At 33.6% G+C, this 72089-nt stretch overlaps 1 protein-coding gene and 1 long non-coding RNA gene across 2 annotated transcripts in view; one reads left to right on the top strand and one right to left on the bottom strand.

The window, feature by feature from the left end:
- Nucleotides 1-18399, bottom strand: part of LOC120594807 (uncharacterized) — a 92672-nt gene extending 74273 nt beyond the window's left edge. Inside the window, exons 1-2 of the long non-coding RNA XR_005650698.1 lie at nucleotides 18225-18399; nucleotides 17909-18013 (exon numbers count right to left, since the gene is read on the bottom strand). This is a non-coding gene — a long non-coding RNA (uncharacterized LOC120594807). The remainder of the gene's footprint in view (nucleotides 1-17908; nucleotides 18014-18224) is intronic.
- A 25355-nt stretch (nucleotides 18400-43754) lies between these two features.
- UFL1 (UFM1 specific ligase 1) lies at nucleotides 43755-70196 on the top strand. Its single transcript, XM_039852920.1, has 19 exons — nucleotides 43755-43913; nucleotides 45012-45157; nucleotides 45838-45866; nucleotides 46474-46571; nucleotides 47122-47236; nucleotides 49189-49319; nucleotides 54473-54531; nucleotides 56384-56530; nucleotides 57836-58011; nucleotides 59227-59406; nucleotides 61105-61225; nucleotides 62219-62335; nucleotides 65369-65486; nucleotides 66596-66762; nucleotides 66847-66977; nucleotides 67768-67848; nucleotides 68200-68285; nucleotides 68812-68992; nucleotides 69598-70196. Exons 1-19 carry the CDS (start codon nucleotides 43837-43839, stop codon nucleotides 69814-69816), a joined length of 2379 nt encoding a protein of 792 aa, XP_039708854.1. The 5' UTR covers nucleotides 43755-43836; the 3' UTR covers nucleotides 69817-70196.
- Nucleotides 70197-72089: the final 1893 nt, after the last annotated feature.

The raw sequence follows: 72089 nt of genomic DNA, 5'->3' as shown, positions 1-72089 counted from the left end.
AGCTTAAGGAATATAGTCAATAATATTGTAATAATTATGCATAGTGTCAGATGGGTACCAGATTTATCAGGGTGATCACTTCATAGGTTATATAAATGTCTAACCACTATGTTATACATCTGAAACTAATATAATATCATATGCCAACTATAATTGAAAAATTAAATATTAAAATAATAAAGAAGGCTTGCTGTAAATAATTTTTGTTAAAAAGGCTAGGAAATAATGCTAAAAATAAAGTCTAAATGAGATGATTAAAGCATCATTGTGTAGCTTAAGAGCTTAAAAACTAAGAATGACAATGCTGGAATAAAACTGCTTAGGTTTGAATTTCAGCTCTGCAATAAATATTCTCTCATTTTTGCCATTGATTAGTAGAGAGAAAGAGCTTCAAATATGGTATAAGAAGTCAAAAATAACCACTAATACAATAAAAATAGAATTTAGACTTTCTCTGTTCAACAGAGGAGAATAACAAGCTCACACACTGAGTCCAAACAGGAATATGGAGGGAAAAAAAGGAGAGCCAGAAACTGACAAGTCTGAAGAACTCAAAAGCATGTAAAAAGTAAAGCAGAACCAAGTTTTGTCATCATTCTCATACCACTTCTCCACCTTCCCTTTCTGATTTTTGAAAATGCCAACTCCCTTCCTGCTTCCAGTTACATACCTAAGCAAGAAGTCTTACAACTAAAGCTTTAAGAAGAAACCAGCATTCCCTTAGCGTAACAATGCACAGGACATCTGTACTGAACTATTTCTGAGTAATATGTCTGATCACTTTACAGCTTCCTCTCCCACACAATCCAAAATGCAGCCACCCCCATGCAATCCCAACCCTATCTAAAATAGAAAGAGTTGGAAATGAATAATAATTTCCCTGAGGCTGGGGAATAAACTGAGGCCAATGGTAGCTGTGAGGTGTGAAGAGAAAGAAGAGAAAGTTAAAAGAAGGAGAGGTTTTGAATTTCCTCATAACTGTGAAAAGAGAAGCCTCAAAAGGCAGCTCAAGATTTGAGCCTGAAGAGCTGGAGGGAGAAGCCATTCCTAAAATCGATAGAACTTTGTGTGGGTTGGAGTGTCTGACTCAAGACCTAATTGCTACTTTATGCATTTCTCTGAATCTTGTGAGCATTTGGTCTGCTAAGAGTGGAGCATTTAACATTGAAGTTTCACCCCTCTTAGCTACTAGTAAGGATATGAGAGTATTAAAAGTACACAAAGGTAAGATTTTTCTGATAAATCAGGTCGTGTCTTTATAAAGAATATCTTTTTCCACTTACTTCTAGGTCTCTAAAGAGTTTGCTTTCTTAGTAACTATGTATCCCCAATATTAACACATAGTACATTTCCTGGCCACTTATTCAATTTTTCGATAATTGGTCATTCGACTCCACTGCGCAGGGAGTCTTCCAGTAGCCAGGGAAACCAGCTTAGAGAGTCCAGCTCTCTGTGGTGTTAAATGGTCTGTCATTCATCTTGAGATTCTCCTCTGGTCAGCTTGACCTGTTTCGAATTCCTGACCCTTCTTTTCTGTATTAGTGACAAATCCCTATCTATAAGAAGGCATAATTAAACATGACACCAATGCCTTGATATTTTTACTTTTCTCCACTTTCATTGTATTCCAATTGCGTCAAGGCAACCAATAAAAAATGATCTTCACATGTGATGCTGTCTTTGGCTCTAATCAAAAGGCTCTTCACAGAAGACAATATCAGTAGTCCTCATGAATCTTAGCTTCAAAACTCATATATCGTAGACACAGCTACAGTTTGCTCTAGAATTGTAAAATCAAATGTTTTTGAATCTATGTTATTTAATTTTTAAAAATCTATTTATCATGACTAAATACAATCTGTAATTCTGAACTGGATTCTAACAGAAAAAGAATATTAGAGAAAAAGTTGATGAAATCTGAATGAAGGCTAGAATTCAGTTAAAGTGAAGTATCATTAGTCTTTCGACAAATGTACCTTGTTTTATATAAAGTGTTACCTTTATGGGAAACTAGGTGCAGGGTGCACAGGAACTCTCTGTGTTGTCTTCATATTTAACATTTCTGTAACTCTAAAGTTATTTTAAATTAAAGTTTATTTTTTAAAAATCTCTTTACTTACCAGGTCCAAGAAATAGGTAGTTGGAGCCTTGGATAGCAATTGGAAAAAAAAAACACTAAAAAATAAAAATAAAACCAGAAACACACAAAAAAAGCCATTGCCTTGTATTTATACCAAAAGTCTTTGGAGGAAACATCACAGCCAACATCAGGGGCTGCTCTTCAGGGAGGTCTTCTGAAGAAGGCCAAGACAGTCTGAACTTAAATCTCATGTAGATATTTTATTAAATTAATAAATCTGTTTTATTAAATTAATCAAATTTCTTCTAGTAATAGAGACTGTGGCAATTTTTTTTTTAATGTTTAAATATCATTAAGGGGCAAAATCAACACAGTATTCCAGAGGGATAGAACCTGGGCACCAGATTCTGTTCATGAATGGGCTCTCCCCTTGACATTTCACATCCACTAACAGGACTCTCAGACATGGCCAATATAACAGAAAAATCGAATCTATTTGTAGAACAATAAATGTAAATAAATTAAGTCCTCTCATTAAATCACAAAATTACTTAATTTGAGATCAGAAACAATAACAAACTAAATAGATTAAATAGGTTTCATAAGGGAAAAAACCCACACTAAGGGACTTCTAGATGAAAATGGCATAATGAGTTCATATTTGAAAAATGTCTCTGATGAGAATACTAAAGAACTTAACAGTTAAATATCTCGATGGACTAGAAATGGGCAGGAAACAGAAAAAGCCAATGGGGACTGAATCTACAGAATGGTTGGCTTTGGGCAAAATTTGACAGTGAGGACAAAGGAAACTCAAAGTTTCATATAACCAATGCCATGTTCACTTTTTAAAGCTAAGGTATAGGTTTTGGCTGTTCCAACTCTGGAAATGAAGTTTAAAAATAATAAATAATTTTAAAAATATATTCTTGTAGAATGCTACCTGGTTTATAGTCCAAATTAGGGAAGCAGAAAACTTAGAATAGCCTCTAGACCAGGACCTAAGCCGGCCACCTTCCTCTTTCCTACGAGCCAGACTCTGTATTTAGTATCCTCAACAATATTGTGAGAAACTAGCATTAAAACAATTATAAGATCTGGTTCTGCATTGGGGACCAATGGGCTAAATGAAGGCAGGAAAACCACTCCTCAGAGATGGATAAAGAAAGCAAGTAGGAGATAAAACTTCCCACTGAAAATAAATGCACCTCCTCACAACAAATAACCTATAATACATACGTAATGGGCAGAATTCTAAGATGACCTTCAAGATTCCCATCCCTTGATGAACATGCCCTTGTAATCCTCTCCCCTTGTGAAAAATTTTAAAATATTGTGAATATAGTGAATGGCACTCTAGGGATTATGTTACATTATATGGTAAAGGTGAAGGGATTTGGGAGGTGTAATTAAGGTCCCTAATCATTTGACTTTGAGATAATAAAAACTGAGCTTATCATAGGTAGTCCTAACCTAATTAGATGAGCTCTTTAAAATAGTTCAGAGATGTTTTTCTACTGTTGACTTTGAAGAAGCAAGCCACCATGAGGTCTACAGTTGCCAGGAAATAAATTATGCTAACAACAACTTAACTTGAGAAAAGACTTTAAGCCTCAGATGAAGCTCCAGCCCTGGCTGACATCTTAATTGAAGCCTGTTAGACCTCGATCATAGGACTCATTTAAGCTCTACCTGGACTTCTGAAACATGGAAAGTGTGAGATAATAAATGGATGTTGTTTTAAGCCATTAAGTTTGTAGTGATTTCCTATACAGCAATATAATACTAATAAAAATTTCAATACTAGGAAAAGCAACTAACAAAATTAACAACTGGTACAGTAATTCACTCTAGATGAAATCTATCTCATTAAAAATAATCTAACAAAAATTTTAAAATAAATATATTGCAAATATCCAATGAGAAAAACAAAGGTATCACTTCAATTTAAAAAAGAATGAAAAGTGGTAAAAAAAAATGTAAATTTTTAAGTTAAGATATTGAACTATAAAATATAGCAATTGGCAATGGAGGAGACATGAAAGATGCAGAAGTGATGATTCCTATCATATTGTCTTTCACTCCCCTATTTAGCTGGTACAAAGGCCAGATGTGTATTTAGAGATACTTGTGTATTGTCATAAAATTAATCAGGTTGTGATACCAGCTGTAGCTGCTGTTCCAAACATGGTATCATCACTGGAGCAAATTGTCACAGCCCTTGGCATCTTTTATGCAGTCCTTGACACAGCAAACATTTTCTTTTCTGGACCAGATAATAGAAAATTAGAAGTGATTCAACTTCATCCTTTTACATCAAGGTTATGTCAGCTCTAGCTCTCAGTCTTATATCCTAGAGGGACCTTGGTTGCCTTGATATTCCACAGAATGTCATGGTGGTTCATTACATTAATGGCAATGTGCTAATTAGTCCAGGTGACCAGAAAGCAGCAAAAGAAGAATCTTTTGGAAAGGCACATGTATGCCAGATGGCAGTGAGATAAACCCCTTGAAAGTTCAGAGACCCACCACGTAAATGGAATTTCTGGAGGAGCGGTAGTCGGTGGCAGGTCAGGATGCTCTCTCTAAAATGAGACAAATTGCATGCACTTGGCATTTCTACCATAAAGAAAGTCATTGGTAGAGCTTTTTTTATATTTTGCAGAGAATAAAGACCATATTTATATGTGTTATCCCAACTCATTTATAAGGTAATGTATGAAGCTGCTAGTTTAAGTGAGTTCCAGAGTAAGAGAAATCTCAACATTGGGCATTGCTGTGGTGTGAGTGGCCTGCCATTTAGGCTTTATGACCAAGTAGAATCAATACCTGAAGTGTCTTTAGCAGACAGAACCCTCAATAGAAGAATCATGATACAGATTTTAGGATTTGGGACAAAGGATATGTTATCACTTTCCAACAACCAGCCTTCATTTGAAAAGCAGATCTTGGCTTGGAGCTAAGTCTGGCCAAGACAGAAGATACCATGTGACTGACTATGTGATCAGAGCTGTTCATCTTAAATGGGGCTTTATCTGGGGTGTCAAATTAAGTTGGACATGTAGAGCAGCATTTCACCCTTAAATTCAGATGATACACTCAAGATCAGGCTTAAGATGGTCTAGACGGCATAAGTAAATCACATGAGTTGGTGAATCAGACCACATGGGAGGTACGATTACTGCCTAGATGCCTCTCCCTCACCGACACTGATGAACTCATAAGTGATGCCTTACAATTAGTTGATAGAAGAGGAGAAAAGTACAGGCCTTTTTTAGAGATAAGCCTACAAGGTATTAAGTCACCTGCCAAGAGTAGATCACTGCTTTATTACAGCCCCACTTAAAGTATCCCTGAGAGACAATAATGAAGAGAAATGTTCCCACTGAGCAGAACTTTAGGCAATAATCTGTGCAAAAAGAGAGACAGGGACAAGTCTAAACTAATTATTGGTTAATGGCTAATAGGTTGCCTAGCTAATCAGTAACCTTTAGAAATGTGAAGATTGACAACAAGATCTGAAGGGAAGGTACATGGAAGAATGTGATGGCTAAGAAAATGCATTGCTCAGCTCTCCTGCTTCAGGGAGCATGATTGTCTGAGGGCTCAAGCTATTGCTCTTCTGGAGCCATCACCACAATCCCATCTGGGCCACACTTCTAATGGGCTGTTCCAATCCAATAACTTTGCAAATGAGTTTATGGATACAGACCCTTTCTTACAGACTTTTTCAGCGGATATTTTGGCTCAAGGACTCCCCCATCAACCTGGGCAAACTTTTATGCAATTTTATTGCAATATGAAAAACTTTATGCACATTGTCCCTTCCTTCTCACTCTCTTTCAGAGACGTTAGAATTGCATTAAAGTCTTTCCTAACCATCTCTAGTTCCCTCTCCTTTTTTCTTCATAGGTATTTACCCAATAAATCTCTTACAGGTTGTGGGGAGAGGGGGTTATATTTTAATATACAGAGATGTCAGGACATAATCCCTGAAAGTGAGTATACTTAATTTGGAAAAAGGGTCTTTTGCAGCTGTGATTAGTTAAGGATTTTAGTATGAGGAGATTATCCTGGATTACCCAGTTGGGCCCTAAATGCTATCACGGGTGCCCTTATGAGAGGCTGACCAAGATTTGACATAAACACAAGCAGAGGAGAGGGCAGTGTGAAGACTAGCAGTGAGAGAGAGAATTGAAGATGCTGATAATGTGAAGGTATGCTAACAGACCACAGAAGCTGGAAGAGGCAAATAAGATTCTATCCTAAAGCCTCTGGAGGGAGTGAAGGTCTGCCAACAGCTTGATTTCGGCCCAATGAAATTGATTTCGGAAATTCTGGCCCCTAGAACTTCAAGAGAATAAATGTGTGTTGTTTGAAACTACTAAATTTATTATAATTTGTTAGAGCAGCCATAGGAAACTAATATATATGTCTAATTTTTAGTGCCTGCTTCTTGAGGACCTAAACCAGTACAAATGGTGCAACTTGTACTCTAAGAAAAGAGGCATTAAGATGGGTTTTGGGGACAAGTTCATTCACTGTCCAGCAGGCTAAGATGATGCCATGCTGAGTGGCGTATGGGGCATAGATAGTCCCTGGCACAAGGCAGCCCACTTGCTAAGGTCATCAATGGTGACCTGTAAGGTATTTGGAAGATAAAAAGGAACAATACCTACAAAGACAGCAGAGTTGGTTGGTTACTGTTAAATTGTATTGCTAGCTACAAAGGAATAACAAGAAACTGAGTGCTACTAAAAAGCCATTAAAGGCTCAGTGTGAAAGCCATTGGCCAGTTTAAAAGCTTACAAAGTAGAAGAAAAGACACAGCTGAGCAGCAAATTAAAGCTCTGAAAGTTAAAGTTGCGGAGCTCCACAGATGATCAAATACTCAGTTAAGGAAGGTCTCCTGTCCTGAGGTCAGAGACCTGGGTGGAAAACCATGGGACCCTGACCTATAAGTCCCCGTGCTGGAAGATGTTACAAAGGCCTCTCCTGCTTGCTAGTCTGATAACTAGGGTTAAATCCCAGCATAACCTACATGGGGCTGTGCTGAGCCTAACAAGGAAGAAACGAGACTATATACCCAAGGAATTGAAGAATAGCTAGCTATCTTACACCAGGAGCTGGGAGAGTGAACTGGATTTAAAAGAGGCTTAATCAAAGGGTCTGGAATATAAGATTGGATACACTTGGGGCACTTTCTCAGGGCTTGAGATCTAACAACCCAGCAGGAACCTCAGGGAGTGGGTACATCTGTTGCTAGAGTGGCTCCTGGTATTCTAAGGAAAGTGATGGCCCATGCTGAGTGAAGTGGTAATGTTTGACATTCCTGATAGGCAGTAAAGAATAAAGGGGCTGAGGAATGGGCATACTGGAATAAACGTATTAGTTATGGCTGGAATACTCATCAGAAGAGTATATTCCACTGGAAGAACAAGACACCAGTTAAGGTGCCATTCAGCATGGCCAAGAGAGAGAAACACTAGTATCACTAGGAAGTTCCATGGTGGCCTTCTCTGCCACCCAGGGCTGATTATGGAAGAGGTGGCCACGGAGCTGAGTTTGTTCATATCCACAGAGATGACAGTGTAGGTGATAGTGCTTAGCACCAGAACCCGGAAACCAAAATAACCTGAACAAGCAGGCAAGGCCAGATGGGAAGCCCAGGAGCTTTGACTTGTAGAAGTTGTTAATAGAGCTTGATACTCCTAGGGGCAAAATAGAGATGCAGCCACTAATCCCTCCACTTAACCTCTACAATCAAGTAAAGAGGCAAGAAGGGAAAATCAGGAAAGTGAGGGTGATCACTCCAATAAAAAGTCACAATCTCACTCAGTTCCCAAATCTGAGCCAGTTTTCAGATCCAGAATGCATTAACTGAAGAGATAAATTGAGTCAGTCCAACTTTAAAGAAACCGAGGCACAGGAAGAAAAACACTTTGGCCATCTAGCATAAAGAATAAACTCAGGAAAATATTTTTGCAATACTTATGACATGTTAAAAAAATCAATACTTATGACATGTAAAAAAATCAATAAAGTAGATAAATACACAAAAATTGCAAAGGAATACAAATGATTAATAAATATGTGAAAAATTTAGTAAACAAAGGAATGTAAATTAAAACAATATGCTATCATATTAAACTTGGCTGATAAATATTTTTAAATAATAATATGCTGATCTAAATTCCGGAGGGTATAAACTGGCACATCATTTCTGAAGGTAATTTTTGCTATATTTATAAAACATTTAAATTTGGGGAATCTTTTGACCTATAAGTTATATACTTAGGAATTTATTATACACAAATCATCAGATATGTGAATAAGAGTTTATTTACAAAAAAATAATTGAATATAAAATATAACAGGAAACTAGAAAAAGTAGTCTTTATGTTTAAAAAAATTGGTAAAAACCTTATGCTATAATCATATAATAGAGTAATATAAGCCATTAAAAATCATATTATTGAATAATATTCAAATGACAGAAATGTTCACAAAATATTATTAGGTATGAAATGGTGGTTTTGAAAGATTTTTTTATATTGGCATGCAAGAGTTTTTATCCAAGGAATAAGTAAAACTTTAATAAAGATTTAAAGAATTATGCAAGCTAGACCTCAAAGATCAATTATATGATATCCTTATTCTTTTGATGAATCTATTGAACCCAGAAAGTTAATATTTTAAAGTAAAAACAAAAGAAATAGACTATTGAGAGCAATTTTGAATCCAAGAAAAAGGTGTTTGTATACATAAAAGAATTATAAAAGTTTACACCAAAATGTTACTGGTGCTTATCTACCTGTGGTGTGAGTGTAGGTAAATAATTATCTCATATATTGTTTCCATCTACCTCTATTACTTTTGCAATGAACATATAGAAACAAACAAGAAATGTTATTTTTAAATTTTGTTCTAAGGATTAATATATGGTTAAAAGCCCTCTGTTCCAAAATACTTCTCAAGATCTGCCTGTACATACTTAACTGTTCTCGGGTGGGCATTCATTAGCATTCACACGAACTTTTAAGCTTATAATTGCCTTGGTCAGGATGCAATCTAATTTCTTTAAAGATCTAAAGCAACAATCCCATTGCATGAGTATGGGACTAGATTATATGAACATTGATGAGTATATGAGTAAAATTGAATGGTAGAATAGAATTTATGTGACATTTAACTATTTACATAATTGTTATCTTGCTGCTCAATAAATAAACCTAAGTTAAAATTAGATCACAAAAGTACTATAATTAGTATTTTCTTCATAGCCAAATTAAATTTTAAATTTTCCCTCCTTATGTTGTATCCATTATGAGCACAGATTTTCAGTTTTTCCCAGTGACATTTACTGTTTAGTTCTCTTCACCATCATCATCAGTATAATTACCCTCACACTTACAGGGCACTGACACATTAGAAAAGCCAGGACCTGGAGTTACAGCACCACTGACTCCCAGTTCATACTCTAGCACTGATATTATATATGTTCACATCTGTCAGTGCACTCCCAGACCCACCACCACAATCTGAAAAGTCTTTGAGCAGTTAGTAAGTGGACCACCTTTGATATCAAGGAGCTTTGGGAAACACAGGACTTTAAGGCCTTAGGAACTTCGGAGAATGAGGCCATAGCTAATCTAGAATGTCAGTTCAATAAGTATAAGTATTCTCTATACTATCAGCATTAATGTAATGACTAGGTGTAGAGCCAGAGGAGAAAAAGAGTAATCAGGAGGATCATTTCATAAACTATATAAATGTCTAACCAATGTATTGTATACTTGAAACTAATAATAAAATTAATTTTTTTTAAAAAAGTACAGGCAGATGTAGGTGGTGGGAGAAGGTGAAATGAGAAATGGCTCTGCATCTCCAGCACCTGAAAATTTAAAGACTGAGAGATCAGAAAAGGGATACTTGCATTAAAGAATATGAAGGGGTTAGCCTTAGAACCTTACTGCCAATCCAGACTCTAGGGCACTCTAAAAGACCACTGTGGTTTAAACTTCAGGGTCAGTCTTAAATCCAATTTAATTCATGGATAAAGAGGCTACTTGCCAAAAAATATTTCTAACCAATCCTGCCTGAAATTATTTTACATACACAAAGAAAGCTTTTATTCCCCAATAGAGAAACGCAACAGAATACTAATACCAGGAAGAGTTCATCCGAAGAGTAAGTGAAAATTGTATACAGATTAATAGAATTCGAGGGCTGGACCTTAGAGATCAATTATAGCAACATCCTCATTGTATGATGAGACCACTGAAACCCAGAGAAGCTATATTATGAAGAGTATAGTAGAGTGCACAATAATTTGGTAATTCCCAAAACACTGGAACCAGAAGTAAGCTTGAAATTTTAAAGAGATCATTCTAAGACAAAAACAAGAAATGCAAATTTTGTGTACTGATACATTAACTTAATTGAACCTGTAATCATACAAATGTCATTGAAAAACAAGGGTTTAGATAACTAAAATGATAGACCCTCCCCCAATAGATTACCAGGAAAATTTGGCGCTATTTGAGATTGATATTATGATATAGTCTAGAGACCTCTAGACAGGAGTTCAGAAGAGGTGGGTTGTCTTCTTGTTCCACTAACACACGGTATGGTCCTCAACAAGATAATGAACCTCTTAGGGGCTCCTCTAGTCCCTCGAGGAGAGAGGGCTGAATACATAATCTGTGAAGTCCAAATTCCACACAATACTATGAAAATCACACTTTATAAAAATTTCTTGAGGACTCTACAAATACTAGATTGTCTACACCTTTGGTTTTATCCACAGAAACAACAACGACAAAAAATTTAGATCATTCAATCAATAGATCAATGCTATTACCTTTTATTAAAATCTCCTTGATCTCATATAGCAGACCCTAAAATGATGCATAGTGTAAATCTCTGACACCAACTTAATAAATACTATAGAGTGATAAAATTCTAATAAAAATGATGAAATGTGTCCCACAAAAGAGAGACAACAACAGAATACAATAATCACATATTCCCATGAATGATGAGCTTATAAATTACAGAACTGACCTGATAAAGCCTATGAAAATTTTTATAACTAAAGATTAAAAATTGTTTAAAAATTAATCTCCTCTGTAATTATAACTAAGAAAGGCTTCTAATCAACACTGACTTCAAGCAAGATTCTATGTACTGTCTCTTAAAATATACAGTGAATTAAAGTATTTTTTTAAAAATAAATTATAAATTCTACTTAAATTATATAACCAAATCAGGACTTAGAAGATGATCTTTAATTATTCCCTCAACCCTCCATAACAAAATATGTTAAAAATGGTTTTCAGAGACTTGGCATTGCCAAATTCCGCCCTCCCTTCTTCATCCCCTTACTAATAGTTAAAAACACTTGGTACAGTGGTGACTGAAGTTCATGTCAAACTAATACTGCCTACCCCAGAAACAGGAGTGCAGCAAAGTTCAACTCTGACTCAAGTGTAGGCCTAATAAGTAAATTTTTTTTCTAAGGTTATTGCAAATAAAAAAGTCTAATATGATGCCAATTTTTCAAGGAGTGGGTAATATTCAATAAGATGCTCAATCATGTGGAAGACATAATAATTAAAGAAGTTCTTAGAGCTATTTTTTTTTAAAGCAAATTATTTCAAGTTTAAGAATAACAGTGAATGGGATTCTCTCTTCCTTGTTAATTTATCCAGCACTATTAGAGTCCAGGCACATTCATTTCCATCAAACACCCAACTTCCCTGAGGGCTACTGTATGCCCAGATATTTATCAAGCAATAATTCAGATTTTTCAGCTTTCTTCATTTACAGTTTCAGGGACAGATCCTTACTTTGTTTTTGCATATAACTCTGACTGACTCCAGTGGGGGTCCTGTACACAATTTGGTAGCCTAGCAGTCTGTGCCTCTCCCATAGAGATATTTTATAGTTTCTACTTCCCAACTTTTTATTTTCTAAACCATTTGTTTAGACCTTCAGAGCTTTCTTCCTATATCCTCTAATATCTTAAAGCATAAAGTTCAAAACTTGAGTAAACAATTTTTAGTCTAATTTTAATATTTAACACCCAATCATTGTGGCCTCAGGTGTCTAAAGTTCCAAACATTGTTACTGGCACTAACTTTCCAAAAGAAAAATGATAAATTATAAATAACTTATTGTAAGTCCAGCAGCAATTATATGCTGATAACATGATACCCAGAATGTCTGACATTTGCAACAACATGGATGAATCTAGAGGGTATTATGCTAGGTGAAATCAGACAAACAGTGAAAGACAAATACTGCATGGTATCACTTATATGTGGAATCTAAAAAAAAAAAGTTGAACACATAGAAATAGAGTGTAGAAAAGTGGCTGATGGGGGCTGGAATATGGGGGAAATAGGGAGAGGTTGGTAAAAAGGTAAAAACATTAGTGCTTCTTACGACTTAGAAATCATATAAGGTTCTAGGGACAGAAAGACAGGGAAGATACAGATAAATTCTACATTTAATCTTAGAAAGATGTTCTTTCTTTCATAAACGTCCTCAGATGGCAATATCTTGCTGATATGACTCAATAAATGTATGCTGAACTGAATTTAAGTACCAGGCAGAACGTAGACTCAAAACTTTCAGAATACCCTGTAAAGCCCTGAGCATAAAGAAGTGATGCTTCTCCCCTAAGCCCAGTAAAGCTACCCTATACTTGCTATTGGACTTATCTCATTCTTTCCTGGCCTTTTCCCTGGTTAGGAGTATACAGTATAGCATAGTAGATAAGTGCATGATGACTGAGTTCAAATCCCAGTTCTGCCATTTTACTAGCTCTGTTACCTTGAACCAGGTAACTTGCCCTCTCTGTGCCTCAGTACTTCATATGCAAAATAGAAAATGGCAGTGCCTACCTGTTAGTGTTGTTGTAAAGAATAAATCCATAAGCATGTTTAAAGTAAATAGATTGAAACTGGCACATAAGCAGTCAATAAATGTTAGTTGTAATGATAAGCATCCAATCTAGTATTGTCCAGAGCACACAGCCCAGGGCTAGGTCCTAATTCCTCCCCTTTGCTAAACTGGTTAGGGAGCCACACAGATGCTGCAGCAGAGAATACTCTTTGCACTCAAACACTCTGAAAAGTATGGCCAGAGATTTTTTTTTTTTTTCCACTAGAGCTTAGTGGATGGAAAATCACACTGAAGATCCTTGGAAAGCCCAGCTGTGAAAAAACAGTATTATTTTGTTTCATGAGCAGTTATTTTCTTTCCAGTTTGGTTTCAATTAATGCCAAATATGTCTTGAAAATTCAACAAGTCCTTGATTTTTCTCAGCAAATTAGGCGGTCTTACCCAGCTTCCCCCAAATCATCACAAGATACATTCAAGAACACCTTGTTTTGTATATTTTTGTTTATGTACTATAAAGGCTTGAAATGCTGCCACCTAGAGACAATCATTTCATAAAGATAACCAAGGCAGTGATCATGAAAGACCACTGAAATAGAAATTGGACGTACTTTCAAAATGTCATTTTTAAATTCTATTATGTAAACTAGTAATTTATCTGTTTTATATAAAATAAATAGGATCAAGGCAGATGATTACTAGACTTATTGTGGGGATCACTTTGTAAGGTATAAAAATGTTGAATCAGTATGTTGTACACACCTGAAACTAATTAATATTATATGTCAACTATAATTAAAAATAAATTTAAATTAAATAGGATCAAGCAAAAAAAAAGTGAAAGTAATTTAAAGTAGAAATAAATAGCAACCTTCAAAATTAACATCTTTAAACTAGTTGTCTACTACTGCCAAGGTACTATTTTTGTTTTTGTAATTGCAATAATCCCTAACTCAGAAAAAAATGGGAATATATGTGAGTTAGAACTTCCAGCCTATCACCCAAGGCAGAGTGTGGATGTCCCATCTGCCATGCCCTGATAAGCCATATACTTCTTCAGAACAGGGGCCAGATGGTGTGTGTATGGGGTGTTTCCTAGAGTCTCACTTACAGGATTTCTTCATTTCTCTACAAATCTCTCTTTCTGCATACACCTTTGAGTAAACCATTTTTAGTATTCCAGGATTGAAATTACACAGTGGAGGATAGGACCTAAGCAGCTAGTTAAGTTCTTCGGTTACAATTAGAAATTTCATAAGGATCAGAAGAAAATCAAAGAAAATTGTTATTTCCATTCCACCAAAAGAATGTTCTGCCAATACAATCCATTATGTACAGGGAAAAAATGCAAACATAAATATATCAAAGTTTCCACACATTTTGCATTGCCATATGGCCAGTGCCTCCTTTCTAAGCCTTCAAATCTCTCGTTTCTTTTGTATAAAATTACCGTCCCTGATTGTTGTAACGCAAACTTCATTTTCTTATTGTTTCACCATTAACTTCTCCCTATATTATGGGCCACTTTGCATTCATCTACAAACTCCAGGAGTACCATCATTCCACAACCACCTGCAATTGTCCAGCCGACCATAAGAATGGAATAAAACAGAGTCATGGAGATATCATAGGTATTTTTCAGTCATTAGATAGAAAAGTGTCACATTTAAAAAAATATATAATGAATTTTAACTCCCAAACAATGTTCTAGCTACAGTCCAACAGATACTGAAAGGAATAAAAGCCTTGGAATGTCTTTCATTAGACACTTGGTCAAACCGATTTCCCAAACATCCTCGAGAAGTGGCACAATCACTACAACACCCTATTTAGCGGCTGGAATCTCATAAAGCATTCAGAGATGAGATATGAACTTAGATATTTCTGTTCACAATAGAGTAGGATCTGGTTAGATGTCTAAATCCAAACACAATAAAATTACAGATGTCAGTTAGGAACAGGCATCACAATAAGGCGATACCGTTCTGGAAGGTTAGATCGGGGACAAGAAAAATGTATGTGATGAGAAGTTCCTCTAATTTTTTTCTCCCTCTTATCATGGTTTTGCTCTGCTACAGTCAATCTCACGACTATTCCATTCTTTTAAAGAGAATACACATTAGGTTCTAGTTCTTCTGCAAACTCTATGCTGAATTGACTATTTGAAGCTATTTTATATCTTTTATAAGTAATGCTTTTGAATGCATCTTGTTAATAGTCTACTTCTAACATATAGATAAAATATATGAGGAAAGGATTCATAAGGTATGTGAAATTACAAACAGGAAAAAAAATAAGGAAACACAGAAAACCATTGCTGAGATCAGAAACCCCACATACATGCGCGCGCGCGCACACACACACGAATTCAAGTGCCAATAATCAGAAATAAAAAGTCATTACAAAGTAGACATCTCTAAACCACTGAGAGATGAAGATAAAAGTCAACATGTGATATTTGCATATTCATTCCTCATATTCATAAGTGGGAAGCTTCTATTTCATGGAAATTAAAAATTTATTGATGTGAAATCTTAGAAGAAGATGGAAGACAGAGTAAAACTTTTTTTTCATCTCAATGGCTACCCTCTCTACTCCTTAAAGGTTAATAGAGAATAATTATCCTGGAATTTATTCATTATGAGAATGGCCTGGCCAAAGATTTGTCCAGATTCTAACAAACAAGGTACTCTTTGTGAGAGAATTTTCCCTGATTTCTTTTAATGGTTCTAAAGTTAGGTTTTAAGAGCAGGAAAATTCAAAAGCTATGCCTTAAAAATTACTAAACTTTGTTCTACATGTAAAACTACATTGAAGCATACAATGATTAATTCATTTAACAGTCAGGAATTCTGACCATCTATGATGTATCCAAATTGTACTGGGTTTGTAGCATTCTGGGTAATATTAAATGACCTCTACATTCACCAATCCTAATGACACTTGCAATTCAAAACAATACATAAATGCTAAAAATTAAAGTAAATCAGAATTCAATGGTTTCCTAGCATTTTCATCCATAATATTACAATAAATCATATCTAGCTCAATTATTACCAAATTTTTCCCTGAAATTACCTAACGTGTAGTGTCATTATGCCATCAAGCTGCAAAGTCCTATTCCATCTTGCTCCCAGAACCTCCTTTGATAGACACAGCTTTCTTGGCATACCAGACATAAGCAAGACAGAATAGAATTCATAAGAAATTTCATTGACTATGATGCTTACTAGCATCATGGGTACAAATGCTAGTATCTCAAACAAGCTCAAAAGAATTGATTTTTCTCTAAAGTTTTTTTCTACATTAAAATATAATACCTTTTCCAATTCCCTCCCAACTTAGCCCCTAACCAATTGTCAGCATTACATAATAAATAAAGCTATTATCAAGAAAAGTGGAAGAAAAGAGCTTTTGATATTTCTCTTTAAGAGTTCCATCTGATGTGCTTATCTGGTGGTATACCATATTGCCAATTAGCACTATAAAGTTTCCAGATTCATGCAGGTGCTTTAGATATTCTGGTACCTGAGTTACATAAATCTTTCATAGCAAATAAGATTAAAATGTTCCTCCACTTTATCACAAAGAAGGTTGAACAAAACCTGAAGCTAAAATGAAATGCAAAATGAAAGCCTCTATGGAGCCATTATTAATTCATTTTTATTAATAAAAAAAATTAAGTTTTTATAGAAAGTTTCTATCCCTGAGAACAAAGGGGAGCTAATAAAGTCATGCCAACATACAGACTTTTAAATTCTGAGCCCCTTCTCCTGGGACCCAGTGAGGTTCATCCAAATTGAGTTCTAGGCTGTTAGAGGATATAACTATATGATTACTAAAATATCATAGCTAAGGTCACATAAATTTCTTGAGGAAAAATTCACAAATACTCGATGTTCTCATTGAAACAGTTTCACAATTAATATTAGCATTTTTTAAATCTGCTTTATAAAGGTAGACTATGGTAAATGTACTCCTTTTCTCACATATAACTCTGCTTTACTCAAATCCTTCTCTGACTATTTTAAAGGCAAAATGAGAGGAATCTTTTCTCCTTCAATCCAGGCAACTCTTCACAACCATGTCAGTTTTCACAACTATGTCCACTATGTTACTTTTCTCCTCAACCACACCAATGTGTGTTCCTGGTGATAGCTGAAACAAGCTACCCTGCATTCACTACCTACTGCATTACCTGTCTTAGGCTCTGGGGCATAGCCACTCAAATTCTCTGCTCTAGATGGGCTTTTCAGTCCTTCCTTTTCAAACATAATACATAGATACACTATGGCACAGCATTGTTCCCCCATTTTCTTCACTTTGAACGAGCTCACATTCTTTTCTCAACTACTCTACTCACGATTTCAGCATCAAGAAATGTCTTAAGTTCTCTATGAAGTTTTCTCTAATCAGCCTATCTCACAGTTGTCTATACTTCTTAAGGATTTGTATTGCATTTATTGTCTTTGCTTTTAATATTTATCATATTCTTTGCATTTTAATTAACTACTTGAATATTCATATATCTCTCCACACATATTTAAATTTAATAAGGATAGACATTTTTTAATATTGTTTTTGCCTTTAATTATCCTCCCCCAGTGTACTGTACATAACAGGTATTCAACAAATTCTTAATTTATTCTGATAAACATAAGAGCAGCACAAGGGATTCAGGCTATGTAAAAAAACATTCCTTTCCAGAGAAAACTAAGCATTTCTCTAAGTTGCCAAGAGGAATCTCATCCCCAAGTTGTCATTAAAAATAGATACAAACTAGATTGTGCTAGATGATATAAAGGAAAAGTAAAAACTCAGCGGGAAAATAACCAGAGGCACATTGTCCCCAGTTCTCTTGTTTCACTATTCTTTATATATTTCAATGCCTGTAAACATGCAAAAGAGATAATTTAGTACCTGAGTAGGTGCTTTTGTCTCCAGTAGATGTAGAAAATGAAGTAAACCATTGATAGAGAGTTGTTTGTGGTTCTAAAGTTAGGCCATGATAAATCTGTGAAAGTTCTAAAATATATAACATAACAATATCGCATTATTGCAGATAGTTTTCACAATATATAGCTTCTAACTGAACAATTTTAATGGGAATCTACTATCTTAGCATCTATTTCATTCCTTTTAATTCCATCTCTACTGTCATCAACTCTACCTTTTGACTGTTCTGCTAGATCATTTAAATTTAATGTCATTATTGATATGATTGATTTAAGTATACCTTTTGCTACTTGGTTTTTATTTGTCCCGTTTTTTGATTCTTGGTTCTTCTTTTCTTGTTTTTCTTAAGGGGTAGAGGTGTTAATCAAATAATTTTTAGTGTTTCATTTTAATTCATATATTGACTTTTTAGCTATACCTGTTTGTATTATTTTGGGTGGTTATCCTAGGAATTAACTTATCACAGTCTAGTTAGACTTAATAGTGTATTAATTCATCTAAAATTAAAAATTTTGCAAAAGTAAAATTTCATTTAACCACCTCTTAACCTTTTGCTATTTTTCTCATATATTTTATGTGTTATAAATGTTTTATGAACTTCAGTCGGTTACTTTGTAAAAAAAAAAAAAAGAGTCATCTTTTATATTTATGTACATATTGGCCATTTCTTGTGCTCTTCTTTTTTGCAGTGGTTCCAGTTTTCATCAGGTGTTATTTCTCTCTGGTCTGAAGAACACACTTTAGTATTTCCTGAAAACACAGACCTAATTCTCTTAGTTTTCATTAATCCAAAAATATCTTTTGGCCTCGTTTTTTAAGAATATTTTTATTGAATGTATAATCTTTGATGATTATTTTTTCTTTTAATACTTTGAAGACGACTTTGTATTGCCATCAGTCCTCCAATGTTTCCGTTGAGAAGGTAGCTATTTGATTCTCTGACCACTTTCAAAATTTAAACTTATGTTTGCTTTCCAACACTTTGAATATGATGTGCCAAAGGTGTGGTTTTCTTTGTATTTATTCTGTTGGGAGTACATTGAAATTCCTGGATCTGTAAATTGATGTTTTGCATTTAATTTGGGCCATTGTTTCCTCAAATGTTTTTCTTCCTCATTTTGTCTTCTCTTTTTTTTGGAATATAAATTAGATGTATGTTAGATCACTCGATATTATCCCATAGCCATTGAAGCTGTGTTAATTTTTTTCCAATCTTGGTTTTCCTTCAGGCTAGATGATTTTTATTGACCTGTCTTTTAGTTACCAACTCTTTCCTCTGCTTCATTCAATCTGCTGTTAAGCTCATTTGGTGATTTTTATATATCTCATTTTAGAAACCGTACATTTCAATTCTAAAATTTCTATTATATAGATACAGATATAGATAGATAGATAGATAGATAGATAGATAGATAGATAGATTAGATAGATGATTGATTTTCTTTCTTTACTGTTGCATGAGGTCATCAAGAGGCCCTTACTGCCAGTTGACCTATGAGCTGGACCTGGGCAATCAGTGGATTCTTAGCCCCTCCCCTGTCCTCAGACACTATTCCCACACTAGGAGCCCTTCAAAAATGCAGTCTTGAGATAGTAATGTGTTATTGAGATCATCTGGACTGTATGTGTGACTCAACCCCATCAAGGCCTTTAAGATTCTGGCAGGTGGTTGCATAGATCTATTTATCTTGCTGCCACCCAAAACATAACTCATAGATAAGTTTCCTTGCTTATTAAAACTGCCACCTACCAATCTGAAGTGATTTGCCTATTTCTTTAGTCTCTTCTTGCCTTCACATGCAGGGGCCAATTTTGAATTTCACCTAGGGAAATCACTAGGTTGGCAACCAATGTTTATGGAAATTTCTTATCTGTTCATTCTTTATTGTTTCCCTTAGGTCATTTTACATATTTATAGAATTACGTTTAAAGTCCTGTGTGCTGTTTTTCACATCGGATTCACTTGCTTTTTTTTCTTTTTTTTGTCTTGATTATGGGTCACATTCTTTTGTTTTTTGCATGTCTAGAAATTTGTATTATGTATCAGATACTGCATTTCATTATAGAAATGCAGGAATCTATTGTTTTCCCCAACAAAGTGATGATTTTTGTTCTGAAAGAGAGTTAAATTACCAAATGATCACCTAGTACTTGTGGAGGTTTTCCATTACGCTTTGCTAGGGTGGGTGGGTGAAAGACCCACAGGATTTACCAAGCTCCCTAATTTGAAAAACTCATACTCCAAACTCTGCATTTTCTGCCTTGAGAAGCACCTAAAATCCCTATTCAATATCCTATTCTTTCAGTATTTGCTTTCTAAAGGGCCTTTTGGAGTCTTCCCCATGCATTCACAGGTCAAAAGTCAGCCAAGGATTTGAAGAGAATTCACCCTCATATTTTGAATCTTGGTTTTCATCTCCTTCTCTATGAATTCTTTGTTTATAAAGTGTTCTAAATTTTCAGTCACTGTGGCATCCTTGAACTCCATTGTCTCATTTCTCAAGCCCATAGAATTCTGATTTCTTCTTAAGTTTAGATATTCTATATCACACAGACAATAAGAGAGGCATATGTTTTTAAAAAGTCATATAAATGTGAATCTCAACCAGTGTGTATGGGTATCTTCTTTTAAGGGTTAAAGTTTCTCTAAGTTTTTCAATGCCTTCGAATTATATACACATAAATACATCCACACACACATATCATTAATTGTTCTCTGTAGAAGGGTGAGTGAGTTAAATTCTCTGCAATTACTGAGATTAAAATTCCATTCTTGGTATTCATTTTCAAGCCATCATTCTGAACTATATCAAGAGTCTCTAAGTAATTCCCAAGAGCCCCTAATTGTTCTTTGACTTATAATTTTGCCTTATTCAAATGTATTCTCCCTACAATAGCCAGAGTTATTTTATCAGAAACCCAATTTTAATCATGCCACTCTCCTTAGTACCCTGGTATGGCTGCTCATTATACTTAGAATCATATCCATAATTCCAAATATAGCCTTTAACAATTTACATAATCTGCCTCTTATTTATCTCTTCCACCCCACCTTACCTGACCTCCTATTTACCCATTGGGTTTTGGTAACACCTCAGATCTTTGAATTTAGCAAACAACATATCTATTCAGAGATTTCAGATATGCTGTTCCTTCTTTGAGATTAATGTCTCTCTTACTCCTTATATTGATCACCTCACTTAACCTTCAGGTTTTCATCTAAATGTCACTTCCATAAAGACACTGGAGCTGATCACATAGATTATGTTAGTCATTACTACATTATGAATGGTGAAACCCTAGTACCTTTCTTCTTCACTTGGAGAAAACTGGCCATCCAATTTCAATCCACCACGACACTTAAAAAGCAAGAGATTGGAGAATTCCTTTCTTGGGGTGACCATCCCAAGAGTAAAGACTTAACAGATCCCTTACCGCTAGTACTCTGCAATGAAACTGCAAAGCTGGACACACTATAGAGAAACCTACCAGTCAATAGTACAATTTACACTCCTGCAGAGAGAACTTCCAGTCAGTTTTCAGTGTCTCACTGTGAAATGTGAGCAGGTAGTCAGGGACCATCAGACTGTTGTGAAAAAGTCCCAGGACAAAGGGTGGAGAACGACATGCCCCGAAAAAAGAAATTTGCAGGAAACAGAAATTCTAGATAAAAACCAAACATTTTTTTAAAATCTATCATTAATATCCTCATAGAACTAAGCCTTGCTTCTACAATAAGTATATACTAGACAAATTTAACTAAAGCACCAATATATTATGAACACTAGATATTAAAATAAGTTAAGAGACAACATCCAGTAGAACTTAAACATTTCAGTGTTGTGTGGTCCAGAATTAGACAACTCTTAAACCCACGGAGAGTATTAATGGGTTAACAGGAGAATTAGAGAAAGGATTTGGGAGGAGGATTACTTTGGGGAGAGTTGCTCGGATGATGTAAGCAAAGGATATACAGAGGATCTTCAGTAGAAGCACTGAGAGAACTTGATATGTTATGTTCTTCAGAATTAGGAGGGCTCAGGGACTGGTAACTGACCCCTGCCCAGGAATTCTGGAGGGCCAGGGCATGCCGACAGGTTGCTTTGGTGGTGGCAAGAAGAGATGCTACTGTTAGCTTGCATAAAGATGCATGTCTGTTTTCTGTGGACAGATGTAGCCACGTATTAGAGCAAGCTTGGTAGTTGTCTCAGGTCTTGCCCCAAATTGTCAGCTAAGAGGAAAAACGGGCTTCGGCAAAGGAGAAGTTGGAGATAGACAACTGAATTCCTGGAGGTTGACTTCTATTTGAGGGCGTGAATAGAGTATATTAGTCTAAGGCAAGAGAGAGCCACACTAAAGAGTTTGGTCTCCAAAGAATCCACCCAACTATTCGCAGCGGTGGGGAGGCAACATTAAATCTCTTCCAGGTCTTCTTGGGACAGAAACAGTAGTAAAATGAATGTCCAGTTGCACAGAGAATACGGTCAAGGTGTTGATGAAATTAATGGTGATAGGATTACATGCCATTCTTTCTTTTCACATAGTGTCTCCAAAGGACAAAAGTTCCATGTTACTTATTAGAAAAAATAAGAGTCCAAACACTTACCAGCACTGACTGTATTCCAGGCATCTTTTATGAACTTTATATTAACCCATTCGATCTTCCTAACAACCCTATTAATAGGTAATATTGCCACCTTTTTACAAGTGAAAAGTTTGAAGCCCAGAAAGGTTATTATTAAAGTCACACAGCTGCTAAATAGTGTTGTCAGGGTTTAAGCACTTTAGTGTGGCTACAGAGTCTGTGCTCTTAATCAATATATTTTATGGTTAGTGTTCTCATTCCAGATGAACAGATTATTCCCTGGCACATACAAAAATAATATTCTGACATGTTGTCAACTTCATCTTAAACCATATTTTAATGCAGTAGGTTTCTATTATTTTCAATTCTATCGATATATTTTTTTAATTTTTCTTTAGAAATAGGAAGACAGGAATCTACACTACTCAATAACTATAGCTATCATGTGATTAGCCACTGGGGTTCAAGAACACCAGCTCCCTTATGTTGAATTAAGCCAATAAGGAGTTTTCTATTTTGATCAAAAGTTTCTTGGCTGACACAATGTTTAGATCATATACCTCATAATTTAGAGAGAAGTTTGATAAGTGGTGTGTTTTAAATATGTAGAACACATTAAAAATAATCCTGGTTTACTAAGCTAATAAAAGAATATCAACTTTCTACTTGGAGGTCGCTGTTCTGAAGATGGCTAAATTTGTTTTTGATCTAAGTACTTGACAATGTTCTCAGTAATAAATTTCACAGTTTTAGGTCATTCAAAACAGAGCTCACAGACCTCAGAATGAACGTGAAATGTTTTCCATTCCAATTATCTCTAAAAAGAAACACTGTTAACATCACGACTGAGATTTTCAGGTCTCTCAAAATATATCACACATCTGGTTCATAGGAACAATTTTAATTTTCTGATAATCCCAGTTAATTTTCATTTACTCATTTATTCAACAAATATTTCTTGTGTTGCTGTGGTAGGCATAGGCTGGGCACTTGAAATTCAAATCCTAATGAGATAAATATTGTCTCTGCCCTCATGGAAGTTGCAGTCCTGTGATTTCTCAGCATTATCTAGATTTACCTATTCCAAATACCATTTGTAAGCTAAAAAAGTATAATCAGGCATGTAGGAACATTATATAAAATATGGTAAATGGCCTCTGGATGAGAACTTGAAGAGATTTCCTATAAAATAAAGCACATGGGCTTCATGATGTGATATTAAAAACAATGAGATGCTTATTTCCCTTTCTCTTCAGATTCTCTATTTTTATTTTATACCACTAACATTTTGTAAAAAGCAGTAACATTTATGGCATTCATAAATTAAAAGCTTACGTCTTTTAACCGTATTTTCACTGAATACGTTTCTGCTGATTTTCAGTTATCACACATTAGGTGCTACTTTTTCCCAAGGCAGAAGCAAAAGCAGGGGATATATGAACTGAAGCATCATGCTATCAAAGGATTAGCATGTAACAACTGGGTGGTTTGGAAACAGTAGTTTCCTCAAGCTTCCTAGGTTGAGTCAAAATAATGAGTCTAAAAGATTTTTGGTAAGAAGTTTATTGGCCCTGATAATATTTTAGTCAGGCCTAAAATATACCTCATTCGAATTCTCACTATTTTTCAAAACAAACATCACAATGTTAAAATGACAAAAAGAAAATGTTGGCAAACTATGAAATCATTAGTACCAAAAGTGAATGCAGTTACTAAGTTAAACAAGGCTCTACATTACCTAATGTTTTTACAAACTCCCCCTGAGGGGTACTAAGCAGTTAGCTGCCTCCAGAGGAGACCTGCTTGCCAAAGAGCTGTGTGAAATGCCAAGGCCACAGGAATCAGATCAATGCCCACTTCCTTCGACTCTTGGCACTTTTCAAGTCTAACTCCCTCGCCAAACTATTATTGACAGGCTCTTTCTTCTTATTGTCTCTGAATTTCACAATTTAAAAAAAATTTTTTCAACTTGTTTTACCTTTTATTGTTTCAGATACCTCTCATTTCTCATTTTCTCTCTTATTTCAGGATCTCCTGAATACCACAGTATTTTTTTTTTTTTCCATGCGGAACCTGCTGGGAATGAAATCAACAAGGATCTCTCATCTATACTTAATTTTCTTCACAGCTGGTGATGTGGTGCAGCAGTGATTCTGGACATAAATGTGGTAGGGCTTTCGTTGCAGCTGCCATGGTACTTACCAGAAGCTCAATAAATTATTAGAACACCTAACACAGTGAATGATTCCAGTGGCATTGAAATGATGATACAGGAAACCACTTAAAATTTATAAATGCACTTGTTCTTTGGCTGTCAAAATTTCAAACTTAACATGAATAGTACCTACCAGTTTCTGAATATATTATTTGAAAGAGTTTAAAGGTTGAATTTTCTGTTCCATGCTTTGCTTATAACAATTAGAGAAAGAGAAGAAAATCATTTACATTTTTTGGCAGTCAATTTAATCGGATAAAAAGTAAAGAAATTCAGTGAGTTTATTTGTCTGGTATTTGTCCATGTAAGTACATTTTCTGGATAGCTAATGTTTATTCTTTCTAGAATAAAAACTTTAAAATTTATGATCATATCAACTTCACTGAAAGCTTTCAAAATTTCTATACACAATTCCTTACTTTCTTAAAATTTAAATAGTGAATAGAATTCATTCTTTTTCTTGATGCAAGATTCCAATTACTCATTTGCCCTTGCTCTAAATATGCCTTTAGTTTCTAATTGTGATTTTTACATCTTTTCCATCTTTTCTTGGCTGACAGAAAATGCCACAACCTCTCAAAATGAATATAGTTCAAATTCTCATGTCCACACTCAGGGTCTCAACACTGATCAGCAGTCCTTCTTTTCTTGAACATTTTCCTCTTCTTCTCCGCGTAGATTCTAAACTTTGTCTCAAGTCTTCGAGCTTCCAATTCCACTATCCATTTTCACCTCCACCAGTCTTCTTATTACACTGAGAAAACTGAACTAAGACTCTGTCAAGATCTTGTCCATTCCTAATTCAACATTACAACTTCAGCGTCCCTTCCTCAGAGGCTAAATAGGCCCTCTCCTTTTAACCTCTGCTCTCAAGCTCTCTTCTGGTGTGCTCTGGGATTTCCATCAAGTATTTCCCCCTGACTCTTCCAACTTAAATTTGTTTTCACTCTTGACCTAGAAACATTCTTTAAAAAAATCTTAAAAGAAATAAAAAAATAAAAGGAAAACAAAAAACAAAAACTCCCACTGATGCTGTACCACATTTTAAATTCTATTGTTTGTTGTTCATACTGACTCTCACTCACAATGGCTTGTTTCCTAAGTGTTTTATAATTTTGAATTTTGAGCTCAGTTAATCTAAATCTATGGAAATAATGAGGGGATCTGTGGTAAGTGTGGATTTTTCTAGAAAGTAATTTTATTTGCTTCTGCCAGATACCCATGAGCACACTATTTTAATTTCTAGAATTGGGATTATATAAGTTCAAATACCAATTCCACATGAGGTCAGAGTTATAGTTAGGAATTCTTAAAAAATACGTTATTTTTGCCCTACCTAGAGGCAGTGCCAAAGACAAGTGAACGTGTCATATATCTTCGCTGGTCGGAAGACTTTTTTTCCTAGTTTACCTTTTCACTGAGAAAATATCACTTTGACAGAACTGACTGACTACAGGAATCACTTGCAAGGAACATGGTACTATTGAGCCATAAAAACACAAGTCTCCCTATGGTCAGAAAATACCTTCATGCAGCTACAAATCTGGTATTGTATTACAATGCTAGATTTCTGCTTTTTCTTTATTTTTGGACAATGAGAATTTCCTTGTGAACTTTAAAAAGTTGTTGCATTATATCCAGCACATTTTATAGTAGGCGATCTAGCCCTCTACATTGCTGGAAGCAAAAATCTTCAGGTTTCTCTAGCAGTAAAGATTGGAGTCCTGTCTGTCAAGATAATGTCAGATTAAATCATTGTGACTACCCACAGCTCCAAAATACCAAATTTTACATACCTAGAAAACAAAACATTCATAACATTTTCTGGTACAAAGCAAAAAATTAGTCCAAGTTTCCTCACTTTTATAATATTATAACAGGTAAAATAAAAGTCTACATTGCACAACTATGGAAATTATATGTGGCACAATTTTCACTTCCAAAAACTGGAGAAAATTAAGCCTTAAAAATTTAAGCAAACTGCTAAAAGTCAAACAATAATTAAAGAGTAAGTCTGCTATGTAAACCCAGAAACTGTTTTTCTAAAAAACCTACAATAAACAACAGGATTATTTCCAACAAGATCTTCTAATAATGTAGTTATTGAATAAACACTATAAAATAACTATTTTTAGAACAAAAATAAATGACATATAAAAGGAATCTAAGACAAACCATAGGAAGAAGCTTCTGTAGAAAAATTTTAATATTTAGAAAAAAATTTAAAAATAAAATAGAACTTTTATAAATGAAAAACAAGCAATTGCTCCTGATTTTTATTTCCAGTAATTCTAAGCAAAATAAATCAGATCAACCCTCATGCTAACAAACAAGCAAACTAACAAAAACATATAAAGATGGCAAAATAGACAGTTTTTAATCTGCTTGATTCCATTTGTGTATTAAAGAGACAGGAATTAATTAAAATACCAAGCTCTAGGGGACAAAATATAAAAGACAGAAGAGCTCTGCATTTGCAGCCACTTTTCCTTGAAATACGTGTTCATACCAGAAGACACATCTGAGGGAATCAGAAACTTAGCAGAATTTGGAACAGATTCATGATGATAAGGGAACAAAAATTGGAGTTCATTCCCTGCTCATGACAAGGATCAAAATAAATATCTTGGACTTTGCTTTGAGACCACAAAGATATACACCCTAAGAGTGAGGATCTATCATATAAAGACAGGCTTTGGTAAGAACTGAAGCCAAGGAAAGAGTCATCTCAAATTTTGATTGAAGTAAGATGACCTAGAATTTCTAGCCATCCACTAGAAGAAAATAGAAATACTCTCTGGTGGAAAATAACATCATCATACTCCTAAATTATCTTTATTACTTTAGTTAAATGTGCAGTTTACACTAAAAAATAAACAAGACAACAGGATCACAACAAAGAGAAAAACAGATAATGGAAACAAACAGGAAATGCAAATAATAGTTATTAGAAACAGATTTTAATATTTTCAAAGAAATTAAAGATAAAATTAAAAATATTGGCAGACCACTAAAAACTGTTAAAAAATAATCAAATAAAAATTCTAGATATAAAAATGTAATGATTAAATATTAACAATGAAATATATGGGTTTATAATTAGTCACAGAATGTCACATGGAAAATAAGTCAAAAGAAAATGTACAGAATAAAGTACAGAGAAACGAAAGAAAGAAAAAAAATAAAGAAAATTACCAGGACATTAATAGGAGATATAGCAAAATATTCAACAAAATGTGTAATTAAAACAAGAAGAGGAAAGAAAAGCAGGGCTGAAAAATAGTTAAAGAGGTTATGACTACAGATTTTTCAAACTGGCAAAAGAGATCAAGCAGTAGGTTCAGGTAGCATTAGAAAAAAAAAAATGATAAATACAAAGAAAGCTATACATAAATACATCATAGTGAAATTAATGGAAAACGAAACAAAAAAATCATAAAATCAATTATAAGAAGGCAAACAGACTGGCTTGATGGGATTTATGATAAGACTCATTAGTGACTTTTCAGTTAAAGTAATAAAGCCAGAAGACAATGAATTATATTTTTAAACTGCCAAAAGAAAATAACTGTCAACCTAAAATTCTATAATCAATAAAAATGTCTTTGAGGAGTTAGGATATTTGCAGAGAAAACAAGGGAATGTATTGTTAAGTAGACTTGTTAGTAAATTCCACTATTCCATTATTAAAGGAATAATGGTTACCTCTAGTTATGAAGAAGGTTATAGTGATTGGGGCAGGGCATGAGAGGACTTTTGGGTGCTGGCAAAATTCTACTTTTTCACCCAGGTGGTGGTTACAGAGTATGTTTATTTTATAATGATTCATGGAGATTTATCCTTATGATTTGTGCATATTATGTAGATGAGTGAATCAGAGAGGATTAATGAACTTGATATAGATTTAAACAAACTACCCGAAGATGGAAATAAAGAGATGGCTACAATGATGGAAAAGTTTAGAGACACGGAGGCTAGAATGTGCAGTAGAAGTCACAAAAGGAGAGAATTTAGAGGTAAGAGAGAAGCCAGAAGACTCTCCAAAATGCTGAAAGTAACTGTCAACCTAGAACTCTGTACCATGACTACTTATCCATCTAAATAAGAGTGAAATAAAGATATTTGCATTCATTCATTCACACATTTTTTTTTTCAACAATTGTTATTGAGCACTTATAATGTTTAGGTATAGGGACATACTTCATTAATACAATGAAAACAAGTTTCCACTCTCATAGTTCTTATGTCAGAAATCTGAAACGAAGTTCATGGGGATAAAAATAAAGGTGCCAACAGGTCTGGTTCCTTTTGGAATCTCTTGGAGAATCCATTCCTTTTCCCTCTGGCTATTAGGGATTGCTGTTGTTCATAGGCTTGTGGTCACATCACTCCACTCTTTCCTTCAGTTCTCACACTACTTTCTCTCTGACTGACTTCTCCTGTGTCCTTTTTATAAGGACCCTTGTGATTACATCAGGCCCACCCAGATAATGAAGAATAGTCTCCCCATCTCAGTACTCTTAACTTAATCATATCTGCCAAGTCCCTTTTGTCATATCAGGTAATACCCACGGATTCTGAGGATGACATTAGGGAGCCACAATTCAGCTTACCACAATATGTATGCATTTTGATTGGGTATTACCTCAGAGTGAAATTGTTTGGGTATAAGATATTCATTACGTTGAGCATTAGTAGATCATGCCAAACAGCGTTTCTCAGTTGTGTCTATTTATACTTCCACTTTCACACACTCATCAACACTTGCTACTGCCAGACTTCTTAGTTTTAGCTTTTCTGGTGGATGTATACTGATATTTCATTATTTTAGTTTTCATTACATTGAGTTTTCATTGACATTTCCCTAATAACTAATGAAGTTGAACACATTTTATATGCTTAATGGTCACTTAGATATTCTCTTCTGGGAACTGCCTATTTAGTCTTTTACTCATTTTCCTATTGGGTTGTAATATTTTCCTTATTCACTTGTGGCAGTTCTTTAAATTTTGCATATAAATAATTTGTCATATATATTGAAAATACTTTCTCCCAACTCTGTGTCTTTCTTTTTTAATATTTAAGGGTATCTTTTGATGAAAGTTCTTAATTTTAATGTACTTCAATTTGTCTTATTTTTTTTCCTTTTCAGCTAATATTTTTGGGGGTAATATATAAACAAAATTTTGCCTACTCTAAAGATGCAATAACTTTTTTTATGTTTTCTCTTACAAAACAACATTGTCAAAAGATTCTTTGGCCGTTATGTGGGCAGTAGTCAGATAAATTGTATCAATTAGGAGATTGCTAATATAGACTCAATTACTTAAAAATATCAGTACCAAAGTCTCAGTGAAACTCTTGGATTTCCTTTGTGGACTCAGAGATTGCTGAAATTCTTGCTACATCTACGTTACAGGCATTAAAATGTAAGAAGAGGCAAGAGGAAAATTGTTCCTCCCAGATTATACAGCTCTTCCAAAGAGCTTTCCCTAAAGTTTCACTTAAAGAAAACTGTTATCTCCTCAACCACTTCATTTGCAAGAGAGGTATGGAATTGCAATTTTTTAGCTAGTTATTTTGTTAATCTAATATAATTAGGATACAATTTTTAACAAAAGAGGAGAGACTAGATCTTTGGGAGATAATTAGCAATATTTCCTGGGAGGACAGAAGTTGAACCAGAATAATCAGATAGCAAGGTGCTACCATCACCCATTTGAAGAGTAGTAGATGATGGTTGTGGAAGTTGTGGAAAGTAGTCAAATTCTGCAGATATTTTGGAAATTAGATGAGATTTGCTGATGGACAAATAAAGACTATGATAGTTTTACTAATGCTCTTGGCAGAAGGCACTATTAACAGATCTACTTCATAATAAAGAAATATGAACAAAGAAAAAAGAAGTAGATGAAATAAACTCAGAAGAAAGTTTTAAAATCTGACTAATTTGGAGAATAAAAATAGTGGAATAAAGTTTAAAAATCACATGAGGGAAAAAATTAGTTTTCTAAGATCCTTATATTATTTAAGAGAAGGGAAGATAAAGGTTATTAGAGGAAAGAGGAGGGAGGAACTTACTTTGCTAGGGATAAAGAAGAGGGCAAGGGCATTTCATGTACAATTATTCAGAGCCCCACATGAATCCTGTAGGTTTTGAGAATGACAATGTGGCATGTGACTGGGTCCCAGCCTTTGTAAAGGGTGCTGACAAAGAGTAGGCTGCAGCTGGAGTAATCATTTGGGAATAGATTGTGTAGGCTTATTTTAGGATATTTTTAGGAGTCTGTACTTCATTTCTTTGACCAACAAAGGGACATCATGTGTTTTAAAAAGTATGAGTGGCATGACATAAACCATGCTTTTAATACAATTATGTTTTTAATATAAATGTGTTGTAGAAATGTAAACTGAAATCAGCAAAACACATGTGGCCATTGTAATAATCAATATATAAGGTGACAATTTAATATTTCACCTCAAGGCACTGTGCTATGTACATATGTGAGTATGAAAATAAATTACATTATCCCTAAACCTAGGTAACTTATAAGATAAGTTGCTGGTGGTATAAAGAATTGAAAGGAAGTAAAAGATGTCAGAGAATAGAGGCAAAGAATCACTGAGATTCATAAAACACTAGAAGAAGGTGGTTGATTTTTGTTTTTGTTTTTTTTTGCACTTTCTAGCTACTCCCCAGCATGCACACAGGCATTCATGCACACATATACAATGTCCCTTTCCATTGTTTGGCTCGTGTGTTGTTGATCAAACGTCATTAAGAAAAAAAACTGCTGGGTTTAGAACATGATGTAATATGGTATGTTTAGAGTACTTATTTAAGATGGCAACATATTAAATTTTTGAAACCAACTTCATATACAACCAGTAATAACTTATGGGCTTCTTAATGTGTTTTTTCATGTTGTTTTTCTCTACCATATTATCCAAATAAACTATCACATACAGAAATGTGTGAAGCCTCCATATGGTCATTGTGGCTTTTCATGGTATAGCTATAGAGATGAATCTCAGTTCTGCCTGCAGTGTTAGACTCAGTCTGAAGTAGAACTACTGAATCTTTTTTCTCCCATATCTCAATCTATTCTAGTGTATATCATTTGCTTGAAAGATAAATGTCTCATATTGCAATGAGCACAGATGTGCCTCTTCTTTCTCAGCTATAATGATGAAAAACTCCAGTAAGCAATTATTTTGTGAATGGATTTTACAGAATGCCAACTCATGCTGCAAAACTAATTCATCCTTCTGTTAACAACAAACATTCACCCAAATTTTGCCCCACCTGCCAGAATAAATATGGTAACAAATATAAGATTTTAGGAAAACATGTATTTACCAAGTTCTGGAGCAGTGTTCAATCATAGGATTATTGCAGATTTTTATGAGGAAATTTCATTAGACTTTAATATGTTGCAGTATCATCTAACCTAGAACATTGCACTTAAAGTATTTCAAAGAAGTAATCTTGTTATAAAAGTTGCTTCGAACTCAGGAAAAGCAATTGGAAATTTCTAACTTATGAAACATACATACCTTGAGAAGTTGGGTATTTCATTACTAATTCTTTGTTTACTGTCTGTTTTTTTTTAATTATAGCTAAATATTTAAAGAAGCAAAATAAGATTTACTGTTTATAGGGGAAAAATGTTTTTTAAAAAAATTCAGTGCTTTCAACTATATTGGGGTTCAATCTCTACCAAATAAAAAATCAGAAAAATTCTTGAGGCATCATTATTTATAAATTGGATAGTTTACTTCAAATATTGTATCACCAACACCTCCAAGGTAATAGTGTATAAACATCCTTACTTTTGTACCTCATGTCTGAAAGGAAGACTATCTCCTCTGATATCCAAGCTTAGTTCATCTTTATTAGTTTTCTGTGTCTGCTGTAACAAACTATCACAAACTTGTGGCTTAAAGGAACAGCAATTTATTTTATTTTCTTCATGCTTCTTTCAACACCTGGTGGCTGCAGGCATTCCTTGGCTTAAGGCTGCATCACATTAACTTCTCCTCTACTGTGTACCAGTCCCAAAATTTTCTCTGCCTCTCTCTTAGAAGGATATATGTAATTGTGGTTAGGATCCACTCCGATAATACAAGATAAACTTTTCCTCTCACGAGCTTTATCTTTATCATATTTTTTGTCGTGTAAAGTAATATTTGCAGGCTCCAGGGAATAGACGTGGATATCTTTTGGTCATATTTTCAGTCCACTACACACCATCTATCTGTGATTTTTATCTACATATAAATTTGGGGGATATGCAATTCACCTCATACACAGACCATCCTTTCGCATTCTGGGGAAAAAAAAAACCAAAACGTATACATACACAAAAACCTTCCATCTAAAGAACTACTCCCTCAAAGTACCACCTGTATCGAACGTTTGCTTCCCATCAAATATCCAATGCTTCTCCACATTTCCTGGCCCTCCTGCAATAAGGCAGAGCCTTGGGACTAATTTTCGGTAGGCAGTACTACAGTTCTAATGGACCAGTAGGGGCTTGTACTATGAAAATGTGGACATAAAAAAGAAAAATAATTTCATTTTAGAGTCACGGTCTTATAAGACTGGCAACAAATGGATTATAATGTTTGCCTCATAAAAAGCAGTTTCTGAGATATTCTCAGTTGCATTTTGTTCTCATGTCCTCAGCTTTCATCAGTGGAGGCTATAAGAAACAGCTTTATAGAATCCATTATGACATTTACTATAGGAAAACTATTTAGGACATCTTCAAAATCTTTGTTTCCCCTGTGGGTCCCTTTTCATCTTTTGGTTAATGATAGTCTTGTAAATGATATATTTGTTTTTGGTTGGTCTGGTTTTTGTTTTGCTTAAAAGCCATTCTTGGGATGCAAGTTATACAATGAGAATGTAAATTACTGAGGGAAATGAGTAGGGCTGCCTCAGTCATTCATGCACCCCTATGCCTCGTACAGGTGCTCAAATATTCATTAAATAAATGAATAAGCTATATGGACTAAATATCTGCATTGTAACTTTTTCCCCAGATCTTGACTCTATTTTTACTTGTATTTCTCTGCACATGATTATTTTCTATTTATCCTTGATGCAATAATTACTTCTAGACCAATAATTCTGACATGTACATATTCCAAATGTTATAAAAATATTTTAATAAACATTTAATTGAATGAATTATCTCATTTGATATATATTGTTTCCACAGACCTGATACTTCTTGAATGATGAAATGCTAAGGGCAGCCCTAGCAAGAGACTTTCTGCATTCATTTTACATCAAGACAGCAATCATTACCCATCAGAATGGGTTAAGGCAGCAATTCTGAAAGTGTCAGTCAAGAACATCTGCTGTCCCCAAAATCTTTCAGGGGGAACTGTGAGGTCAAAACTATTTTCAAAATAGTACTGAGACATTATTGCCTTTTTCACACTTATTTTCTCATGGGTCTATAGTGAAGTTTTCCAGAGAGTACATTATGTGTATTACCATAATAAATGGAATCAAGAAGCTAGCTATCTTATATTAAGCTTGTGAAAGAGAAACCAAGATGGAGGATGCAGTTTGAACATACTCCTAGACCAAACACTTTAGATAATTAACCAAATTTTAAACCTGTCCTGATTTCCATGAAATGCTGACTTTGATCTTAAACAAAACTTAAAGCTTTTTTTCACTTCAGCATGCCCTTATAGCTTCCGAGCCAATCAAGTAAGTATACATACAAACAAGTCAGCTTATACAGTGCTACTGCTGTAACCAATCACAAAAGAAAACAATAATTAACTTATTCATGCTTTATAAACAGAGCTGTAACTGCTGAGAACCAAACTTCTACCACTCTTAGTTTTGAAGTCTCTCTGTTCGTAGTTTCCTTCTTTCTCGATAAAATATTCACATCGCGTAAAGTTCTGAGTTTGCTTTTGACAGGCCAAATGTTAAAAAGGTTTTCAGAAACATAAAACAATCCCTCTTCTCACTAGATTTTTTTGTTCTAGATTAGAAAATTTACAAGAAATATGTTCTTTATGTTAACATGCTTTTACTATAGGTATTTTCAATAACTGTTTAGTTTTAACTTTTAACATGGTCGATATTGATAGATATAACCCATATACACAAGGTCTTTGGGAAATCCTCAAAATGTTTAAGACCACAAAAGTTTCCTGAGACCAAAATGTGAGACCTCACTAGGTTAAAAGAAGGAGCTCCTTCCTCTATGGTGCAAGAAAACTGAACAAAACAAAAAATAAATGTTTTCCCTTTCACTACTCCTTTGGACCACCGGTCCCAGGAAACACCCATGATGTCACATCAGGAACCATCTTGGAACACAAAAAATCACTCAGTAGAATGAGAGGAATCTGAATGAGGGCCACACAGACAGGCAATATATAGATCTATATATATAGCCTCAAAATATGTTTTCTCTTTTCTCTTCCATCCTACATTTACTCCAAGTCCCAACAAGAATGATCTCACAGTTCCTGGCTCTTGAGAAATTAAGAGCTCTATCTGATTCTCCTGGCACTATTGTCCATTCAGAATGATTTCTGACATCCACCATCGGTGACCCTTACATTTCACATGCCAGTACCCAGAGGTCTTTTTACATGAGGCTATATCTCAGTAGCATGGCCTTGCTTGCTCTGGAATTTCAAATGTATTATATAGCAAGTGCCAACTCTGATATACTGTTAGCAGTTGGCTGGAACATTGTTTGAGAAAGATTCTGAGGCCTTTCCAGGCTTACCAAGACAAATGCCATAATCGATTAGTGGTCTACCCTAAACGCTAGAAGGAAAAGTGTTAACTTATGTGCTGTGTATTTGCTGACCGTGTGAAATCAATTGGAATTACTATGGTCAAACAGATGTAGAGATGTAGAATGTTTAGTCTATGTAAAAATTACATAAAAATATAGTTACTATGTTCAGATATCAGCAATAATCTCATGCTCATAACTAAACTCAAGCGCCTAAAATATAAGCATAGATTTTGAGATTCAAAGTAATGAATGAAAAGAACCTAAGAATTGCAATAATATAGCCTGTGTATCATATATCTGAAGATATTTTTACATTTTATATGAACTAGGACTGTTGTCAACTACCCTTGACTTTGGCACTTTTAGGACTTTGGCCAGAACTTACATTCAGAAACAATCCCTTCAGAATGAAATTTAGGAAGATGAATTTTAGAGATGCGGCTCTTGACCACTTCCAGAAGTTGTCACTGCTGCTGCTACAGTGTGGCATCTGCTACAAGTCTTTAATTTTCTTTACAGTGTATCATCTTATTGGTGTAATTAATAATTAATACATGAGGAAAAAAACCTTATAGATAAAGAAAACAAGCTGGTGGTGGCCAGAGGTAGGGGTTTGGGGGTGGGAGAAATGGGTAAAGATGGTCAAAAGGTAAAAAAGGAAACAAAAAGAAGAAAGACATGAGTTATTACTGGAGATTAGAGCCAGTCTGACTGTTTCCTTGTTTGGCAGGAAGCACAGATACTATATATTTCTTTAAGATGTGCTCCTATGTCTATTAACTACACACACCACTGCCTTAGCAGTGATGCAAGCTGACAACATATTCCCTTAAATCACATTTTGTTGACGAAATAGAATTTTCAGCTCCTGTGAGAACAAAGTCCAAGCACTGACAAGAACACTAACTTGTTCCTTTGCGAATCTGCCGTTTTGTCATTTTGCCTGGGGATTATTCTGTGAAGAAGTGTACACAGGAAAGCAAGTGGTGCCTGGAGCTAATAAGTCTGGCTCTAAATACAGCATTGTGAAGGAATGGGGAGGCCAGAGGAAGCAAAACAAGAAAAGACTAATATAAAGTTGTTCCCATGGAAACAAAAAAATACTTAGGTAGAGCTTTAGAAATATACATATATTTGCAGCACAATTTTCCCAAAGATGTAGCTCTAAATAAAATTCTACCAATATAATCACAAATAACACTTGTGAGGAATAAACGGGGGCACAAACATATAATAGAATTTTATAGTTTGCATGCATCTGACTCCATAGGTCAGAATACAAAGATCATGTACCAATGATAAACTGATGTAAACCAGAAGAGATGCCAGTTATTTCTTTATTGATGAAGGTGAAAGGTCACAATGAGCAGAAACTTGCTCCTTCAACCTTCAACAAAACCTACAAATATAGAAAGGGAATTTTAAACCTCATTTTGAAGTAAGAAGAAAAAGAAAAATACAGGAAAGCAGGAAATAGTCCAAAATGGATCATTAAATAGATGGATTTGTAGAATTTAGATAAAGAAAATGGTGACTATTAGGAAATGACATGAGTTCCCTAAGAGTAAGTCTTGAAAAATTTACTCCTTCTAAGATTGATAAATTTGAATTCTGGAGTTCCATAAACAAGATAGTATTCTATGATCTTTCCCTTAAGCAAAAGGGGAAATATGGTATTTAAGACAATCATACTCAAAGGTAACATGTTAACTGTCTTTTATAAAATAAATGAACCAGACTGTTGAATGTCCCTAAATCCTCTCCAGCTCTAAATTTTTTTAAATTTAGGATCCTAATATAGCATCGTCACCAGCTTATCACAGGATTACATCCCTTAGTCTCTTTTAATCAATTTTGTTATTAACATGAATAAAGTCTTAATTATATTTTTCAAATTTATAGGGGATAGTAATGGCAGAACTAATAATGTCGAATGACACAAATTTTTGAAATAATCTCAACTCGTTAGAACAGTTTGTTCTTCTTGGTATTCCCAGGGAATACCACACAGCCTGGCATATAATAGACCTCAAACATCATTTGCTGCAAGAATAATGAATAAATGAATGAATGGGTCAAAACTAACGAGGTGAAATTTATCAAATAAAATTAATTTGTTGAGGTACAGAACAGACTAAACCTGGTTTGATAGCAATTTAGATAAATACCAGTCACATACAGTTCATTACCAGCTCAATTTAAGCCAAGCGTCCAATTAACGGAAGTATAATACCTAGGGAAATTAATCTCACTGTCATCTTCTCTAGTCAGAATATGTGTAAAATACTAAATTCCTTCTGGGCATCCCCTTTTAAAGCTAACCTTGGCAAACTAGAGTTCAATGAGAGAGAGCAGCCAGGATATTCAGAGGTTTGGAAATCCCGTCAGGAGATATAATTGAAAGATCTGAGATGTTTAAGTAGGGAAAAGAAAACAAGAAGGACATGCTTTGTATATTTGGAGAATCATGAGAAAGATATTTTAGAGTCATTCTGTGGATCACCCAAGGAAGAATATGGAAGCTACAGGATAACAGATAGTGCTTTTGTATAAGGAAAGAATTTCTAACAGATCTGTCCCAAAACAAATCAATCTACCTTGCAAAAAAGGGAATACTTTATCATTTCAAGTACTGAAGCAAAAAGTAGATAATCTACCAGGGCCTTACAGAGAAATTATTGCTGTTGTTGGATATTAGCAGGATGAACTGAAGAGCCTTTCCTAATATCCTGTGATTCTATGACCCCTGAGTGATTTGCTGTTACCTCTTCAACATCATCATAATCTCTCTTCTCACCGATTTATCTTCATTTCATTTAAGACTTGATCAGGTCTCTCTTTGTTCTTTCTCTCATTATTCTCATTTTCTCATGGAATAGTCTGAAAATCTGACTTCCTTTGCAAATGCAAAAGGAAAAAAAAAAATCCGTTCTTAAAAGTTAAAACCTCTTAGCTCTAATAGCCAATGGACTTGCATTTATTTTCATTCTCTTTGACTATGTAGAGATATTGTTAACTAACTCATCCCCTATACCTTGTTGCTTTTCTTATTTCTCCTTCTTCAAATTCATATTCTAGTTTACTGACCTTTGCTCTCTGTGTCCACTCATGAATAATAGTGGTTTCCTAAGGAATTGATGCTTTCTATATATAGGATTTTACTGCCAATTTTGATGGTGGGATTAAGGTGTTGTTAAATCCCTTACTACAATATGATAATGTGAGCAATGTTATTTACACTGTCTATGTCTTTGTTATTTCTCTACAATGACAAATAGTAAATACAGTAGTGCCCCCTTATGTGTGGGGTATATGATCCAAGACCCCCCAGAGGAAGCCTGAAACCACGGGTTGTACCTAACCCTATATATACCATATTTTTTCTTATACATACATACACACCTATGATAAAGTTTAATTTATAAATTAGCAAGAAAAGAAATTAACAACAATAATAAAATAGAACAATTATAACAATATATTGTAATAAAAGTTACTCAAATGTGGTCTCTCTCTCTCTCTCAAAATATCTTATTATACAATACTCACCCTTCTTCTTGTTGTGTACTGGTGGGGCCATTCCATAAACAAGATGACTGTCACCCATACTTTCTTACTATGTTGCCTCAATATGAGCAGATAATTTTTGCTTTTCTTTTTCAGAGCTCATGGGTTCTTCGTTCTGGTACACTATGCCTGGCTTTATCATATGCTCTGAAGCACTGTCACATGTTACCAGAGTTAACATATATCTTTCCATGTTTTATGTCTTGGTGACTACTTTGCCTATTTCTGAATGTAGGTTCTATTGCACATTTTCCAAAAGAGCCTGATTTCATCTCAATGGAACTTTTTTTGGATGTTATTCTTTCTCCTTAATCAACTTCTTCAACTCTGCCAGAAATGTGGCACCAACTTTTTCATCAGCAGACAGTTTCTCCAGAAATTTATATATTTTTCAGTCCAAACCTATTCTTGAATCCATGTAACCATCTCTTAGTTGAAGTAAATGGCTTGATGTCACTTGTTTCAGGGGATCCCTTGTTGCAGTCTTTGTACAAGCTCAATGCTTTCTGGCACAACACACTGCCAGCCATTCAAAGCACATTTTCAGATAGTGTCTTCCACTCACAAATTTAAAGCCTTTTCCATCTTAACTAAGCACTTATCACACTCTGTGGCTGTAACTTTTGCAGTTTGAGGTGCGACAGCAAAACTAGCATGAATTTCTTTTTCCTTTTTCACATTTTCATGGATAAAACATTCTTACCTTAGATCTTAGCAACCTCAGCATACAATTTTTTTCTCATTCAGTCAAGAATTTTCACATTTTCCCTTGAAGGAGGCAATTTATGGCTTCTCTTTGGCATAGCTGAATTGCTAGCACAACTACTCTTGTGCTTTTGGGGACATTATTAAGTAAAATAAGGGTTACTTGAAAACGAACACTGTGATACTGTGAAAGCTGATCAGATAACCATCAAGAAGGCTACTAAGTGACACAAGCTCCCTCTTACAAGAGAATGGGTAAATGCGAGATTTCATCACACTGCCCAGAGCAGCCCAAAATTTAAAACTTATGACTTTTTTATTTCTGGAATTTTCTATTTAATATTTTTGGTCCACAGTTAACCTTGGACTAACCTTGGGTAACTGAAAGTAGAGACAGCAAAACAGTGGTTAAGGGGGGACTATTGTACTGATTTGTTTGACAATACCCATTTTGCAGTGGTTTAGTTTTATTTCCCTAGTTGAGTTGAAAAAAGTACTTCAAATCTTGTTGATTTTTCTAGTAAACGAGAGAAAGTGCTTCGAATTTTAGTAAAAGAAATGTTTATCTTGAAGGAACTTTACAGGATCACATCTTATATCAGTGAAACAATCAATCCACACATTATAGCTGTTACAATATTCTATTAGCCTTTGAATTAAAAATGAATCTGAGGATGACATCACAATCATGTACCTAGTATAGCTGAAAAGACTGAGTCCTTCCCACATGACATACAGGTCAAAATTTGACTTAAGTTTGTAGACAATAACAAGCTGTTAGAAAATGTTCTAAATAATAGAAGTTCTATTTTCAAGTCTACACAAAGCTTGTTCTTAAAAGGAATCTCTCATGTCTCCTTCAAAATTCCTATGTGCCATTTACCATTACCTTAATTATATATTATATTACTTAAAGCTCCTCTTATCTTTATCAGATGTTGTTCAACACAGAAACCTTCCCCAAATTCTTATTCCTCATTCAAAATAAGGAAAACTGCAGTTGGGGTACATGGTTGCTAGGTGGAGATAGCTGCTTTGAATCTCATGTGTGCCTTTATCAAAAATCTACATCAGAGCCATCCAATAGAACTTTTGTTGAAGTTGAAATTTTTTTATACTGTTTCATTAGTCATGAGCTACATGTCGCTATTGAGTACTTAAAAGGTGACTATCATGACTAAAATACTAACTTTTAAATTTTATTTAATTTTTTAAGACTTGATTTTTTTTAGGGAAGTTTTAAGTTCACAGCAAATTTGAGAGAAAGGTACTGAGATTTCCCATATACTCTCTGCCCCCATATATGTACAGCCCCTCCATCATCAACATCCCCCACCAGAGGGTACATTTGTTACAGTTGATGAACCTACACTAGCACATCATAATCATCCAAAGTTCAAAGTTTACATTAGGGCTCACACTTGCTATACATTCTTTGGTGTAGACAATTGTATAATAACATGTCCATCATACAGAGTATTTTCACTGCCCTAAAAAGCCTCTGTGTTCCACCCAGTCATCCCTCCTTTTCTCTCCAATCTCTAGCAACCATTGATCTTTTTATTGTTTCCACAATTTTGCCTTTTCCATAATGTCACATAGTAGGAATCATAGAGTATGTAGGTTTTTCAGATTGGCTCCTTTCAATTAGTTGGTTTAAGGTTCCTCCATGTTTTCTCATGACTTGATAACTCATTTTGTTTTAGAGCTGAATAATATTCCACTGCTGGATGTAGTACAGCTTATTTATCCATTCACTTACTCAAAGAAATCTTAGTTGCTGGATTGTATGGTAACAGTATGTTTAGTTTTGTAAGAAAGCACCAAACTGTCTCCCACAGTGGCTGTATCATTTTGCTTGCCCACCAGAAAATGAGAATTCTTGTTGCTCCACATCCTCCCCAGTATCTAGTGTTGTCAGTGTTCCAGATTTTGGTCATTCTGTATCAGATATTGTTCAACAGATATTGTTGAGTTTTAAGACTTCTTGGTATATTGTGGATAACAGTCTTTTATCAGATGCATCTTTTGCAAATATCCCCTCCCTGTGGCTTGTCTTCTGTTCTCTTGACATTTAGTTTTGCAAAAGCAGTTTTTAATTTTAGTGAATCCTAGCATGTCAAATATTTCTTTCACGTGTTGTGATGTTGATGCCGTATCTAGAAAGTCAATGACATAGTGGAAGTCATATAAATTTTTTCCTGTTATCTTCAAGCAGTCTTATAATTGTATTTTACATTTAGGTCTGTGATCTGTTTTCAGTTAATTTAATGAAGTGTATAAGGTCTGTGTGTAGATTTGCTTTTCTGTACATGAATGTCCAGTTGTTCCACTACCATTTGTTGAAAAGACTATCTTTGCTCCATTGTATTGCCTTTGTTTCTTTGTTGAAGATTAGTTGACCATATTCATGTCTCTTTTTATGGTCTATTTATTCTGTTCCATGGATTTACTTGTCTAGTCTTTCACCAACACCACAGTATCTTGGTTAATGTAGCTTTATAGTATGTCTTAAAGTCAGGCACGTCAGTCCTCCAACTTTGTTCCTCTTCTTCAATATTGTGTTGGCTATTCTGGATCTTTTGCCACTCCACATAAACTTTAGAATCAGTTTATTAATATCCACAAAACAGCTTGCTGGGATTTTGATTGGGAGTACACTGAATCCATAGCTCAAGTTGTGAAGAACTGACATCTTGATAATATTAAGTCTTCCTATCCATGAACATGGAATATTTTTCCATTTACTTAGTTCTTTGATTTGTTCATCGGAGTTTACAGGATTCCTCATACAGATTTTATACCTATTTTGTTAGATTTTTACCTATTTCATTTTGAGGGTTGCTAATGCAAATTGTACTGTGCTTTCAATGTCAAATTTCACTTATTCATTTCTGGTAAATTTTTACTTTAAGTTATTTTAAGTTTATTATACATTACCTCTTTGATTTGACTTCTCCTGTTCCATCTCTTGGATGGCAAGCACATTGACAGTGTGGCTGTTTGGTAGCAGTACTTAAATGACAAGATTTTTTTACTGTATTCACTGCATTTTAAATAAAACTGGGAACTTTATTAGACAGGTACACTTATTGTATTAGATTTGAGTCACCCAGAATAAGATACTGTAATAGGAAAATACCTGAACTAACCTCCTTTCATCAAGGGCATGTAGCTAAAAGGATTTTTTTTTTTTTAAGTGAAGGGCAAAGTATAAAAGAAAAAGAGAACAAGAAAGTTACTCCAGAATAAACATCTATTTTATCTACTTTTTACTGATTTCAATGTAGGGGAAGGCAAAATAAACATTCTTCTTGCTTACTCCATTTCATCCATACCCATAATAACTTCTTACCTTATGTTTATAATTCTTCATTATTTGACGGGGCTAATCATCCCCCTAAGAGAAAAAAGAAAAGCTCTAGATACCTGAAGGCAATTCCCAACCTTTACGGTAATCAAAAAAAAAAAAAAAGTTATTGCCTTCAGTAGTGTTCCCCACTTGTCTCCTAAAAAGTGTATCCGCTCTGAGCCCTCGTAAAAATTAACAAGATTCCGTATACAAAAGAGGACTGACGGTTAACAGCCTGAGAAGAGAAGATGCTAATTGCAGGAACAGGAACACCTCCTCCTTGCCCTCTCCATCCCCAAAAAACAAATGGAGGACAGAAGAAAAAGAAAAGTGGTGAATTTGATTACCAATGCGCGGAAACTTTTGGAATCACGCAAACACAGACTAAAGTAACACTTTGCTAACTTGGCCCCTCCTACATACCACCCGCAGCCTGGCAGAGACTCACAGTTCAGTTCACAGCAAGTCACGCCCCGCTCCTACTGCCAAGGACGCATTTCCTGGGCTGGTGGGAGGAGCTGCAGCTCTTCCGACCTGCCCCCTGGCGCGCGACGCGCGCGTTTGCTCTCTGCGTCGCGGAGGAGTTTCTTGTCCCTCCGCGCAGCCCGTTCCGCCTAGGCTCGCGTTGTCTTTGGGCTGACGTGTCCGCTCTTCCGCGGCGGCTTGGCGTGTAGGGCCGCGATGGCGGATGCCTGGGAAGAGATCAGGCGGTTGGCGGCTGACTTCCAGCGGGCGCAGTTCGCCGAGGCTACGCAGAGGTGCCTGACCCTCCCTCTCTTTTGAGGCGTCCAAAAATAGCCCCGGGGCGGCCACTCCATCATCGGAAGCCTCGGGTCTCTGGCCCTCGGCCCCGGACCTTCCCAGACTGTCACTGTTGCCGCCACACCCGTAATTACCCAGCCTGGATTGTGGTCCTATACGTTCTTAGCTGGGAAGCCCAAAACCTGTTGAACCCCCATCCGTACCCCAGCCAGGTGCTAGCGTGCCCCGCCCCCACGATGGCCTAGGCTGGAGCCTTCAAGCTGTCACAGTGTCCCTCATCCTTACCTGTCATCAAGTCGTGGCATCATTGCCCTTTATACACTTCCTAATCTAGAATGAGATTGAAAAGAGGGATTAACCCCAAATTACAGTACTTTGCGAATACTGTGTTGACTCTTAAAACATTTTGCCTTTTTGCCCAGAACAGATAATGCTAGGCTAGAGCCATGGTCCCATCTGTCATTTTTAGGGGCTCCCGGACATTGACATTTACTACAAAGCCACTAATTTGGGGGGAATGTGTTTAGAGCACTCTAACTGCTTTTTAGCAGTACACATAGATAATGCTAATAGAATCCTTGTTTATCCGTTGTCTATGTCTTGCCTTCGGTGTTTTTATTTCGGGCTGAAAAATTTAATCCCTTGATCCTGTATTTTGTAGCACAGAGCAAACTAGAGCACATACGGTACTTAAGTGCTTGGGTAACTAACAGTTGCAGTTATGGTTTTCCTAGGCCAGATCTCTTGCTTTGTAAGAATGTAGAGCAGAGTTTTTTCCTGCCTAAATTTTATGTCCTCACTTTTCTATTCAGATTTAAAGATTAGAAGTAGGGCTAGAAGAGAGCAAACTTGAAACCCATAATAGAATGACTCGTACATGTTTTAAGTTGATGTAAACCTGCTTACTCCCAAGTGTTCTTTTTTTTATTTTACTTACTAAATTAGGATTGTTATGCTAATATGAGATATAGATTTTGTAATATAGAACCTAGTGACTCTTACCCAAACTTTTTTTAAAAGCCCATCTTCATAGTCTATTAATTTTATTGAGCACCAAATGTATCGACTGCATTTTTAAAACTTGTTTCCTTCAGATTGTCAGAGCGGAACTGCATTGAGATTGTGAATAAATTGATTGCTCAGAAACAGCTAGAAGTAGTTCACACACTTGATGGGAAGGAATATGTTACTCCAGCACAAATTAGTAAAGAAATGAGAGATGAACTACATGTCCGAGGTGGTAAGTAATTTCTTAGTTTTTTTTCCTTCTGATCTTCCGAAGGGAAAAAAAACCTTAAAGCCATAAATGATAAATTATTTGGAGATTATAGGATACCCTCTCAATTATCAATATGATAGCTTAATATTTTTAACAGGTCAGGTAAACATGAGCATATAATTTAAGTGTCGTCAAATATTTTCACTTTACAAAATAGCATTATTTTGAATTATGAGTCTGTACGTGAATCAGTTGTTTCTTTTCATGGTTTATCAATTTGTTGCATGACTAATATTGGTTATAATGTGGAATATTTAACAGATTTTCATTTACTAATAGGTGGAAGTCTACCAATTTTAAATAATTGACAAAATATTTATTTAGTTGATATTTCTTTGGTCACAGAAGATAAATTGTGAAGGGAGATAAATACCCCAGTAGGTCTGGTCAACTTGTGTATCAATCGATGCTTGTAATTGGCCTGATGTGACAAATGATACTTTGGAAATAAATTATTGCCTATTCCTTCAGCCATGAATATTTATGCAGCTAATGGTGTGTATTTGAAGACATTAATTATTGTGGATGTATGTCCTTTGTAGAAGGACTTTGTACAAAATGTAAATCTGTTGGCATTTACAGTTTTTGGCTAGCGTGTACTTATACATGATTTAAAATAAATGAATGTTCTTCCTTTAAAGGTCGAGTAAACATTGTTGATCTGCAACAGGTAAATTTATAATTTGTAAAAATTTTCCTTTGATTTCTCAGTTTTTTGATACTATGAATTTTTTTAATGCCTTAAGTATTCACTAATACAGATATCAGACTTCGTAAGTTTGTGAAGAATTAAATTTCTCACTGATAACATTGAATCCATTTAGTAAGTCCTGATATATTGAATCAGGGTAATTACAAAGTTTATGTAATTTTAGGAAAAAAATTACTAGTTTCATGTTTACTTGTTTTTAGTATGTGCAATAGAGAAATATTTGAAAAGGAGAAGGTATTTTTAGAAAATATAAGTGCACGTGTTATCAGCAACTTACAGTATATACGAAAAGCTGGTGAATCTTGTGTGAAACAGTACCTATGATATGAAAATGTCACTTTTTAACACAAACTTTCCTAGCAAGTTTAAGTGTAATTTTTCAGAAATGAAAATAAATAAGCAATATGCCTCTGATTTTTTATTTGACTGAGGTTTTTAACAATATTTCACATCAATTTGAAATCCAACTAAGAGTAAATTTTTAAACGATAGCTCTAAATATATAATTTTGAACTTAAGGAATAATATGAACTTATCACTAATAGAATTTGTATATATTTTCCAGGTAATTAATGTGGACCTGACTCATATTGAAAATAGAATTGGTGACATTGTTAAATCAGAAAAGCATGTTCAACTAGTGTTGGGACAACTGATAGATGAGTAAGTACAATATCTAAGAGCACTTTATTGTGTTTCTTTTTTTAAAAAAATAGTGTTTATATTTAAATTTAGAACAATTATGATCAGTTCAGTATTTTGTTTAGAACTCTTACAGTGCTGACTTTTATTATAAGGATAATTGTACCTAAAAAGTAAGTGCTTAATTGTGTGGAGTACTTGGAAATAACATACTTTGATATTTTTCTATTATCTTAAAGCAACACAAAGCATTATTATTATAGTCTTTCCTATATGATCTTAACTCTGAAAGCAAATTTGTTCCAACAATATTAATAAAAAATGACTGCAGAATTTCCATTATTTAAAAAAAAATTCCAACATTTATCATTTAATTAACCTTACATTCAGTTACATTGATAAGAAAATAAATGTTTTTCAGAACATGAGTAATGAATAGTGTTTACCTAAACGTACCTTATTTATTAATTTTGGGGCATACCTTATTGCAACAGAAATTAAACATAAACAATAGAGGAAAACCATTTCATTAATCCTAATTAGTTGTTTTTGTTTTTGTTATTACTATTAGGAACTATTTGGATCGGTTAGCAGAGGAGGTAAATGATAAATTGCAAGAAAGTGGTCAGGTAACCATATCAGAACTATGTAAAACCTATGATCTTCCTGGAAACTTTCTGACACAGGTATTTTTTTCTTAATAATATAATATTTTTTTTAGAAAAAATAAAGAATTTTAATGGGAGAGAAAAACTAGACTGACTTACCATTAACTGATTTTTTGCATGCGATTATTGTTGTTGTAGCAACATATTTGGGGGATAGTTCTTATACATTGATGGCTCTGATGAGACTGTTTAGAAATGATTATTATCTTCCTGAACCTAGAGACACCCTAAAAACAATTAATAGACTAAGTTGTAAGCCTACTTTGATGCAATAGCAAGGATACCATTAGTGCATAGGTTTATTTAATGATTCTAATATCAACTGTACAAGAAACTTTAACCAGTATAGCTACAATTCTGATTGCCCAGTTGTATTTTAAGAAGTAACTAATGACGATTATAATTTAGAGGGGGTGCTACTGGCATCTGTGGTGTAAAGGTCAGGGATGCTGCTAAATATCCTACAATGCATAGGACGTCCCCCCAGCAAAGAATTTTCTTGCCCAAAATGTCAATAGTACCACCATATTTTGATGCCACTTTTTTCCTCTAAACTGTCAGTGTGATTGGAAGAAGAACCAAGGAATCTCTCATAGCCTCTTAATTAATTTTAGATACTAGTGTCAATACTGAAATACTTTGATTTATAGCATAATAGCAGTACTACATGAAAATAGAGGCTATTTTCTTGTTTATTTTCTTTTTTCTTAAAATAGTTTGACATTTTGGAGTTAAATAAACCTTTGTTTGAATTCTATCTCTGCCACTGCTTAGATATTCAATATTAGAAAGATTATTTCATCTCTACATATCTGTAAAATGGGAATAATTGTCTTTTTCGTAGACTTCAATGAGGTTATATACATGGTATACCTAATGAAATGTCTAGCACAGTGGAGACACTCAATAAATGATGGTTTTGTTTTGTACTTACTGAAACAAATAAAAGAAAAGCAAAATCTCTTTTTAAGTATATATCAGTTTAAGGCAATCCAGTTTACAAAAATTTACCAAACCTTAATTACATGAAATTAATATATAATATGAACAGATTTACTCACCCATTTTAAAGGAGTGATTTCTCTAATTGTTTCTAAAATACCACTTAGGGTATAGATCTATTTTACATAAAATTTTAAAAGCCTAAGTTCTATTTTAAATAAATACATGTTAATCACAGAAGGTTAAAAATATATTTTAAATACTTTTTTAAAGTATCAGAATAGAGCTAAATGATTTCTTATAAAACTATGCTACTGATACATTTTGGAAATGTATATGGTTTCTTAATGTTTGAAAAGCATTTTTCTATATCATAAAAGTATCAGCTTGGCTGTTTTAATTAGATTTAACTTATTTGGAGATGTGAAAGATGTCCAGACTTATTTCAGATATCCCCGACTCCAGCCATAGTGTAGCTGTGGAGAAACACTCTCTTGAGGTTACTAAGAAATCAGTTTTTCTGCCAGTGTAAATCTCTGGACACAGATAACTTGTTAATATTTTCATCAAAGAAGATAATTTTTCAGATCTTGTATTTCCCTAGTTTGCAACATCTTGGAATAACATTTATTTCTCTCTGTTAGTATTAGAAGCTGCAGAGGGGGTCTTCTCCGGGGCCCATGTGTATGTCTTGGCTGTCTGTATGTTTCAAACTGCTTATATCTAGAAAAGTGGTTAATCAGTCATTTTTATTTTATATTAGAAATAGCCCTTATTAGCAAGTAACATAACTTTTTAATATATCAGCTATTTGACCCTTTCAGTCTCGATTCTGCCATGAGATTATGAAATTTCCTAGACTCTAAATCTTGGTTTTAGCTTATATATCTTATTTATGCTTGTTGAAATTTCTCAGTAGTATGATTAATACAACATCAGCATGCAGCATGACTTCAGTAAGACTATACAGATACATCTGTGTAATTTTGTTCGTTAAAATTAATAAAAATTTGCTGCTTTATCCTCAGGCACTAACTCAGCGACTAGGTAGAATTATTAATGGACACATTGATCTTGATAACAGAGGAGTAATATTTACTGAAGCTTTTGTAGCTCGACATAAAGCACGCATCCGTGGACTGTTCAGTGCTGTTACTCGGTAAGCATGTTTTAAATTCTACATATTTTTTGATCGTGGTTTGCATTTTTTCTTTCTAGCATATTTTTTTTAAGAATAATTTCATTTAGGGCCCCAGTTTATTAAACAAATATGGGAGTGGGGATTCCAGAGTCCTGGAATATCGCTGAACTATCTCTAATCCACATCTTCTCCTCCCTACCTCCAACACCTGCATGTCTCCAGATGCACTTCTTCAGGATATTCAGATCAGTATATAAAATCACCCTGGATCATGGAAAGAGTATGTGGTTTAAAGTCAGATGTCCTTGGGTCATAGCTCCATCACACAGTAACCATATGACCTTGAGCGGATAAGTCAGTCACTTAACTTTGGACATCAGATGGGCCTAGATGATTTTAGAACCCTTTTTATCAAATAACACTACAATTGTAATGAATAACAGTGTTGCTTTCAAAATTACTTCAACTTTTCTAAAATAAGAGTTTCTGAAAAGTTTTGGGCCTATGTGACAAACTCCATTGTGGAACTAAGAAACCTACATTCTCAATTATCTTCTCTCCTTTGTCATTAACTTTATCTCAGTGGTGTTTGGGTCCCACCAGCTTTTAAATATGTCCAACTGCTCTCATTTTAAAACAATCAAACCTCTCTCAACCCCATATTCCACTGCATATATTTTGTTTGTTTCTTAAAGTAAACCGTCTCAAGAGTTGTCTAATTTACTATCTCAGTTTTTTTACCTTCTGTCACTTCTCAACTCACCCATCTGGCTTCCACCACAAAACAATGATATCAGTATCATTGAATCTAATGGGTACATTCTGTCCTTATTTTACTTGATTTTGCAGCAGCATTTAACTCAATTACATCTTCCTTGAAATGTTCTCATTCCTTTTTTTTTTTAATACCACACTTTATTGGTTTCTTCTTATCTCTTTTGGCTGTACCTTCTACGTCACCTTTTCTGGCTCTTCCTCCTTTCCGTAGCCTTTAAATTTTGCTTCAGGCTGTCTTTTCAGTCCTGCACTTTTACTAGGTGATTTTACCTTTCTTTTAAATTCCAGACTCATGCAGAGCATCTATACTAAAATGTTTTACAAATGCCTCAAATTCAACATATTTTAAATAACTCACTATTCCTGAGGTATCTTACTCCTACTCCACCTGAATTAATTCTTCCACTTTTGTTTCTATTACCAGTTATGTTAATCATTTGCTTGATTTTGCCAGAAATCTGGGAGTCAGTCTTTCTAATAATTTCTCTCTCTTACCCTCCTTTCCAGAACACTACGTCTTTTGAATTCTGTGTTTTAAATATTTATGTAATCATTACATCTCTGATATCACCGTTCCCACCATTTCAGTCCATTTTTTTACCTGGACTATTTTAGTAGTTTTCTAACCACACTTTTTTCTACACTTATTACCTTCCACACATTTTTTGCATGACAGCCACAGTAATTTCTTTTTGTCTTTCAACAAATCAAAAGCATTTCTTGAACACCTCATACATGAAAGGCACTGGTGGTACTAAAGACTAGAAGGTTAGATGGGAGAGCTTGCAATCTAATGCGATAATTTTATTTTAATATATATAATAATTTCTCACAGCAGAGTTACAAAAGAAGCTTTGTTTTTCTTCTCCATTTGAGAGGAAGTTGCTGATACGATGTCCCATCATTACAAATACTTTAGTCTGTATTTGCTGCAAACAAGGGCATTGTTTTATATAACTATCATACAACATCAAAATCAGAAAATCGACTTGACATTGACACATTACTACTATCCAGTCCTTAGATCCCATTCATGTTTTACCAATTGTTCCAATAATGATCTTTATAGAAAAAAGGATCACATGTTGCATATAATTGTCATGTCTCCTTAGTCACCTTCAATCTGCAACACTTGCATGTTTTTTCCTTGACTTTCATGACCTTGAGACTTTTGAAGGTCTTATGCCAGTTATTTTGTAGAATGTTCAATTTTGTTTGTCTGATGTTCTTTTCATATGCATCTTTGGCAGGAATGTCACAGAAGTGTTTCTGTGTTCTTGTTATTCAGTCTTATCAGATGGCATACAATTTAGATTTTTTTCCAGTTATTGGTGATGTGAGTTGCAACTTCTTAATCAGGAGATATCTGCTAGGCTACTTATAATGATACTTATTTTTTCCTTTCTAATTAAATATTTATGGGGAGGCAATTTGAGATTATGTAAGTTATCCTGCTTTTCCTCAAATTTTTAGTTTATTTATATCACTATGGACTCATGGTCCCCCAATTTATTCACTGGATTATTATTGATTATTATCATTAGTATTTAGATTTTCAAATTGGCTCTGGTTGAGCTAGTGGCAGGCCCTTTGGGCTCTCTCCTGTGTACTTTTGACATGTCCCCATCATTCTTAGAGCACTTATTTTCTTTCTCACACAAAAAGTTTGAGGCTCAGTTCATACTTTCCCTGTCTCAACCATTTTCCCAAGGAGCCCTGGTTCCTTTTAGTAGAGTATAGTATTTAGAAACCAAGATCTGGACACTGGATTGCTTATTGCTATTTGGTTGTCACTACTCTCAAGCCTTCTCAGCAGACAAGCTAAGGATACACATAGACACATGTATGTATGTGTGTATATATATATATTTTTTTTTCTATCTTTATGTGTATCAAAATCTATGAGTTTACACCAGTACCACTAATTCCCTTTCAATACCATAAGTTTTGTTCTAGTTTTCTTCTTTCTCGTATTTGTAATTCCCTTCTCTGACTGTAAGAAGCCTAGCTTCTGTTATCTTTAATATATTTGCTTATTTGGTTAATTCTTTTTTTATTTGAATGATCTCCCATTGCTGCTACAACTCTTATTCCTGTGTGGATGCCCTCCTTACTCCACACAGGCTCTGATAGCTTATACCAGAGATAAACTAATTATCTACTAACAAAGGAAACTAGTAAGAGTAGTTGTTTCTGGGAGTGGAGCTGAGAAGCTGAGTGGTAGGAATGGAAGGAGCTCCGTTGTGTAACTTTCTGTACCCTATGTATTTATTACTTAGTCAAAAGATAAAAATTAAAAATATATTTTTCCTATTGACAATTTTTTGAGTAATTATTGCAGTGAGTGTAGTTATTAGATATAGCAAATAATATTTTTTTGTGATTCGTAGTAGCGCTGAGTTTCTCTGTGTGGAGATATTATCAAACCATAAGGGCAAAACAAATTTTGAGCCTTTAAAGATGTCGCTGTGTGATTCCCAGGTACTTCCATTTAATGCACCATATGTTAACATATGCCTCTTAAAATATAAGGAACCACCCCACTTTTCTTATCTAACTTCAGAGAAAATACCTGTACCTCAGATTTGAAAAGGATTGATATTTATTATTATTATTGGTAGCCAGAAAGAAGAGCAGGAAGTAATTAGAAGAATGAGATATGCAAGTGTACTAAACTACATTGTATTCCAAATTAAAATAACAGTTTAACAGCTAAGTTCCATTGTACCAAAAAAAAAGCTAGAAATGTGCAATTCAATTAAACATTTAATGAACACCCACAATAAGTTATGCACCCAGAAATTTTAAGATAATGTCCTTCAAAGAGCCTTCTACATTTCTGTAAGGATGTGTTCAGACAGAAGGGAACAGAAAGCACACAGAAAACAAAACATAAGAAAGCTGTAATCATTACAAGATAAGCAGAGGAGAGCAGAATACCTAATTGGATCTAATTGGTTTGGGTACTCAGATAATTTAGCTGAAAAATTTGAGTAAAACAAGTTAATAAAAAACAAATTAATCCATACTTTAATTTAGTTAAAATAATAATTTAGTCAAAAAATCCTCAAACACAGGGTTTTAAGTATCAGTTCTATCCAGACAACTGTTTTTGCTCTCCCAAATTCATCAAAGAGAAAATTGATAACATCTCAAGTAAACAATAGAGGATCAACTAGTTGGAATAACTTAAAAGTCTCTTAATTAAATAGACTAAACCTAAACCAGAGAACAAGTGTGATTGGCTTAAAATGAATAGGGAAAAAAATTATAGTCAGAAAAAGTCTAGATCTTTTTTTTCTATAGATTCCTTACTTAAAAAAAAAAAAAAAATTAGAAAGACTGTCACAGAGATCTGCCCAAAATAAATGAAAATATTTGCCCACACAAAGACATGAACACAAATGTTTATAGCAGCACTATTCATGATAGCCCCAAAATGGAAACAACCCAAATGTTCATCAGCTGATGAATTGATAAACCAATTGTGGTATGTCCATACAACATAATGCTGTTCAGCAATAAAAAGGAATGAATATTGGTTCATACTTCATTGTGCATGAACCTCAAAAACATGCTAAGTGAAAGAAGCAAGACACAAGAGATCACATATTGATTCCACTTATATGAAATCTCTAGAAGTGGAAAATTATAGAGGCAGAAAGTAGATCAGTGTTACTCTAGGTCTAAGGGTACCAACAGGAAATAACTGCAAACATTTATGAAGAAATTTTTTGGGTGATGGAAACGTTCTAAAACTGGATTGTAGCGATATACTCAATATACTCAACTCTGTATATTTATCAAGATCTTTGAATTGTATACTTGCAATTGGTTGGATTTATGATTAGCAAATTATACCTCATTAAAGGTGTTTTTAAAAAGATGCATAGTCATTACAGAAAATATTGATAAGCAAAAAAAAAGATCATTTGAAGTGAATTCCTCCCAGTCATCCACCTAATCTGGGAGTGTATCATTTCAGATTCTTTTTTACATCTATAATCTCATTTTTCTTCAAATGTAGAGTTATATAATGTTCATTTGACTCTTCCCAGGTGAGGAGCCTCTTAGACGGAAAGAATATAGAATGAGGAAAAACAAACATACAATAAAGGGCAAGGCAGATAGTCAAGCATCACTAAATCTGAGGTGAAAATTGTGGTGGGAATGTAAATTGATCCGGGATTAGGAAAACAGATCCATTCCCTTGGTTTTTCAGTAGCATCATTCTTAGGATTAAGGATGTAAAACTTGATGCAATTTTTGCCTTCATTTTTTTCTTTTTAAATTAATTGGTGTTTTTCATAAATTAATTATCCTGGTTATTTTTTAGTTCACAAATATGTATAACTCTATAACAAGTAAGAAGTTTTTGTTTTCTTTCCATAAAGGCCTACAGCAGTGAATTCTTTGATTTCAAAATATGGATTTCAAGAGCAGCTTTTTTACTGTGAGTTTGCTTTAAATCGTATGCCACTTAATTAGCTATTAAATAGACTATCAATACAAAACTTACTAATTTAAAATTTTTACCTCTTAATCTTAAAACTTATATAAATAAAATATTTCTAGTTGAAAAGTTTCTCTATACCAATTTTTATGTATATGTCTGTTATACCCATCAAACATTTAGTGTTGGCTACCACCAGAGAGGTGGAATGAAAAAAATTGCATGTGCGTGTGTATGTGTGTGAAATACTGTTATGCACATACATATATAGAGATTTAAAATTATAGTATTAAGAATAATTTTCACTTTGTTTCTTACAGATTTTTACTAAATTTTCTTACATAGAACTGTTTCTCTAAGAAATAGTGTTTGTCTAAGAAATTTTTACAAAGAGTTTATAGCAGTAAAAATATATTCTTAGCATTCAAACAAAATAGTGATATCTCCAAAATAATCTTGGTTCATTACCTATTTTGTGTGTATGTTTGTGATGCTTTTTTGAGATATTCAGGGTTTCTTTAAAGCTTTGCTAGAATAATTTTTAAAAGTAATGATTTGATCTTTTGACTCAGATATCTGTGCAAATATAAGAATTAAAATGAGGAATGAAAAAATTCAAATATGAAACCAGAAATTAATTTTTATTTACTCTATTTTTCAGACTATGGAGTTAAAATTAAATTAAGACAAATTTAAAATTAAAATTTGATGGTATTTTGGAATCTACATAAATGAGATTTCATAATGCAAATTTCTTCAAGTAATTATTGGTCACTTGATTACTTTGGTCTGAATTTAGCATGAATTTCTGTTGTACAATCACAAAATTTAAAATTATGTGTTATAGTCTATTGAGAAATCTAGACTTTTCTAATGTATTCTAATTTGCTCAGCAGTGAAATTCTGAAATTCATATGTAAACTATTTTTTATTTCTGTTAAAGGCTAATTTTCATAAGCCTTCTTTGTACCAGGCATATTTTGAATGTGCTTGTCGATACACTTAGAAATAATTCTTTCCTATCTGCTTTTTTTAGGGGATTTTGATATGCAGTTTATGTTATCATTTAAATAAAACACATAAATTTGGTGTTAATGGCAGCACTATCTAGTTCTCAGAACAGCATCAATCTTTTGATATTGATGGTGGTGATGGTAGTGGTAATGATATTTAGTTAACATTTATGGAGTGCTTATTATATGCCAGCTACAGTTTCAAGCATTTTACTTGGAGACATAAGTAAAATGACTTGCCTGGTGTTTGTCAGCTAGTAGATGATAGAGTTGAGGTTTGGGCTTAGGCTACCTTCATCCACATCTATCCTCTTAACCAGGGCATTATACTTCTCTTATAGGTAGCATTAAAATGTATTGATTCCATTTAGACGGTGGAAATGCAATAACATAAAAATTTTCATGACTTTATTTCACACAGTTGATTCTAATATGATCTAGGTATCTTGATTTTTCTAAATATGAGAAAATTGAATTTGGTGACATTAGCGATTGTATATTATCTATTCTCAAGAGTATTTGGTCATCCCCTTATAAACAAATTATGAGATACATAATGGCATTTTTTTCCCCAAAATTATTCAAACTAAAAATTGTTATTAACTAGTTTGAGTTACAAGTTCAGCACCTTTACTGATTGCCAGAATTTTCTGAATTTATGACCTGAATATTCTCATAAATGACAGGAAAATTTTGTTTAAAATATAATATCTTCATTTACACAATTTAAACTTAAAATTGCCTTTCTAAGGATACGGTGACATTTTGTAAAATTTTGGAGGTTTTTTGAGATTTATACCTGTTGTGATTTATTTCTCTTCATTTGGTTTTGTTTTAAGCTGTGCTTGAGGAACTTGTTAATAGTGGACGCTTACGAGGCACTGTGGTTGGTGGGAGACAGGATAAGGCGGTGTTTGTCCCTGATATTTACTCCAGAACACAGAGTACTTGGGTGGATTCCTTTCTCAGGCAGAATGGCTATCTAGGTAACTATTTTTTTTTTTCTTTAAAACTAAAACTTCTTCCTAATACTAACAACATTCTAAAAAGTTTTGTATTAGCCCTGGGAGTATACATGCATTTTATTGTTATCCAGCAAATCATAATGGTTGTCTTTAAATGTAAAAGTAGTCACACTGCAGATTTTTGTGGACCTTGGAGCTAAGTTTAATTCCATAGTTATTGAACAGTTGTAGAAAGGCCAAAAGCTGGTATTGATTGTTACCAATCATTCAGTGATATGATACTATTACAACTTCAGGTATTTTTTTAATTCACAAAAAGTAATTAGATTTATTATATTTTATGAAGTTTGCCCAGTTTTTCAGTTATAATATGTTAGAAATATTTTATTGGTTATCAACTTTACAATGTTCATTTTTATTGGTTATCCAATACTTCAGAGACATTAAATTTATTCTAAAATTGGTTTCTGAAGTTCTGTCATTCAGATAAAGTAGGTTGATTGAATTTAGATATTAAAACAATTAGCAAATAAATATGTATAACTCACTTAGTTTAATTTTATAACCTAAGTCAAACCACATAAGAGATCAGATGCTTTCTCATTAATAAATCTGTATGTAAGTCATTAGTGTTCAAACATTTTAAATGCGTGGTGGAATACTGGGCGTGGCTTATATTTTCTTTACTTTCTGTAATGTACTTTTTAGTTTCTTCAACCATGGACATGGATTAGAACTTTGTTATAATTAGTTTTCTTAAATATAATTACTTGGGGATGGAAAGAGGACCGTAGGTATCTCCAATAACTTTAATGTTTGTAAATTTATGTCTTCATTTTTTACTTTTGTTTTATATACTGATTTTTTTACTAATTTAAATTAGACTGGAAAATTATTTTGTCCTAAGTTGCCTGATAAAACATTCACAAAATAAATTCCATTTCTTTACTTAACTGTAATAAGCAAAATAAATTCTAGTTTTTTCTTTACTTAAATTATTGCGTTCTCCTTTACCCCCCTTTCTACTTCTATTGCTCTATAGTTCTCATGTTTCCCTTTGACCCCTCAGTTGGAGAGGGAGTAACACAGCTAGGATTGAGGAAATACTGGAACCAATTTTTCTACAAATATGTCTAGTAATAAAAATTTGGGAAGGTAACATAAGCAGGGGATAGTTGTGGTACATTTCTATGCTTTATTATTAGAAAAAGAGAGAGAGAGAATACAGCGCATTCACAAAGAATAGGTTTTGGTAGAACTTTTTCCAAGATTTCTGAAAAATGTGAAAATTGACAACTCTGTTTCTACTTTACGATATATTTCTAGAATTTGATGCTTTGTCCAGACTTGGAATCCCAGATGCTGTGAGCTACATAAAAAAAAGATACAAGACTACACAACTCTTGTTTTTGAAAGCAGCTTGTGTTGGTCAGGGCCTGGTGGATCAGGTGGAAGCGTCAGCAGAGGAAGCCATCAGCTCTGGAACATGGGTTGATATCTCAGTATGTTTTTTTTCTTCTTAATTTTTCTTTAAACCAAAGACAACTGATATTTCACTAGTATATGGCCATTTCGAGAATTAGGATACATAAAGGTAGTCTTGGCTTTAGACCCAAATTCTAGCAGTCATTGTTATAACAAAAATAATTATTTTAAGCTTAAAGATTTTCTAGCTTTTGAAGTAGGGCTTTCTAGCTTTTTATATATGGATAGTCAACATCCAGAATTCTATAAATCTCAAAGCAAACAAGCAAACAATATAACACTCATATTAGTCAGAAATTGATGAGACTTCTCACAGTCTTATCCAAGCATTTAAAACTTTACTGGCATCAGGCATTGTGTCACATTTGTTTATCCCTTATCCTTTAATCTCTGCTAATATATTAACACAATCTGCTTTAGCAGTGACAGTGTTTTACTTCAGCATACAGTATTAATGTGCCTTTATTATGCCAAAAAGATAAGTGTAAGTGCAATGAATGTAATAAGAGGCCAATTCATTATTTATCAGTCAGGGCCCAGACTCTTTATATAGCAGAAAATTCCTCATTTTGGATACACAAGTTCCCAGAGATTCCAGATATAATTGTTTGTTTATTTATTCAGCAAATTTTACTAAGTGCCTTCTGTGTGCCAGGCACCATTTTACTTGATGGGAATGTGGTATCCAGGTAACTTTCCTGCACTCAGGGAGGTGCACTTTCACTGGGGGTAAATAGTTAATGAAAATGATAATTTCAGAAACTAGAAAGAGCTAAAAAGAAATATATTTTGGAGGTAAAGTTATCAAGACTTGATGGTCGATTGTTTGTAGGTTTATGGGAAGAACTGAGTGTTATTTGTAGTTTTGGGACCTGACCAACTGAGTAGAGAGTATTACCACTAATTACGATGGGAGAAATGATGGGGAAGAATAGATGGGAGCTCAATGTCTGGGAGCATGGTGATGTAAATCAATATTGTTTTGGACACGTAAGTTTGAGATGCCTGTTCGCCATACAAGTAGGAAGTTTAGGGAATCAGTAGGATAGGATTCCAGAATTCAAAATGATGAAGAAAGCAGAAATATAATTTGGGACGTTATCAGCATATAGATGGTTACCTGAAAGCCACTGAATTTAGTGAGATCATCTAGGGAGAGCACATGTATAATAAATTGGTTTTCTGTATTGTATTGCATTAATACTTTATTTTCATTTTGTTTGTAATTCTAGCCTCTGCTACCCAGTTCTTTATCAGTTGAAGATGCTGCAATGTTGCTTCAACAAGTGATGAGAGCATTTAGCAAACAGCCTTCAGCTGTAGTCTTTAGTGACACTGTTGTAGTCAGTGAAAAATTTATAAATGACTGTACAGAACTGTTCAGTGAACTGATGCACCAAAAAGCTGAAAAGGTATGCCAGATTTCCTTTTACCTACTAATCTTAACAGTATTTTCACGTTAGAAATTTCTGATGTCTTTTGAAAAGTAGGGTAAGCTGTATACCCAAAAATGAACACTGTGTTTTATACATCATTTTCGTTTACTGCATCATTCCTTTTTATTTCCTCTCTTGGGTTTATTTTTCTCCTTCTTCATTCCCATCAGGACACATGATTTAGAACTTAGGGAGCTGAATTTGTGAATCGAATTCACGTAAATGAAACTATACACTTCACAATTCAGTCACCTGAGTATATTGATCCAACATTAAAATCCACAGAAACAATATTTTTGGATTATATGCATAAATATACAGTTTATCAATCACCACATAATATATTTACTTAATCGATCAGTCTCCTTAGTTTTAACCTATCCGGGGTGCACAAACCAGATAAATTACTGAGGAAAGAAAGTGTTTGTTACTATCAAAATTGATTAGTTCCTCAGAACAACTGCTGTCAAAGTGTTTAGAAGTAGAGACATACTCAAAACTCATGTTGCTAGTTAGCAGTGAATAGGTAAAACAAGCCCATTTGTCTTAGTTTGACTGCTAATCCATGAGGTTATTAAATATGTAAATAATTCGTATTTATCTATATTCCTTTAAAGCTCTTTAACAGTCTAAAAAAAATGAGATAATTTTCTCATTTGGGCTGCTAAGCAGCAGAGAGGAGTAAAAAGTAAACAGGATTGATATCAGCAAGCCTGAGCTCTAGTCTCAACTTGTTTACTCTCTGTTTGACTTTGGACAAATAAACTTCCAGTTTCCTCATCTTCAGAGAAAGGTTGGTGATGCCTGCTCTCGAAAAGATTAAATGTAAATAAAGGAAAAATGCATATAAAATGCTCTGATATGTGTCAGCTTCCATTTACTAAATGGCTGTATTATTATTTTTATTTATGACCTTTTGCTAAAATAAGAACTTAACATGGTTATCAGTTTTTATTTCCTTGTGCTTCTCATTCCAACCGCAAAAATAAATTCAGAAAGAAAAGAGATTCTGTTGTTTGAACTGTCAACATTCTAAACAGTTATTTTTGAAAATCAAAAAGGAAATAAACATTTTTAACATGAATATGGACTTTTGTCACTACAGATTTAAAACTTTTTTCTGTGATAAAGAAACAGTTTCTGAGCTGGGACATAGTTTATTGTTCTTAACATAAATTTTTAAAAGCAGAGGTCAAGAATGAGTCCAGAGGGAGAAAACAAGTTTATATCACTAAGTATGCAACTCACAATGCTCATTATGGAGGGGTGGGAGTGTGGCGATTTTACCTTTCTAGGAATTTCAGGTATCCAGGTATGGCACTGGACTTGGGAGTCTCAAAAAGAAAGAGAACAAGGGTCATCTGTTAGGCAGTGGTAAAACCAGCCAATACCAGCTGGTTTTAAAGATAGATAGCATCTGATGCTTTGTGGTCAGTTGTTCATTGACCAGATAGGATTTCTTATTAGCTAATAATAAATACAAAAAGCCATGAATAGCAAAGAAAAACTAATTTTTGGCAAAGAGAAATAGTCTCAGTGTCAACTGTGAGACGAATCTCTGATTCTTAGCAATGAAATCAAACAATTAAGATGTGAGTATATAAACAACTTTTATTTTATGTTTTTTGTAATACTGTATATTTTTGCCTACCAAAAAAGCATGTTTTATTTCAGGAAATGAAAAATAATCCTGTTCATTTAATCACTGAAGAAGATCTGAAACAAGTCTCTATTTTAGAAAACATTAATACAAGTAAAAAGGATAAAAAAGATGAACGAAGAAGGAAAGCAACAGGTAATGAATTATTAAATAAGATTCAAAGATGAGTTTTTTGTTGTAGTGAACTCTACATTTGTTAGGTCCTTTTAAAGCCCTTTTATTTAGTTGATTTATCTTTAACTGATAATATTAACCAAATCTTTTGCTAATAATTAAATTTTGATTATAAAAATGGAAATAGTAATTGCTTATCTGTGTTTTATTTGTGAGAACCAAGTTAATTTTATGATGTGGCCCATCTCCACTTGTTCTCCCCATCAGCGTTTATTTTTCAGCCCAGTAACCTTTTTTATTATTATTTTGATTCTCATACGGCAAGTTTGAGTTTACCTCAAGGCCTTTGCACTAGCTGTTTCCTCTACCGGGAATGTACTCCTCTGAACTTCAAGTAATGGTTCCCTCTTGTCATTCAGAGATCAACTTTAAATGTCAGTTTCTCAGAGAGGCCTCCATAACCACCCAGAATGATAGACACAGTCACTCTCCACCATATTATCTTGTTGGGTGGTGGAGAGAATCAGAATGTCTCCTGTAAATATGGGTAATCATTTTTTAACCAATAAGACAAAACCAAGTATAATTAAATTTGTGAAGTACTGTAACAGGGCATATGAGGCTGTGGTAACAGAGATGAGCAAATGAGGGCACATTTATTTTGGGAAAGGTAGAAAAGTTGAGGTAAGGAAATTGGTTTGGCCAAGAAGAAGTCAGACAAAGCTACAAAAAAGAGGTGTCATTAGAGAAGGAAGAAGAGACTACGTTTACTGCAGGTAGGCTGCCTGAGTTAGTTGATAAAATTTAAGAGATTTCATATTTTATTAATTTTTTATTGATTGAATTTATAATATTTTTATTTTAATAAAGAAGCTTTGACTTTAAAAAGTGGCTAAAAGTTTACTTGGCTTTTATTTTTGTGCTGTAAAGTTAAATATGACAATATAATGTCATCATTTTCTAAAAAAGTAGTAATTAAGTTAAGAAATACTAACTAATGACATTTTCTACCAGAGGGCAGTGGGAGTGTGAGAGGAGGAGGTGGTAGCAATGCCAGAGAGTACAAAATTAAAAAAATCAAGAAGAAAGGAAGAAAAGATGATGACAGTGATGATGAATCATCTCACACTGGTTAGTAGTATTTTATTCTTCCTTTGCACATGCATGATTTTTTTAACATACTTTCTTAAGATGCATACAGTTAGGTATATATGCTTATACAGGAAGTCCTTGCTTTGCACAGTTTCGGTGAGCATAAATTTTAGTTACGACAGTTTGGTTAAATGACATTAGTCCTCCAACAACATGGTTCATATTTCAATTACTAGGGTACATTAACTGTAATTGTATAAAGTACTAACTTCGCTGTTAGCTTCTCAGCCCACAAATTATCACATAAATAACAGATGTGCATCACGATCTATAACAATCACATTATTCATTTCAAAGTTTGTCAGCAATTGATCATTGAGCATATCTTACTCACTTTATGCACAGACAACAAAGCATGTAGTTGTGTTGCTTTCTTGTTTCCCAGTGATAAATCCATGTGACATTTTTCAACAATGGATAATCAAAAGATGGAATTGGCCAACTAAGATGAAAGTGTAGCAAGTAAATGAAAAGTGGTAACACTGGAAATAAAATATGAATCAAGAATAAATGGAGTTATAGAAAAAGTAGCTGACTGTGGGAATGTTGACATTGCCACTATTCAGGGGACTCTAGCTATACAGCAGGAGGAACTTGGTAAAAGCGCACTTATTGATGTAAATGAGGAAAGTGGTTGTGACAAAAAGGGTGAAAATGTCTTACGGGATATGAAGTTGGCAAAAAACTACCTATTAAAAGTATTCTCAGAGGTATTTCATGACATGGAAAGGGCAAAGGATTAAATATTAGAAGCTGATCTAGAGTTAAAAAAGGCGTATGATGACTTGCCAAGGCATAGTAAAATTGCTTTGTATTGCAAGGGTGAGGGGAAGGCAAGCACTATTCTTGATAAGTTCTTTGCAAAGAAATAAAACACTTTCATTGTCAGTGTTTCTGATGAGCTAAATTATAGTGTGCTAAATTATAAATACTAGTATTATTTCTCTTTTCCCATTATTTATAACCACCAGTAACAGCTTTTAATGTTTCCATAAACATTAAAAAGTCACAGAACAATCATAAATTTTCTCCATTGTTTATTAAGAACACATCGCATAGTTTCAGCTTGCATGGTCATTTTTATGGTCTCCCACTGCTTTGCAAAACAAATTATAATGTTTTATGAAATGTATATTTCTGCAAATTTAAGTAGGAAACATTAATTTATACGTGTTTAATTTTTATGGGTAATACCTAATTGGTTAGTGGCTTCTATCTAAAGGGGAGAATTAAGTATATTAATCTTTCTTTTCTCATGCTTGTTAGTATTTGGTGTGGTTAAGATAGCAAGAGACATCTTACTTTATTTTTCTAAATAAAATTATGATATTTTATGTTTCTATTTTTTAAAAAATTAATTTAATTTTTGATACCTACCTCCTTTTCCCTAGCGGGGGAGGAGGGGACGGGGGAAGAAAATTTGAAATGATGATAATTTGAAATTTTTATTCTACTTTCCACAGTTCATTATATATGGGTTAGAGCTGGGAGATATAGATATCAATGACATAGGTTTGGCTATTAATGTGCTACTACTTGTAATAACACAGTTGTTTTAAGATCTATCTTTAAAGTAGATTCTAAGATAAAAATAACTGCTGTTCTCGTGCACAAAACAATACTAATCAAAGGAAAACTACCTTCATAGGAATTACTAGCTCTACCCTTATTTTAAATAGTATTAAGACTATCCTATGTGGGTTTTAACTTTTCATTGATAAATGGGTTTCCCTGTTCTTCAGATGCCGTAGGAATAGGAGTGAAGATTCATTTAAGAAAAAATTTCTCTAATATCTGTGGCCTTGAGTAATTATTAAATGAGGCATGCAATACTCCTTTTGTACATAGATTATGGAGAGGGGCTATAAAAGTATAGTAAAGCCATTCTACCTAAAAAAAAAAAAAAGTAATTTCATTGCTTTTGAAAAATGGTTTTGTTATAATGTCTGAAATGGGGGATGTAATTAGGTTCTCAGCTAAAATACAGGATCAACTCAAGGCAAAAGATTATTAGAAGGAAATGCAGTGTAATAACTTTAAATGCTATAGGAAGCAAACAGAAGTCAGAAACTATATGGTTTGAAATATCAGGAATGGATAGCCAATCTCAAAAAGAAAGAATACTCGTCTATTCTAAAACTGTGATCTCAACTTCTTACGTCTTGATGCATAGTGAAAAATGATTTTTGAGCCATTTTATTTTTATTTCTTTTCTAAAGTTTCATTTTTAAAGTGAGTACCTAATTTAGCTGGAAATAATTACTTTCATACTTTTATAATTAATAAAGGAGAGATTGCTAGCTTTATCTGTAATCTGTACTTTTCCAAGTAAATGAGTAGACATAATATTTCCACAGTGATTTCCATTACAATTGCTGCATACAAATTTTCCTTGGTATAGGATTATTTTCATGAGAGCAAAAATAAATTATGGGTATAAAATTATGAGGGTTTTTTTTTAATATCTGCTTTTGCAAAACGATAATTTTTAGCTTAATTCTACTTGAGTTGTGGTTCACACGATTATAAAGACTTTTCCTGAAGATTTTGTATAAATTCTAAGGATGATTTGATTTTTATTAAGTATTCATTTTTATAAGAAGGAAATTCTGCTCAGTATTCATTGTTCAACAAAGAGAATTTATCCTTTCCTAAAAGATTTTTTCCATCCACTTGATCATTTTGATTTCTAAATATTTGCATCATCCAAGTTAGATCAAGCGAAAATCATCTTTATTATTTTCTGAATGACCTGTAGAAAATATTCATTAAATAAAGTTAGAAAATTATTATGTGAAATGCCACTGTATATCCTATTTTTAAAATTGTTTTCATAGGTTATTGTTATTTGACATTGGCAATTTTGTTGACATAAAATATCAGTCTTTACGGTAGGCAGTGAATGAATTACCAACTTATTAAATTTGTTAATGGAAGGTTATTTGCTTTTAGGTTGCTCATTTTTTGTTTTGTTTTTTATTGTTTTTTACTCGTTGCTCTTTTCTATTACAGGAAAGAAGAAGCCAGAGATCACTTTTATGTTCCAGGATGAGATTGAAGATTTTTTAAGAAAACACGTGCAAGATGCCCCTGAGGAGTTTATTTCTGAACTTGCTGAGTACTTAATAAAGCAAGTATAAAAACTTTTTTTTCTGTTTGATGATATAAATTCAGTGAGTTAGTAAATAAAAATTTACTAATTTTTACCAAGATGATAGAAAATATATATTAGGTATTTTCTTTTCAAAGCTTAGAATTTAATCTAGCCACCAAACTCCAGACTTTCTTTGCCTATAGAGGCATTTCAACAAACATTTAAGTGCTTTGGGAAATGAAAGAGGAGAATGTAGAGATGTCTTCATTTGCTGACCTTACAGTGCTAGTGGGACTGGCTGGTCTCTTCCATAGCATGAAAAGTAACATCTAAAAGGAAGAAAATATGATTTTCTATCAAGATTTGACATAGTACACTTTTAGGGAAAGGATAAAGTAACAGACTGCCTTTGAAGAGAATAAATTTAGACAGCACTAACTTGAAATGAGCCAGACTAAATTTATTTTTATACAGAAGTCAATGATACTGTGTCTAACTTGACTATAACTAACTAACGTGGTCTTCCCACAAGTTAGTCCCAATGCGTAAGCTGCTGTAAATGCAATCCAGGAGCCCAGTGCATCCAACTTTTAGAATTTAGAAATTTAGATTTTGTAGTGAGATTTTTAAAATTTTAAGAATATTTTTTGTGCATGAATCTATTACATAATCATTTTCATATATAAAAAATGAAATAACTACTAATCATTTGCCATTACTTCTTTAAATAATCTTTTCTGAGTTAAGCATAAAAAAGGTTTTTTCAAATACATCTTTATAGTTCTCTAGAAATTGAGAATTTAAGTTATTATTCCTGAGGATGGGGAACAGATTTATAGTTTACTGTTCTCCAGATTAACTATTAAAAGCTGCTTTGAGTTGAATTTGAAGTTTTTGTTATCGTTGATTTTTATTGTTTTTAGTGCAGTAACTTTGAGTACTTTACATTTGAGAAAAATAATCCATCTAAGTTATAATTCCTGAGATTGGAGGACAAATTCTTGTGAAGTATTCTCCAAATTAATCTTATTTATTTAAAAAAGTAGAGATCTTTTCTTAAGTCTATTTCCATAGGAGAAAATATTTTTTTATCTATGTAAATCCAGTATGCCTTAATAAACTAAATGTATTTATTTTGTGCACAGACCCCTTAATAAAATTTACCTCGAGGTGGTACGTTCAGTATTCATGTCTTCAACAACTTCTGCCTCTGGAACTGGCAGAAAGCGCACAATCAAGGACTTGCAAGAAGAGGTTTCAAACCTATACAATAATATTCGATTATTTGAAAAAGGGCTGAAGTTCTTTACAGGTATACTTAATACTATTTGTTTATTTATTGATACTCATAATTTTTCTTGGACATTCATTTTAATAAAGCTCCTTTATTTTTCAGATGATACACAGACTGCTCTTACCAAGCATTTGCTAAAGACTGTATGTACTGATGTCACTAATCTCATTTTCAACTTCTTAGCTTCGGATTTAATGATGGCAGTTGACGATCCTGCAGCCATTACAAGTGAAGTATGTTAGTGCTTTGCCACTCTTGATGTGTTTTGTTTTGCGACCTGAGCATATTTTATTTTTTCACATCTGAAACAGTCTAAAAGGGAAAGAAAATACAGGAAAGAGTTTTTTGGAAAAATATAAGATTTTTAGGCCAAATTTAGTACAATTTATATATAGTTCCTAGTCAGATTGGTAATATAAGCAGTCTATTAAAAGTTATGATGCTTAATTACTTTGGAATCAACTGTTTTATTTTTCTCTAATTATTGTTATGTCACATCTCTTTTTCCTACTGAGTTGCAATCCCCTTAACAATGTTCATGCCAGATTTCATAACTTTGCAGTCATTTTCATTTATTGACACTATCTCATTTCAATATTCAGACTAATTATAAAGAGAATTAATCTAATTTCTAAAGAGAATACACTTGTGCATGCACACTCTCTCCTCTCTCTTTTTTTCATCCTCTCATTTTCTTTTTATACTTCTGAAGCAGATAGGAGGAGTAGGGCTTCATCTAGCCTCTTTGACTGACTCTTGGCTAACTCTGATTTGAGAATGTTTTTAGCATAAAAAGTTTTTTTTAATATATCGTCTTTATAGTACTTTAGAGACTAAGAATTTAGCTTATTCCTTAGAATGGGGAACAGATTTATAGTGCAATACCTAAAATTCAAGAACAAAGATAAATTCCATTCAACATTCCGTTATAGTAATAAGTATACTTTTTTTGTTTCATTTTGTTTGTTTTTATATCCACCACATGTTAAAGATACAATACCTAAAAAATTTTTCCCCCCATAGGGAAGAAAAAAAATTTTAAGTAAATTATCAGAAGAAACTAAAGTAGCCCTCACAAAACTCCATAGCTCCCTGAATGAAAAGGTAAGTAAAGTTTGATTCTATTAGATATTGGAGCTAGAATTTGTGATCTTTGAGTAAATTTTTTATCAAAATAATTATAAACCAAATCTAAAACTAGTATTCTGCACTATCTTTCAAGTATATTCAGATACCTCTTTGGGAGGTGAAGGGGTAGGCCAAGCTGGAGGCAATTTATCTTCTTAAAGTCCTAAATTACAATTTAAAGTCCTAAATTATAATTTCAAATTTAATGAAAAAATTACCTTATTTAAAAATTATATTTCAGGTATAAAATTATAAAACAGTATTAAATGGCTGCATTTCTTTAGGCAACCTGTTTATAAAAGTAAATTGTATTAAATACCTTTTCAGAGCATAGAAGACTTTCTTTCTTGTCTGGATTCTGCAGCAGAAACTTGTGATATTATGGTAAAAAGGGGAGACAAAAAAAGGGAAAGGTAACATTGAATTAATCCATATTATTAATAAATTCTAAGATGTGTTATAATTCATGTCTGAAATGGAATATGACTATCTGAATCTTGCATAGATAACTGTTGTATGTAAATGGTTGTAGACTTTCAAGTATATTTAGTCTTAATATTCTTCAGTGTTTCTCTCTGACCTGTCTTGATTAGGTAGCAGAGTTCCTTAACCCCATAGTTGTTCAAGCCTGGGAACTTTTTATTAGCTTTGAGACCTTCTTTATAAGAAACGTATTTAAATCAGTGCACTTCTCTTTGATCCCCAGCAACTCAAAATAAAAAGCATACTTTGAGTATCCCTGCTATGTTGTTTTTTCTATCATTTTCTAGCGTATTTATTTATCCATGCCATTTAGGGTTATGTATGTCTATATCCCATATTTTAAAAGTCCCCTGAAATGTTTATAGAACTAGTTAATTAAACTAGAGAAGACAAAAATGAATACAGAAGGGAAGAACTGAAATTGGTGAAAATTTGTGTGTTTTTATTTTTGTTTAGGCAGATACTATTCCAGCATCGACAAGCATTGGCTGAACAGCTAAAAGTCACAGAAGACCCTGCTCTTATTCTGCACCTCACTTCAGTCCTGTTGTTTCAGTTCTCAACCCACAGCATGCTCCATGCACCTGGAAGATGTGTCCCTCAGATCATTGCTTTTCTTAGTAATAAAATTCCAGAGGTATTACATTTTCAATGCACTTAAAGCTTTTAAAGCTTTTAGATTCTGAATATTTTAAATGGATAGATATGAATCATTGTGAACACCAAGACATATTAACATCATTTTCTTGTCCCTATGAATTGAACAGCAAATTGAGAGACTGATTTTAAAAACTCAGTATAGCTCAAGAATCTTTTAGGGTCCTATAAGATCTATGGTCAAGATATTATGAATTTGGAAATTAAGCTTTCAGAAAAGTCATAATAATGTCCAGTCTTCCATTTCAGTTTATTCAGGTTTAACTCTCCTTCTAGGGCAAGCTCAAAAAGTCGTATTCTACATAAATTCTTCTGAGAAACTCCAGCTAAAAGTAATTTTGGCTTCTTTGAACTTCCATAGCACTTTGACTATATCTTTGATGATAGAACCTAGCTTAATCAACTATTAAAATAATCTGTATTTGTGTTTTCTCTCTCCTAAACTGTAAACTCCTTGAGAGCAAGGACCTTGCTTGATTCAGCTTTCTACCTGTATGGCCTATGATTTGTAAAGATGAAAACCTTTAATGTGTATTGGTTGAACAAATCCTACTTTGTTTTGTTAAGTCCTTTCTCTTTTCACAGGATCAGCATACTCTTTTGGTTAAGTATCAAGGTTTGGTTGTAAAGCATTTAGTTAATCAAAATAAGAAGACTGGGCCAGGAGATGATCCCTTGAGTGATGAATTAGACAAAGAACAAGAAGATATCACCAGTACTACTCGTAAAGAGCTTCAAGAACTTTCTTCATCTATTAAAGACCTTGTTCTCAAATCCAGAAAATCATCTGTGACAGAAGAGTAATAATATTAATTTACTTTTTCCATATAGAAAATATTTTCCCAAAGTTAGTGGTGAGTGGTTTTAAAAAAAAATATTCATAATCCTTGATCCCTGCAACAGCCCCTCCCACACACACAATTTAGTTAAAACAGTAGTATTATATTCAATGTAAATCTTATAAAAATGCAAACTTTTGTAAATTGTGTTCTCCACAGATTTCTTTTTGACATTATATTTCTAAAAATTATATATTTTAGGTTTATTTTCTTTCCAGATGCTGAGTGAAGAATAAATTTCCTGATATCTTTCATTTCTAGAAAAGAGCTCATTTGTTGTGTTATTAGATTTCAAGCAACATTATTATATTTATACATATTAGAAACTTAAAAAGTGGTCTTTTTAAAAAAAAAGGAAAAAACTCTCCACATTTCAAAACCAAAAATTGCATATTTTATTCTAAAATTAATAGAGAATGCTTCAAACTTAAAATATAGAAATTTGCAAAATATGTATACATATATTTTTTATCACCTTGCCGTTATTTCCGGCAGATTATCCCGTCTCCTCCACAGAAGTGAATTTATGTGATTGAGGGCTTAAGGGATGCAGAAGAACACCTAGCGGAGCTCTATTCTAAAACAAGATGCTAACAAGAGTAAGAGAAAAAATAAAACACTGCTAGTAGGCGTAAGTCACATTTTAACATTGAGATAACTAAAAATTTTGTGCACATATTTTTCTTTAACCCAGGTTGCATTTCTAAATTTCGTTTAATATATCAGTAGTCACTCTAGCACCTAATTGTTGTAGGGTGGTTTATAAGTACATTTAAATCACTGAAACTCTTTTTTTCAAAAACTGAAATCCTTTTAAAAAGAGGTATTCTTGTTTTCTAAAGATTATTAGTAGTTACAACTAAACTAAATAAACTAAACAAATTAAAACCAAAATAATTCTTTGGAGTAATCAATTGAACTTAATGAGTTTTAAGCAACAATTTATTACATATCAAAAAAGAATTTAACTTGATTATAACAGTAAATCAAATCTCAAATATTAAAAACATACTATTTTATATAATTCCTTATATGGCATTTAAAACTGTTTTAAAATGTGTGAATACAAAGATCAGTCTACCTCTGATTCTAGGCAGAGTTAATACTGAGTGAAAGGAATTATATAATTGCAGACTAATTATTAAAATTGATAGGAATGTAACAAATTTTAAAATGTTTTTTCATTGGTAATTTTTTATTAATGTATTTTCATATGAGCAACAAAAGAAATATGACAAATCCTCTGTGACCACAAACTTCTATTAGTTTTATTTGTTTATTCAGCTTCCAAAATATTAAACACCAACATATTTTTTTTATTCAGTCTTAAGAACTTTATGTTTCAACAGGTACCAAAGTAATCCATATCTTTTGTCAAACTAGATCAAAGATAATCAAAAAAACATTCAGACTTTCTTAATTTGTGAAAATAAAAATAGAAGAGATGATGAAGCAAATAAAAAGAAAACCATTCTCTTCTTTGCATTAAATATTTTCATTTATTAAAATGGTTCTTATTTTTTCACAGTAAATAAAAGTTTTTTATTGTTTTTGTAAATAAAATTATATAGCTGATTTTGTATGTAAAAATCTAATTTCATTAATAAAATAATTGTTAAATGTTAAATAATTGTTAAATGATCTTAATGGGCAAATTTAAGAATGTTATTTAAAATAAAGTTGCCTCTTGTTTTAATAAAGTTTCTGGTACTTTGAAGCTTCCATTATTTTAATTATTACTAGGATTAATTGATCTATGGGTTACGTTTTTACATTTTTAATTCTTAACTCTGAACATTTTACTCTATTTTTCTTACATGAAAATAGTTCCATAGTCTTCGGTGTGTTTCATTTCATGAAAGTTTGCCATTCATAAACCATTTCACCTTAGTAAACATTTTCATTTAGCTCAATTGCAGCAAATGTACAGTTATACTCTTATCTGCTTCTTCCTTCTATTGCAGATACAATAGAGATATTTGAATAACATGCCTGGGTATTCATGTTCATGTGTTTCATCTCTAGACCATGTGTTTTTGAAAAATCAAGGAAACCCACTTCTGGCCATCAGAAAGATTCGATGAAGAATGGCATATCTTATCAAAATCACAATGTATTTTTTCAAAAGGCCTTACTGCTAAATTAAAACAATAAATGTAGAAGTTGTTTAACCTGAATGTAGAACCGTCGCGAACCTTTCAGAGAATGTACTTTAGTATCTGAAGTATATATAGTCCG

This window comes from Pteropus medius, unplaced genomic scaffold (assembly GCF_902729225.1).
Source record: "Pteropus medius unplaced genomic scaffold, Ma_sr-lr_union100, whole genome shotgun sequence".
NCBI lineage: Eukaryota > Metazoa > Chordata > Mammalia > Chiroptera > Pteropodidae > Pteropus > Pteropus medius.
This window is presented reverse-complemented; position numbering and strand designations above follow the sequence as displayed.

What these genes read in the sequence shown, in the direction of transcription:
- UFL1 (XM_039852920.1), top strand. Translation starts at nt 43,837, where the DNA reads ATGGCGGATGCCTGGGAAGAGATCAGGCGGTTGGCGGCTGACTTCCAG. An exon ending in GAACATGGGTTGATATCTCA is followed by an intron (nt 58,012 to 59,226) that starts GTATGTTTTTTT and finishes TTGTAATTCTAG; the next exon opens with CCTCTGCTACCCAGTTCTTT. An exon ending in ATAGCTCCCTGAATGAAAAG is followed by an intron (nt 67,849 to 68,199) that starts GTAAGTAAAGTT and finishes ATACCTTTTCAG; the next exon opens with AGCATAGAAGACTTTCTTTC.